The sequence below is a fragment of the Fukomys damarensis genome, unplaced genomic scaffold, assembly GCF_012274545.1.
Source record: "Fukomys damarensis isolate Sample0158 unplaced genomic scaffold, DMR_v1.0_HiC HiC_scaffold_13, whole genome shotgun sequence".
Taxonomy (NCBI): Eukaryota; Metazoa; Chordata; class Mammalia; order Rodentia; family Bathyergidae; genus Fukomys; species Fukomys damarensis.
In genome coordinates this window covers 29,424,470-29,489,428 of record NW_022900925.1, presented here as the reverse complement: position 1 = coordinate 29,489,428, position 64,959 = coordinate 29,424,470, and the positions used below count along the sequence as shown (strand labels likewise).

Genomic DNA, 64,959 nt, shown 5'->3' with positions numbered 1-64,959 from the left:
AAACCCTGTCTAAAAAAAAAAAAAAAAAAAAAAAAAAAAAAAAGAAAAGAAAAGAAAATATTTTCTCCACAAATAATTATTGCTCAGTACCCCAGGCTACTGCTCTTGCAGAATGGTACATATAGAAGACTCCAACTTCCTCATTTCATATGTGGAAAAACAGCCTTTGTCTTACCCAAGAACTAATTTTTTGCTGCCCCATGAATTAACACACACACACACACACACACACACACACACACACACACAAAAGCAGTCCAAGAGCACTCTGGGTTTTTAACAGAAATGCAGTATTTTGAGTCTCATGTAATGCAAGGGAGCCTTCACAATGGGGATTAACAGAAATCGCGAGAATTTCCTTAAAGAAGGTATCGGTCTTTTGCATATAAATGAATGTATAGCAACAGAATGACTTTACATTGAAACCAAATGTAAACTTGAAGGCTGGTAAAATTATTCAAGTATATTATGGCCGGCATTTAGGTATATGGTGCTAACTGCATTATTTTTTGTAATTTTAACAACATAATTATAACATAGGATGTCATAGGTATGATTATACACTCTATGAAACGTATTTTTATGATTATAACTCCATTCCTTCAATTGTGATTGGCAATTTGTTCAGTATCCTTTGAATGGCAGACACTATGGAGAGCCAGCCACTGGGTCTACCTAGTAAGACAAAGATTTATTGAGGCTATCCTTTACGCTGTACAGCTTTTATAGATTTATTATTTCATTTGATGCAATAGTCAGATAATAATACAGAGTCAGATACCAGAAATAGTCCTGCTAGACAATGAAGAGATTAGGAGACTTGTCCTGGGCTGCATATTGGAAGATGGTGAAGTCTTGGACTAGAACCAATGTCTGACCTCAAGCTTATCCTCCCTGGGGGTAACATTGCATTCAGATGATGATGGACTTGCTTGAGCTCATAAAGAGTATTCACTCACCCCAGCATAAACCCTCAGGGTTTGAAATGATCATTTCACCAGAAAAAGAAAAACCATGCAATACTTGCCTTCCCACAGGCCCTCTGCAGTGGTACACTGATGGAACATAGGATCAGCTCGGGAAACCTTTTGAAAGCCTTTGATCCACTTAAAAAGTCTTTGATGTCTATGACTTGGGTGGGTAGTGGGCAACACAACAATTTGCCCAGCTGAACTACGTTCAAAATAGAATTGTTTATCTTATGCACTTATCTTATGGAACAAGACAGAGAACAGATCTTGTCTTGCTTTCTTTAGACAAAAATTTTCAACTCTTATTTCATAAAGGACCCAGCAAAGTGCTGTCTCTTTCTTGTTTACTTAAGTAAATGACACGGGAAAAGGGCATTATTGCCTTTGTGAAAGCAATGTGGAACTTGGTAAAACCAAAAATCCCAAGAGAGTGCATGGCCACATAATGAGAACACCATGTTTCTTCTGCCAGGGGAGAGGGAGGGCGCCCACTTGGACCCGGTCAGTAAATCTGTCACTGATAACTTTGGAGAGTCCAGTTTGATGGAATCGGTAGGCCAAGGGGCACCTCTCTCCCCTGATTTCCTTCTTGCTGTTTATTTTCTAGGTTCAGCTTAGTTTGGAAAACCTTCTTTGCAGCATGGATGGGACTTGATCCTTTTTGCGAGGGTCACCTCATAAGGTTTTGGAGCACTTCCATGGTGAAATTAACATTTCTGACTCTCCACTTTGGTTGTGCAATGAAAACAATCATGAATTGAAAGTCAGGAAACTTGGGTTTGAATTTTCTTTCCTCTTTGTGGCCACGGGTAAGCCATCTAAACCTCTGTGAGTCGCACTGGTTAGATTTTGATGTTTGGTCTGCAGGTCCTTTACTATTCTTTCTTTTTACTCTATTTTTAAAAAATCCTCCTGAGACAAGGCAACTTGGGGAAATAGTTAACACTGCTACCAAATTAACAGGACAGCTGTAGGAAGCCTCTTCTGAAAAAAAAAAAAATTCCCTGGTGCAACATCTGTCAGTAAAGCCATGACCTTGGACTGTGGATGTTCATCTATTTCCTTGTGAAGAGGGTCACAGGCAGCTGGCACAGAGGCTGACCAGTGAGAAAGTCGTCTCCAAATCTGAGCATGAATTCTAGGTTGGCAGAGTTTGCACATTAGTTTCCTTTCTTGCCAACCCAAGGCAGTGCAGTAAGGAGCATGAGGGTGTCCGGATCACAAAATCAACTGCAAGTTCAACATGAAGGAAAAACAGCAGGGGCCAGAACGCATGCTGGGGAAGCCTCACCCTGCTGTGACTGACTGACGTGACGTAAGTCCGAGACCTCAGTTCACAGTGTTTTATGTGACAGGACACAGGAATAGCCAACTCTGGGGAAGAGGGAAAGGAAAGCCTAAGGATGATTCTCTCTGGGAACAGGAAGCAGGTCCTGCTGCACCAACAAGCGTTTTGGACAGACAAGTTGGACAGGCTTTGTAGAAGCAATCGGGCTACCCAGAGGCCACCAAGGAGGAGCGTTCTGACCACAGAAGCATGCCTTCCCTTAGGAGCAGCCCCTGTACCGCTAGCGGACTTCCCTCGGTCCCTTTCAAAGTACCCAGCACAGATTTTCATAAGATAGATTGCAGCAGAGAGAGGGATAACTCTATAGACTTTTCTCTCCAGAATTCCCTCTCATTTTCCTTCGGAGGGGCCTGTAATCTTACAAGCATCATATATATCCTGTACATCAGCAAAGACTTGGGTTTACCTGAGTCAGAATTACACAGGGTGCTTCCAGCAGTTTCTGGACACTACCCCCACCGTACCACATGACTACACCGTCAGGACATTCAGTGTGCACACGGGCACACTTGTGTGTGTATGTGTGTGTGTGACCTGCATTTTAATTCACCTCCCAGATGAAATCTGAACATGACTATAGCAAGCCATGGGTATGTGAACCTAACCATGCCAGTCCCCTGGTGAAAACCCACCGACTGTCCTTCCTCAAAGGCCTGAAACCTCAGAGGGACACCCAGGCCCTCAATGACCCAGTGATGTCAGCTCCAGCTTGTGGGGAACTATGAATCACAAACACAACAAACTAGTGCTTGTTCCTCATGCCCCACGGGTTCTTACCCTTGGATACTTGAGACAGCGTCTTCTCGGGTCTCCACGATCACTTCAACCATCCGCTGCTTCTAGAAATCTTCCTTGTAAGTCTCTCTCCCTCTTCGGACTAGGTAAGCGCGTGTTGCTTTCCCCACGGTACTCTCTGTCAGCCTTTTTCTTTCTCAATCTGGGCACTTCTGACATTCCGCGCTGCACACGCTGTGAAAGGCTCTCTTCTTCTTGTAGGATAACAGCAGCGCTCCTCACCAGGTGCGGCACTCTCCTCCGGCTGTGACCGTTGTGGTGTCTTCAGAAACTGCGAAGTTAAACTGGGCGCAATGACACATGCCAGTAATCCCTGAACTGTGACAGGCTGAGACAGAAGGGTTGCAAGTTTGAGCTCCCCGGAGAACTTAGCAAGTTTGGAAGACTTTGTCTCAGTATAAAAAAATAGAAAAAGGGGACTGGGAATGTAGTGTGAAGGTATTGGGTTCAATACCTCAGTGCAAAAGAAAGAGAAAAGAAGAAAAGTAAAAAGAGGGAGAGAGGGATGAAAACAAGAGGAAGGGAAGGAAGGAGTTGCTGAATCACCCAGAAGGGAGACCTTCTCCTGAGTCGTGAACATTGCTCTATGTTTTCATAGGTCTTACCCTCAGCAAATAAGGTAGAAAGTAGCTGTTTGTACATTTCCTTTAACCTTAGCGCCAAGGCTTCTCAAGAGTAAAAGGCATACAAAATTTATTTTTGCGTCACCTGTGCCAAAGAGATTCTCTAATGCACAATTAGACTAATAACACACAAATCTGGGGGCAAGAAACTCCATGGAAATGGTAGGAATCTGAAACTCTAGCGGGTCTCCGTTGGCTTAAAATAAGGCTGTGGACAGAAACGTGAATGTCTCTGTGGGAATGTGCGTCTCAGTCATTTGGGAAGGAATCGTGACACCGATTTGTGTCGTCACATGGGCGGAATGAGAGCGGGTGTGTGCAAGTCTAGGATGCAAGGAGAAGGGAGCCGAAGGGGAATAGGAGAAAAAGCAGAATCAAGCGATATCCTGTACAGGTACAAATTCTCTACGATAAAGGTGATCATTGTGTGTATCTAAAATGTACCAATGAACTTAACTTTTAAAAAATGAAATGAAAGAAGGAACCTGAGTAAGGCAACGAGTCGTAAGAGATACTGCTGTCCTCTGCATTCTCTGGCCCAAAGTCTGGATAGGGCTAAGAGTTCAGGTTCGCTCCAATGGTAAAATCCCCTCTAGCCACACGGGGAGGGTGTCTTTAATGAAGAACGTCACAAGTACAAGAACTCTACTGAGAACAATCGAGGCCCCCAGTGAGGGTGAGACTGGCATAATTAGCAGATACGAGCAGCGCAGAAGGCCGTACGGTACTCTGTGCATGTCCTAAAAAGCAAACACTATCTTCCCTGTCTCAGCCGGGAGAAAGCCTGCACCAGGACGGGGCAGCGTCTCAGCCCTCGGCCCAGCTGGTGCTGGGTCTCTCAGAAGCTGCACCTCCCATGCCTTGCAGCTTCTTTTCATTCTGTGCTGGGCTGGCTGGCTACTTCCTTGGCTCCTCAGCCCTGATATCAGGGATGGGATGGGCAGGGTTGGCATCTGTAACTGCTTGGAATTCTAATTCTGCGGACGATCCACCTCAGCCCCCTTGCAGAGGAGGTTGTTTCATTCAACACATTCTGTGAACTGGCCTCTCTGGTTATTTATTGCCTGCAAGCAGGGCTTCTCTCAGGTCCTTTCGCTCTCATCTGTTTGGCTGTTTTATGACTTCCTTTTACACCCTGGGCACTCCATCACTGCTGCCTCTGTTATGCCAGGGCCATGGTGGGCTGATTTATAGACCTCTGTCCCTCCTTGTAGCAGAATTTATTTCAGCTTGAATTCAGCAAAGGAGGACCCTGTTGCATGGAGATGTGGACTTCACTCTCCAAAAGCCACTGTCACCCTGTTACCCCCTCCAGCCGCAACTGTTTTCCCCTTAACCCCTTCATGCCCTAAACCTGGGCCCGGCAAAAGTCCTGATGAATGATAGCATTTTGTCCCAACCAGCGAAAAATACTCTTCTGGCTGCAAGGGGTGATTTCAAATCATCTAATGTAGCTTTTTCATTGTAAACCCAGGAATACTGAAGCCTGCAGAGGTTAAGTGATCCGTTAATATTTTCTTCACAGTTTCTGACCATCTCCAAAAGCGAGTCTGAATCATTCCCTTACTCACCCTCTTCTCTCCATCTTCCCCGAGGACTGACTGAACCCAGGGCCTTTTACACTGGGCTACATTCCAGCCCTTTCATTTATTTACTTTTTAAAATTCTTTAAGTCAAGGTCTTGCAAAGTTGCTGAATTGCCCAGGCTGGGCTTGAACTTTGGATCCTTCTGTCTCAGCCTCCCAACATGCTAAGATGACAGGAGTGTGTCAGTGATTTTCTTTTTTAAATTTAAAGTAATATTTCTTTCAGCACAGAGTAAGCGGTGAAAGAGTTGATAAATGTTATTTTTATAAATGATAAGGTCTGTTTCTCTTTTCTACGGTATCACAGCATGGAGAATGATAAGCAGATTTTAATTTTTTGTTCCTTTCACCCCCTAAAGGTAATTGTGTTTTATGGAAACCAAAAGTAGTTCTATTCTGTCTTCAGTTTTTTTTATTACATTAAAAAAATTTTTTTTCGATTCCCTAGATTGTGCAAAGACTGGCTTTGAAAAATTTGTATCTCCGATGAACCACTGCCATGTCTCCACCTGAGAACTTTGGAGAGGGTGCAGCGCGGATGCCTCTGTCTGCTAGTGTTCCTGATTGCTTTTCTGTACTTCACTGGGAGACCCGGCAGCCTCAGAGAGCTCAATGACCCTTGCTGATCTAAACAGTGATTCCTTAAGGACTCGGGGCAGTAAAACAGTGAACAGAAGTGCAGTGGGTGGGGGTATGGTGGTCCTGGGTACTAACATACGACTTCAGGGTTTTAGTTTGCTAAACACAGATGGGAGAAAAGAGCACGACTCTCATTCATATCACAACTGTTTCTTAAAAAGGGAATGGGGGGCCAGGGCTTCAGCTCAGCAGTGCCACCACCTGCCTCACAGCACAAGGTCCTGAGTTCCATCCCCAGTGCCAAAAAACAAATACAAAAACAAAGGGAACGGGAAAAAATAAGAACCAAGATACATCATGTACAGGTACAAATCCCCAATAATGAATGTGATCATACCGTATACCTGAAATATACCAATGAGGACAGGGGATTTAGCTCAGTGGTTCCGCCACCTGCCTTGCAAGGGCAAGGTACCGAGTTTGATCACCACTAACCCCCCCCCAAAAGAGTTCTTACAGGCAAAACAACAAGCAGGATATAATCTCACTCATTGCTCTTTGCATTTGGGATGAACGTCTCCAAATTGGTATTCAGAAACCACAAATCTAATTGATCCAAATACCAGAGATCTGAAATACAGTCTTTTTAAAGTGGAAGGCCGAAGTTTCTTGATTTGCACTAGCATTATATATTGCTGTGGGACTCTGGTGGGGCCGGGGTAGTTTCTATGTCTGAAGATTTCTATATTAGCAGATCAGCGGCTTAGTGAAGTCATTATATCCAGACATGCAACCCTGGAGTGAGAATCTTTCACTTTGCCACACTCCATAAAACAATTTAGCTTGCTGTTTCATTCTCTTTGAAAGGAAGGATATATTTTAACAAGGTGTAGTATGAAATGAAATAATAAACAAGAAAGCACTGAATAAACTATGCAGCTGAGGTTTTGTCAGTATCTCTAAACTTTGTGGACCTTTTGTCGAATCAAAACTTTGCCTAATACCCAGGCACAAGTTTTGAAATGTGGGTTTAGTCCAGAGTTCATTCATACAAACTACTTTCCGTAGACGTCCAGTTGCACTTGTAATGACTGTGAATGTATAGCTGTCAGAAAATTTTACTGGTTATCTGCTAAGACCAATTTCAGAAAATGGCAGCAGCTAATGCTGCTTTTAAGAATTTGAAGCCGGGCATGGTGGCACCACTCCTGTAATCCCAGCACTCAGGAGGCTGAGGCAGGAGGATCGCTGTGAGTTCAAGACCAGCCTGGGCTACATAGTGAGTTCCAGGTCAGTCTCAACTACATAGTGAGACCCTGTCTCAAAACAAAGAGGCTGCAGCAGCGCCTATAGAGGCTGTGTGCAAGACAGGGACATCTGGGCTGCCTGTGGCTCTTGTCAGCTCAATTTAGAGGGTGGTGCCAAAGCAACCACAGAGGTAGCAGGAAGACCCTGGAGCTGAAGTAATTGTCCAAGGCCTCCCTGAGAGAGGCAAGGGGGAGAGAGAGGGGATAGAGGAAAAGATCGGATCACACCCAGTCTGGCTGTCAGAGGGAAAAAGGTCGGGCCTCCTTTTTCTTTTTTTTCAATATCATCATTGTATGCGAAGGGATTTAGCTCTTTATAGTTTAAATAATAGGTGAACATTGTGTCTGAGGCTCTTATACTGCAGTGGGTTAAGATCCTAGCCCTAAACAGCCACCGTCAAATAAAAAGAAGAAGTAATTGACCGTGGGGGAGATTTCTCTTCAGTTAGGAGCGCTTTCTGAGAACGCTGGTCCTATGCTTGAGTTTAGTGCCTGAACCAGGGAGAGGTGGGGTTGCAGAGCCAGTGAGAGATTTTATTCAGCAGAGTAGAAGGCGGCGGTGTAACATACGCGTTCCTTATAGAGTTTGGGACAGTGTATTATTTGAGGCCACCATTTCATGTCTTGCTTTCAAAAATGAGCTCAATTCTTATAAATCCGTGTCTTTTAAGGTAGTGCAGTGTTCAATATGGAGACCAAGGCGTAAATATCTTTAAACTTCCAGATGGGCATGGTTTGTTAATATTTGTGGAAAATGTGATCGACTTAGCAAATTAAATGAAAAATGAGCTGTATAAATTAGGCAATATAAGTCACTGTTCTCTAAATAAATTCATATAAACTTAGAAAATAAAAAAGAAAGGAATTTGGAGCAGATTATCTCAGATCTTCACTTCTTCAGGCATTCGTGTTTGACCTTGAAGTTACTAGAGAAAGACGCTAAATGAACGAAGTATCTTGAGCATTTCTGAGTGCTGAGAGCATCATATCTGGATAGAAACAAAGACTTAGTCATGACCAATTCTATGTATATTTAGTCACAGAAGTCCATTTCTTGTAATTTTTTCCTTTTCTATTTATTTATTCATTTCTTTTGGTACTGGAGATCAAACTCGGGTCCCCAGCCCCAGAAGTACATTTCTTTACTTATTTACTTATTTTAAATTTTTATTCTGCTCAGAACATAATAAGAGGTCCACTTAACAAATGTGTGTGTTACGTTATTGTGGACTACAGCTATTTCAGAATTAAGCCAATCTAATATTTGATTCAGTAAAATGTATTCACTTGGAAAAATATTTTTTCAATATACATATGACTATGTTTTTCAAAGAAGTATAGTAATCTCTGTTTGGATATTTCTTTTGAGCTCGTTAACTTTAATAAATAACTTTGTTATCTTTTTTAAAAATTCCTTACTGAGGCTGTGTTACTCTTTTACAAACTCTAGTTAAACTTATTAAAATAAATTTCACATAAATGTCAGCGCCTAGAATAAAATAGCCACTTGATTATATTTAGTTCTTTTAATCCACTGCAATACACGTTTCGGTTCTCTGGATACTGTAACATAACGCCAAACATTTTGCAATATATGTGATATCCAAACTGCAATTATGCTTCTGTGATCTTTTAGAAATTTTCTCCGAGAGATGAACAAAAAGGAAGTCGAAATACTTTCAAGCGTTATGAAACCTGTCAAATCAGCTACCCGCCAGCGCGCTCTCTTTTCTTTCTCCTCTCTGCCCTCTGCTGGCTACAGTAGGCATTGAATTAGCAAATTTAACTGTTTTGAGCAAAATCACATTTCTGCCCGTTCTGTGACCCAAAACCATAACATATGAATTACCAATTTAAAGAATCATGATGTCTTCTTTTTTTTCTTTTTGTACACTAGGAAAACCTAGTAAAAATATAAAATTGAGATAATAGGACCAGCTTGAGTGGGAAATAAAAATCACTGGCTAACTTTATCTTCAAAAGAGCTATCAACATATGCTGTATTTCTACTTCTCTTCAAATGATACATATATGTTATTATTCTTATGTTTAAAGCTTTCCCTGTATATGCTCTTTCCATGTTATAGTTTATTTATTGTTTTGGTACCGGGGATCGAACATCAGGACCTTGCACTTGCAAGGTAGGCGGCAGAACCACTGAGCTAAATCTCCAGTCCCCACCATCATAGGTTAGATGGGGGTCAACAGCCTCACGCATCTGAAAGGTGATTGGGTTTTGACGATGCTGCACGCATCCATGGCTTCATCCACTAAAGAACCTTGCGTTAAATGCGCTATTAGGAGGTGAGGTAGGGTCTGGATGGTCTGGGGCTGCTAAATGACAGGCACGCGCCCTTTTAAGTACTGAGTATTTTTGATAAGCACTGTCAATAAATGGTCATTTAGCAAAGGAAAAATAAAGCAATGATAACTATGATTCTATTATATATGATTTTCTAGAAATTCTAGCCAGTGGTAGTTAAGTCTGTTTTTAGAAAAATCCTCTGTGGCCCACAAATTATTTTGCAGAGCTTCAGGATTAACAATAAAAATAAATAAGAATAAAGAAAGAAAGATAATTACTTGGTCCAGATCTTGGAAAAGCTATGGTGAAATTCTCTCTTTTTTCCCCCTTTCTTACAATATTGGTTACCTAGAAAACTGAGTGCAATTTCAAAACTAATGCAGTGAGCGAAACAGTTGAGTAAGGCGCCAGTTCATCAGTGCATAAATGAAATAGGTATATCTAGCAGTGCTGGGCTTGGACATGCTAAGCCAGTGTTCTACCATTGAGCTACAGCTCCAGCCCTGATTTCTTGCATCATTTCTCCAAATAAGTATTTATTTCCCAATTCAGTGTCAGCTGCATGCTAGTGACAGAAGTTACAGTGGTAAGCAGGACATGCAGGTCCCTGTTGATTTGAAGCCCATGATTTGAAAGAAGAAAAAGATGCGTAATAAATTGCAGGCCAAGATCAGTGCAGGACAGCCTTCATTTACTTACTTTTGACTGTTTTCCTCCCGCCCCCAGTTGAGATACAGATCTAATCACAAGCGTTGGTGGTGAATTTTATGCAGGGGTGGGGGAGGCAGAGATGGGGTTGGGGGCTAGTGGAGGAGAGCTTTTGGGAGAACCATTTGCTCTGATGCTCTGGGGATGGGGATGCCTGAAGTGTTTGGGGCCAGCAGGTGAGGCAGGAAAGACAGGATGGGTGAAGGTTCGAAGGTCAAGAAACTCTTGACATGACCCAGAATCAGAAGAACAGGTATTACAGCCTCCTGAGGTGGTGAAGGAAGGTGGGGAAGATGAGGGTGGCCATAAAGCCAGGAGCCAGTCTGAGGCCACAAAAGGCAAGAGTCTGAATTGCACTTAACTCAAAGCTAAGCCGTGGAAGGGTCCTCAGGAGAACAGTGGTGGGATCTGCTCAGCATTTTCAAATGGCCCTCTGAGTTTCCCTGTGCAGAACAGATTCCAACAGGAGAGACGGCCAGCTGGCCACCGAGCGGTCAGTAGTCAGGGGAAAGGGACAGTGGCTGCAGCCAGGGTGGGCGGTGCTGCCAGGAGCAGAGTGAACGAAATCAAGCTGTGGGGGAAGCAGAATGGAAAAAAAAGTGTTGACCAATCAAATACGGAGTTTAAAGCAAAGTGAGGAATAGCACTGTAAGGTTTCCAACCTTCCAAACAAATCCTCGTGTCACAGAACACAGAGGGGACCCTAAGGAGCTCTTTTCTCAGTTGGAAATTCATCTCCTGAAGTCACCCGGGGCACAGTGAGTATTTCCAGCCAGGCTTCCAACCCAAACTTTATGCCTCCACTCTAGGTGCATGGGAGAATGGCCTGATATTTCTGCCAATTAATATCAGTGTCACTCTGCTCTGCACTCGGGGATCACAGCCCAGTGAAACTCTAGACTTTGGGCTGAAATGTTCTGGTGCTGAACTCAGATTCCTCGCGGTGATTAGTCAGGGGAGCGGAAGGGCTTGGTAACACAATACATCCAGTTTGCCTCTGGAATCCCCTTACTGGAAGGAAGGTGGATGATGACTTTATTTTCTGATCCCTTCCAGGGCTGAAACAAAGCTAGCTTTCTGAAATGCCAGTTTCATTGACTATTTCATGCAAAGTCTTTGTAGTAACAGGCAAAACTATGTACTCAGATTTTCCAACACCTGGTTTGCATGTTACTTATATATAAGCAGGCTAAAAACAAACTAGGGATGTTCCATCTTTATGAACGTGTGACAACGTGTTTGGGCTGATTGAATAACAAAATGATCAAAGGTCCTCCTGTCTCAATTCCCTCAGCTGTAAAATCAAAGAGGCAGACAAGATCATATACAAGCCACACATAAGGGAATTTCTCTGATTAACTCTGTGTATTCAACATGGAAAACTGTGCATTTTTGTACTCTCCCACATCTGTGACAGCCATAAAGTGGTTTTGCACTGAAGAAGCTTTCAGATACTGCTTTTAATTTGTTCTTGTATATATGAAGGTGCTTACTTGTTTGTACTAGGAAGTCATGAATCATTGAACAAGAGAATAAATAGGAGGTAAAAAGCTGAATCCTTTTCCATTTCGAAAGTATAGCAATAAGCTCTCATGGTTCATAAAACCTTTTTAGAAACAAACCTCTCTTTATGTAACCTTATCAGAAACCGTGGTTACCGCTACCCCTCTACAGCTCTACTGTGTACCGCGGGGGATCTGAACGTGAGAAGTTGGCCTCTTGAGTCCAACAGAACTTGATTCCAAACCCCAGTTCCACCTTTGACCTACACTGTGACCTTAGACAAGTGACTTTGCTTCTCTTACCCTCAGTTTCTTCCTGTAGACTCTGGACACTAGAATACGACTGCTTTCCTACTGGCGTTATGGGGATTAAATAAAAACACTTTGAATTGTTTCCGGTTCATAATGAGTGTTTGGCAGGCTTAAACTATGATCAACTGACTCACATTATTTTATAAGCTTTGAAAGCCGGCAACATTGTTGTAGCTCACTTCTACTTCTCCTTTGTCCTAATATACAAGGAGTGAGGATTTAATAGGAGCAGATGTCACGGAATTCCAAGAGACAGGAGAGACCGGTGGGTTTAGGAGGATGTATTTCAGGTTTCAGGTGTGCACACTGGCCTAGTGGACTCCTGTCCAAAGAAAGGAAGAGCGTTGAACAAAGAGAAAGTTCCGATTTTTATACATTTTGTCAAAGCGGGTGGTCTTTCTAGTGACGTAGCAAATGAGTTTACTGGAACAGGACAAGGGCAGACAGTTTTGTGACTTTGCCTTGAAAGAAGACAGTGTCTTATGAATCATACGAGGACAGAATGTCGTAAACTTTCTTTCCGGGACATAGTTGTCAATTTTATCTGTATCAGAACATGGAGTTACAGCTGGAGGGGTGCCGTGCTGTCCGAGGGTGGGAAGTTCTCGTTCTTCTTGAAGTCTTGCTTTACAGACATGCGATGCGTGTTAGTAAACTTTCTGTCCTATGACAAAATGCCTCCAAAAAGCGTATCAGGAGGAAGAGTTTTATTTTGGGTCCCAGATTTTAGAAGTTTCAGTTCCGTGGTGGCTTGGTGCCTTTGCTTTTGGGCCTGAACATGATAGCAGAGGTACATGGCAGACAGAACTGTCTACCCCAGCGGGGAAGCAGGGAGAGGAAGGGGCAGGAATCCTGCCTATCCTCCCGGGAGTGCACCCTCAACGATCTAACTTCCTTCCCCCAGAAGCCACCTCCTAAAGATCCCACCACTTCCGGTAGCACCACAGGCTCGAGACCAAGCATTCAGCCCATGGACTTTTCCAGGAAGTTTAAAATCTAAACTAGAGCACAGTAGTACAGATCGAACCCAATAGAACTAAATCATTTTGGATGGCAATGGAGCAGATTAAAATGGATGTTTTACAAACTTAGAAAAGTCTATTAGTAGGTGTTGACTTACTTTACTTACTGAGTACCTTCATTTGCATTGTGTGCTTGATTAATTTGGCAAATCACTGGGATAGGGACTACTATTTTTATACCTATATTGAGTAACCATGTTTGAAAAATTAAACATGCCTCATTCTTAAAATGTTTAGAATCTCAACTTTAAACCATGGCTTTATTATGGAAATCCACTTGCCAAATTAGTTTTGTATTTTGCAAAAATATCCCTAAAGACAGTGGCAGTGAGAGGTTCTGATCCTTACCCAGATGTTTTTATCATATATTTTATTCACTTCTTAGCTGTTTGGTGTATAAGTGTTTTTTCTGTGAATAAGAACATAGGTACTGTTACTTCTCCAATTTTTAAATCAACACTGCTCAAAAATCTATACCTTTTTGTGCAAAGTTAGACATTTGCGAACATTCATTCATTCAATGATTTTTGATAAAATTCCAGAATAATGTTTGTCTTTTTCTATTTTAATGGCAGTTTCAGTATATTTTATCATTATTTCAGTTATGTGTTTAAATTATGTTTATGTATACTGATGAGAATAATATTCATGAATGAATTCCCCAGCATATACATTGATATTGTCTTATGTATTTTATGATCATTTAAAGAATTAAAATGTTACAGATATTTTCTACATTCATATGAATCCTGAGAATCCTCTCCATGTGTATGTTAAGTTTTAAAACATATGAATGGACGTTCTGAAGTATGTTATTCTCTAAACTTTCTTCAGCCTGCTTTCTTTATTTGGCATTCTTGTCCAGCTAATTCAAGATATACAAGTAGATTTTTTTTTTTTTATTTCAAAAGCTATGAAATGAAGCTGGGCATGGTGGCGCATGCCTGTAATCCCAGCACTTGAGAGGCTGAGGCAGGAGGATTTCTCGAGACCAGCCTGGGCTACATCTACATAATGAATTCCAGTCAGTCTCAGCTACATAGTGAGACCTTGTCTCAAAAAAAAAAAATAAAAAACAACAACAACAACAAGAAAACAAAGCTATGAAATGAAGATAACCACAATTCATCTGTTTATTCTGTGGTTGTATGTTTACATTATTTCTAGTCTTTTGCCACTAAGACAACACACGTGCTTTTGCAATATTTATTTGCAATATTTAAAATTCTGTGAGGTATATTCTGAAATGGAACTGCTGGGTAAGACAGCAAGTGCGTCCTCAAATTTAATAGGTGTTGTGAAACAGTGTTTCACACTACCATTTACACTTTAACCACACTGGTTTGTTTGTTTGTTTCTTTGTTTTTTTTTTTTGTTTTGTTTTTTGGTACCAGGAACCAAACTTGGAACCTTACACTTGCAAGGTGGGCAGCGGCACCACTGAGCTAAAATTCCCCGGTCCAAACCACACTGTTTTATGTCAAGCTTTTGTTTTCCTATAAATCCATCAATTCTTATAGATTAGCAGGTGTGAAATGACCAAAACCAGGAAAACAACTTTACGACTGGGCTTGCTCTCTGGTGCCCCGCCAGGAACATGGCCCAGTCCAGACTGGTGAACCTAGGAGTAAGGTGAGAGGCACGTGGCTCAGAGCCCTGCCTGGACCAGCCTCTGATGTGCAAATTCAAGAGGTTATTTTGTAGTATTACATCTCCCCAACTAGGCTGCTGCATCTCCCTTCTGTGTCCCCAGGTCATGACTGTAACACTGAGCACCTGCTGGGCCCTGTAGTCCTCTCATCCCAGCACTGATGTCTACGCGCACTGGCCTCTCAGAGGATGACCACACGTGCTGATTCTCCTGCCTCAGCCTCCTGGCTGGCTACATCCCTGCCATCATCTGCCACCTCTCATAGCACCCTCTACTGGGCTTTAGTTTTTGTCAGTGACCTTTTCCAGAAACTATAGAAGGGAAATTTAAATTTTACCTCATACTACCTTAGGCCCTTTGCATGACAAAATAAGAAAAAAGAAAACCATAAATAAGAAATTACAAAATAACTGAGAACTACATCTTTTAGCAACATGAGAGGCCTGCATTTCCTAATTTATCCAGAGCTCAAAATCAAGAGCTACAAAACTAAAAGGAAGGAGAAGAACTAAATAGAAAAATGTTGAACTACCCCAGAGGGAAGAAATATGAGTAAATTAACAATCTCAGCCAGGCATAATAGCACATACCTGTAATCCTAGTACCTGGGAGGCTGATCCAGGAGGATTGCAAATTCTGGCCCACCCTGGGCATTTAGTGATTTAAGGCGATCCTCAATTAAAAAAAAAAAAAAAATAGGTCAGGTCATAAATTTCAGTGAGAATTCCCAGGGTTCAACTGCCAGCACTGAAAGAAAACTGATTACTCAGAGATAATAAGAATAACAAGACGCCAATCACAGTAAAAATATATAATTTTTACCTTCCAAATAGGCATTTATTAGATTAAAAATTTGAATGGTACCTAGTATTCCTGGTAGCGGGGGGTTCAGAAATGTTTACTAGTGCTTTGTTTGAAAGGCATAAAGCAATGAAACTTTCTGAGAGACAACTGAACAACATCTATTAAATTTATAAATGTATGCAGCCATTGGACCAGACCTTATTTGAAATTTATATTTTATAAATATTTATATAATTTCACAAATATTAGTATATAGAAACATTTTATGATAGTAAAGCAGATGAATTAAAGCAGGAGGATGGAAAAATCTTCCGTTAAATCAACATAACTGAACACGATCAAACTACTAGGCATTTCTAAAAATTTAAAAAGCTTCATTGTTGGTCAACAAAGCAAGAATCAAGTATCAGAACGAAGCCCAAGTGTAGCCCTCAAATGGCAAATGCAAAGCTTTTTCAGGAAAGAATCCAAGTCTTAAAAACCTAACTCCTAGAATTATTTCTTTTGCAGGACCATGTGTGTTGTAAACTACTGCGTGTTACTAATAGCCAAAAAAGAATCTACAGAGACTCACTCCATTCCCAGGGGGACCTATGAAATTTTGGAAAGTTGTTCCACCTTCCTAGATTAATTTGATGGCTTAGCATGATCAGAGCGAAATGTTAATGATGAGAAGACAAGTGGAAAATAAGTAAAACCCACATCCATAAGAATGGTGCATTTCTTGTAGCCTACGGTGGTGTAGGCCTGTAATCCCGGGACTCTGGAGCCTGTGCCTTGGGAATTCCAAGCTGGATTTGGGCAACTCACTGACTTAGGAAAATAAATATGAATAAAATGAGTTGGGAATGGAGTTCGACGGGCAGACTGTGGTTTACATCTCCAGTACCATCAAAAACACACGTGGTAACTTTCATTGTATGCACAGTTCACATCCAAAAGAAAAACACTGTAAGCACAAACTGATACCTGCTTAGTTTTATGTGCATCAAATAACTTGAATTTATAAATGGATAAAGAGCTAGACAAAAAAATGTAAATAAATAAAATAAGAGAAAGATATGTGGAAAAGGAAATACATGCATGGTATGCACAAGAAATTAGTTCTAGGATTCTGCAAATGACACAGATATCCTGTGATGTTCAGTCCCTTGGATCGAATGACACAGAAGTGCACATAGCCTGTGCAAATTCTGCGCTCTGCTTTATCTCATCTCTAGATGATTTATAATACAGCTCGAGTGCTATGAGACAGGTGTTGTACTGCAATGCTTAAAAAGGGACCAGAGAAAACAAAACAAAAAATAATAAATTCATCAACCCTTTAAGTCCGATTTTTCAGTTTCTGCCAACGTTGTGAAAAATAAAATGGTATAATTTATTTTGCATTTTTTTTTCTTTCTTCATTTTGAGACAGGGTCTTGCTAAGTTTCGCAGGCTGGTCTTTCACTCATGGTCCTCCTGCCTCAGCCTCCTGAGTAGCTGAGATTTTAAGTACGGGGCCACTGCACCATGCTGTTTAATATTTTCTATCCTTCTCTCGCTTCTCCCTTGTTTTAGAAACATGTCAAGGGAAAGTTTTAGACTTTGTATCTGTTTAATGCTAAATACTTCAGTGGTAAATCCTAAAAATAGGAATATTCTCTTCTATATCCGGAATATAACGCCCAAAACCAGAAAATTTAACATGAATATAGTAGTACCAAAGCATCCAGAATCTGTATTCTAACAGTCTTATCAGTAATGTCACAGAAATCTTTCTTTTTTCCTCCTTTAAAGCAATATCTTAGTTGCCTTTTTCATCGATTGGACACAGTACCTGATGCCCACAGGTAAAGAAAGAGAGGTTTAGCCAGGCGTGGTGGCACATACCTGTAATCCCAGCAGTCCGGAGGCTGAGGCAGGAGGATCGCTGTGAGTTCAAGACCAGCCTGAGCTGCATAGTGAGCTCAGGTCAGTCTTAATTACATAGTGAGATCCTGTCTCAAAAAACCAAAAACAACAACAACAAAAAGAAAAAAAGAAAGAAAGAAAGAAAGAAAGAGGTTTATTTTGGCTCCGTTTTAGAAGGCTCAGCCCTTCTGTGGTCAGAGGTTCCAAGAGAAAAAAAGAATGGGGCAAGGGCCCAGCCAGAGGAGAGCTGCTCACATCATGGCGGCCAGGAGGCAGAGAGTAAGGGAGGAGAGGAGGAGAGAGACGAAACCTTCCAGGCCACCTCCCCAGTGACCCACCTCCTAGCAGCGCATTCAATCCTGAACCCCTCAGTGGATGAATTCATTAATGAGTACAGGGGGCGCCCCTTTGAACCAATCTCTGAACACAGGACTTTTGGGAGAATGTCTAGATCTAACTGTAACAGGCACTGACATAGTTTTCTCACCAGTGTGCGAGACTTCTATGGTCATTTTTTGTCTTTCATGACTTCGATTTTTTTTTTTTTTCAGATACTGGGAACTGAGGCTATTGAACCTGGGCCCTTCACACAGACACACAGAGCTACATCTCCAGACAGGGTCTCACCATGTAGTTGAGACTGACCTGGAGCTCACTATGTAGCCCAGGCTGGTGTCGAACTCACAGAGATCCTCCTGCCTCAGCCTCCTGTGTGCTGGGATTACCAGCATGTACCACCATGCCCGGCTTTCTTCATCTTATTACTTTTTTAATTCGGAGACAGAGTTTTATTAAATTGCTAAATTGCCCAGGTTATCAAAGCCAGCCTGGGCTACATGATGAGTTCAAGGCTAGCCTGAACTACGTAGAAAAGACCCTCTCTCAAAAAAAAAAAAAAACAAACAAAGGATTTTTTTTTTTTTTAAATACGTAGGCTGGGCTTGCACTTGGAATTCGCCTACTTCGGCCTTCTAGAATGCTGAGATTACAGGCATGCACCACCATGCACAGTGTGACCAAAAATTCTGAGGAAGACAGGTTGGAGAACTTTCAGAATGTGACTCATCTGACGTCTATCTGGAATTTTCTGATGAGTAGATTCAGACTGCACATTTTTGACAAGAATACCACAGAATAGTAGTGAGTCATTTTATTAGATCTATTAAGATGCAGGAGATAAATATCTATCTGTTACCGGTAGGTAGGGTCGGTGTCCTGTCACGTTTCTGCACTGTGAAACTGCTACTTCCTTCTTTGTAATTCATAGGTCTTCGGAGGAAGATGTGTAAATATTTTGTTCCCCCGCCCTTTTATTTTGAGACAAGGTCTCTTTGTGTAGCCCAGGTTGGCCTTGAACTCCTGGCCGTCCGCCTGCCCCAGCCTGGCATGACAGGCGGGTCCCCCCAGTCCAGTTCTTGTGTTTTGTGTGCATTAGTTCATATTCTGCTCTGAGGCAAAGCTTTCTCTTCTGTTTACTTAGTCATTCAACTATTGATATCAGTTGTTTTTGCTTTTGTTTCATTGCTGCTGTTTGTTGGTTGGTTGGTTGGCTGGCTTTTTTTATTTTGGTGTTTCTGCTTTGTAAGTCTTTTCTTCCTCCCTTGCTGTCTTTCTGTGTGATTTGATTATTTTCTGTATTTATATGCTTTTATTCTTTTCCGCTTACCATTTGTTTCTCTGTTGTAGTTTTTCTTCTTTGTGGTTACTGTAAAGCCAAATAAAACACTAATAGTAGTAAAAAACAAAACAAAAGAAAAAAATCCATGGGGTTCAGGCTGGCCTTGAACTCGATATGTAGCCCAAGCTGGCCTGGAACTCACAGTAATCCTCCTGCCTCAGCCTCCTGAGTGCTGGGATTGCCGGAGTGTCCCCACACAGCCCACTCCTGACAAAGCCTTGGTAGGGATACAGTGGAGGCTGATCAGCAAGCTTGCTGGAGTCAAGGTTAGAGGGATGAATGCTCAAGTCATACATCTTTTTAACATGATTCCACTAGGATTCAAGCATCTCAAATGTCAGAGGATTGCCTTAAAAGTTCTCTGTCTCACACCTATAATTTTTTTTTTTTTTCTCTTAGAAGCTTTTCGTATGGAATAATTGATAGAAGCCAGGATCTGGTCATGAAGTGTGCTCAGTGGTAATGAGAATTTGCAGGGGAGTCACACCAGTTTATAGCACAGAGCTGGCTACACAGGTGCCCACACACCTAGGCTCACACTCTGGCATCTTGTAAGTTTTATTGCTGCCTACTCTTTAATTGGTGGATATATCAAAACTGGTTGGATATTTGAGCTGCTTCTAGTTTCTACCTAACGTAAATACCACTTCGATGAACCCTTGTGTACAAGTCTGTGTTTGAACAATTCTGTGTTTGTTCTCTTGAGTGACTACGAAGGAGCAGATATGCTGGATTGTGTGACATGTGTGTGTTTCGTGTCTTAAGAAACTGCTAACTAGTTTTTCGAAGTGTTTGTACCATTCACACTCCTTCAGCGATGCAGGGGAGTTCTAGTTCCTCCGTGTCTTTGCCAACACCCGATCGATCAAGCTTTCTTTCTTTCTTTTTTCTTTTAGCCATTCTAGTAGGTACAGAATGGTACCTCATTGTGATTTTAATGTACGTTACTCCTCAGGACTAATGGCGTGAAGCCTCTTCTCATGTTGTCATTTAGCACTAGGTCTTTGGTGAAGTGTGAATTTAAATGCATGCCCATTCTTACTGCATAGTTTGTTTGCTTATTATTGAGTTTTGAAAGTTCGTAGCCTTAAGTTTCACTTGCACAGTTCAACTAAACAACACTAAAATTAATCAATGTCTCTTCACTACAGCTCAAACAAAACTTTGACCTTGTCTTCCCCTATTTGCCAAGAATTTCAGTTCTACTATTTTCTCTTTTCCCTCTTTCTATATCTTATCCCATCTCCTCACCTCTCTGTTCTGCTTTTTCTGAACTTGTCAGAAACTTTTTGCATTTTTCATGTATTCTTCGTGTCTCTTAATTGCTTATTCACATCTTCTATTGCTTTATAACTCTGTGCTGCTTTCTGGAAAATCTCCTCCGAGCTACATTCATATTTATCTCTCTTGAACTGTGGCTAGGCAATCATTTTTCCTATCTTTTTAAATTTTTATTTATTATTTCTCATTGAGTTTACTGGTACTTTTTAGGTATAGAGTACAGTTACATTCATCATTGGGATCTTGTACCTCTACATGACAGGTCTTGGTTCTCATTTTTCCCCCATTCCCCTGCCCTCCCTTCCCTACTTACAAAAACTTGGTTTCCACCATTTTTAAAATTTTCCCTTATTTCCTTTCCCCTACCCTTCCCACTTCCCCTACACCTTTAGCCCTTTTCTTCCTATTTCACATTGTCAATTATACCATTTGGATCTTATTTACACTTTTAGTTTTTCACACCAGAGTAACTATTTTGTATTTACACATGTGTGACTTATTTATTTCATTTAAGAGTATGACCTCAATATGCATCCATTTTCCTATGAATTACTCTAATTTCTCATTCTTTATGGCTGAGTAGTATTCCATTTATTGTTTTTTTTGTTGTTGTTGTTGTCTTTTTGAGACTGAGTCTCATTATGTAGTTTAGACTAGCTCTGATCTCACTATGTAGCCCAGGCTGGCCTTGAAGTCTCAGTGATCCTCCTGCCTCAGCCTCCCGAGTACTGGGATTACAGGCTTGGGCCATCATGCCCAGCTAAATTGCTATATTTGGTGGATACATTTTCCATTTATAGAAAGTCTGGGGCCAGGGATTTAGCTCAGTGGTTCCAGCAGCTGCCTCTCAAGCATAAGGATCTGAGTTTGATTCCTAGCATCAAAAAAAAAAAAAAAAAAAAAAAAAAAAAAAAAAAAAAAAAAAGAGAAAGAAATAAAAGAAATACGTTAGATCATTTATAGAGAGTCTGTATGGTTCTTTCTCACATTCACTTATCTTTTTCTTAGTGTTAAATTTTTTCATTATAGTCTCTGGACCTTCTTGTTATTTCTTCATCACGGATACATTATATGATCACTTTCCTATTGATCTTTTTATCTGTGGTTCATCGTTTGTTCTCTTTGGTTCTTTTTGTGTAGTTTGTATAGCCCTTTCTGTTTAGTTCTCCATTTGTATATCTGCTGTTGATTCTCTCACTTGGAGATCAAACTCAGGGCCTTGTGTATGCTAGGCAAGGGCTCTATCACTGAGCTACACCCTCAGCTCTGTTTCTACAGGTCCTAGTGATTCAGTTTTTGCAAATTCATCTTCTACAGGTGTTGCTTTCTCTGTGGTAAGTACATGTGTCCTGGTTGCGAAAGTGTCCTTGGTTTTAAGGATCCCAGGGGTTCAAAGGTCCTGATTGAACTAGGTTTTATGTCAATTTATCTTCTTTAGCTTCCAATACAGTGTAGACAATATAAAAAATTTTTTTTGGCTTTTTGAGACAGAGTCTCACTATATAGTTGAGACTGACCTGGAACTCACTATGTAGCCCAGGCTGGTGTCAAATGAAAAGTGATCCTCCTCCCTCAGCCTCCCCAGCGCTGGGATATAGGTGTGTATCACCACAACCAGCAAGGCAATATAAATTTGAATCCTATCTCTGGCATAGGTTTAGGGTCTGATTTCTCCTAAGTGCTTTTTTTTCTTGCTTGCTTGCTTTGGTACCAGGAATCACACATGGGACTTTGCCCTTGCAAGGCAAGCATGGTGCCATTGAGCTAAATCCCTGGCCTTTTCCCAAGTGCTCCTTTATTGCTTTTCCCCCATGGAAGAACATGAGTTTCCTTGTGGATTCCGTGGCCCAGGAACTGCTTAGAGAACTCAGTCTCTGTGAAGACGTCCCCGGTCCAGCTTTACCACAAGCCATGGTCCAGAGCTATGTCTTCGGTTCATGTGTGAGTACTAGAATCTCAGCTTGCAGCTCTTGGTGACTCTATCTGTTGGGATTTTAGGAAGCTCCAAATTCACACTTTTCCTTATCTGCATCCTGAGTCAATTTAGAAACAGATGATAAAGTCGCCAGTGGATCAGCATTTCATTTTATTACAAAAAAAGCCATTTAAAGAACTGGGCTCAGGTCAACAACAGAATTACATCAGAAGTACATTACTTAGGAGTTGTGGTGTCAGATCTCATGCCCATGACTGCTGCATAATCTAAGACAGGTGAAGATTTTATATATATAGATAGATAAAACAAGTGGACAGGTGCCAAAAAGGATCTTACGGAGGGTTGATCCAGATAAGCACAGTAGCCCTTTCCACTCATCAACCATTTAAATCACCCCTCTTCTCCTGAGGAGCTGAGTGTATGGCTGAGACCAGTTTACTCAGTAGAAATTCCTCCAAGAAAAATATGGTCTGGTGGTGGTGGAGACGTCCACTCTAAGAGTATTCAGTGCTTGTGTCATTGGTTTCCATTGCTTCATCTTTGTTTTCTGAAATCTGCTGTGCACCTTTTTAATTAAGCAAGCTACATACATAAAACTATGTTGAGTACGTGTTATGGTTTGCAGGTAAAATATCCCCCCAAAGGCTCATATGTCAAAAGCTCGGTTCCTCGTGCACCGGTGTTCAGAGGTTGAGCGTTTGGAAGGTGATTGGACGATGGTAACTTTGACATCATCAGTGGATCAATCCTCGCATGGGTTCATAATTTAATAGCATTAATGGAGGTGATGGAAATTTAGGAGCTCTGGCCTGGTTGAAGGAAGCAGATCATGGAGCGCTGCCCCTGGGGGTCTCTATGTTGTCCCTGCCTCTTCCTCTCTAACTCTTTCTGGTGTCTTTTCTTCATAGATGTCCTGAAGTGAGCAGCTTTGCTCTGCCTTCCACCATGACATTTCTGCCTTGCCACAGGCGGAAAAGCAAAGTCACCTGACCATGGACTGAAACCTCCGAAACTGTGTGCCAAAATAAACCTCCCTACTTTTAGGTGTCTTTTCTCTGTAGCTTGTCACAGGCTGGAAAGCTGACTTACGTTTTATGTCTTAGCCAACATTTCTATATTTAAGGTTAGGCGCTTTGGCTGCCATGTAGAGAGAAGTTTGTTTAGAGAGGGTTTTTCTTTTGTTTTGTCTTTGTTATTTCGATAAAGGAAACAGGCTGGCCTATTAAGGCAAGTATTCAAGGAGAAAACTTTTGTAAATCATTTCTAGATCCTACAGACCGCACAATAACAAAAGCAAACCCCAAAACTACATTATTCTGTTCTGCACTAACTAAAACAAACAGGATTGTAAATCTCAACATATCCAAGTGTACATGCATTTTTCTCCCCAGTTTCATATACACTTTTAAACACAGGTGATAGATGCAATTTGAGTTTTGTGCCTTATATCTTGCATGATGCCACTTTTAATCTCAGGACCATTTTCTTCTATTGCTTCATGAGGATAAAGCCTCAGCTTCCATCAAAGCACAGCTTTATAATGGATCCCTTGAGAATATTTGGAAATACTCCATACTTCATGATTTCAATGTAGACTGCTTTCTTAAGAAATACATCTTAGTGCAGGTAATTACTTACAAATAAGAAAAATTTGCCAGCATTATAAAAAGAGTAGGGAAGAATCTCTCTAATCTTTTGTGCATTTAGACTTGGAAAATCCCACTTCCCTTTCTTTCACTCCATATAACAGAATAGAACCAATGTGGAATTTAATAGAGCAGCAGCTTGTGTTGAAACAAACTGCCAAATGTGATCTCATGCCCTGTCTTGTAAAGTGGTATTACAGGGCCAGGGATGCAGGTCAGCGGTGCTGAGCCTGCCTGTCAAGTGCTAGGCCCAAGTTTGATCCCCAGTACTGACAAAAACAAAAGAAAGAAAAATAAAAGTGGTATTATAGACAGCTACGCTAGTTACAATGTATTATAAAACAGGCCTTAGAAAATATAAGGCAGCAGAGCATGGGGTTGCAGGGCCTGTAATCCCAGCACTCTCTCGGGAGCCTGAGGCAGGAGAATCACTGCAAATTCCAGGCCAGCCTGGGTTACATAGTGAGTTCAAGGCCAGCCTGAACTACATAGTGAGACCTTGTCTCAAACAAACAAGCAAATCTCAGAAAATATAAAACAGTAAGGCAGGGCTGGGCTGTGCAGGGAGTCAATACAGAAGACAACTGAGGCCCATTTACTGAAAGCCATTAAAAAAAGAGAAACTACCACCCCATACTTCCTCTAAGGATGAACAGCAGGGATTGATATTCTAAAGAGGCATCAATCACCTTGGGTGGGGACCAAAACCTTCCCAGCCCATTTCCTCCCAGAAATCCTTGTTCTGTGCTTGCAGCATGCTAGCTTCCTCATTTGATGTCCATTTGATCAATATTACCTAAGTAACTACACTTGCTGCAGTCCTATTGGCTGTCCATAGTTTTGTCCCACCTTGTGGTTTTCCACTGGATTCGTATTACCTAAGGAACTATACTTTTTTTTTTTTTTTTTTGGTACCGGGGATCGAACTCGGGACCTTGTGCTTTTGAGGCAGGCAGAGGCACCACTGAGCTACATCCCCAGCCCTATACTTCTAATCTTATTAGTTGACTAGTTTTGTCCCACCTTGTACCTATCTCACCTCATGACTTTGCTCAATAAAACACATTTGAAAAACAGGGGTGGTCTCCCTTAGACGGAAGCTATCCTTCTCTCAATAAATTCTTCCTACTCTTAACCTCCACTGTTCCTAGAATCCATTCTCTGATTTTAGAGAACACGAACTCAGCAGTTTGGTTACCTAGCAGGTTGGGAGTGATAATATTTCCCTTACATTATTTGGATTGCTTAGTGCCTTAGACGGAATATATCCTTAGTGTTTTTTCAAGCACAAAAAGAATGACATTGCCATAGGGCACCCTAAGCAGGCAAAAATTTTCACTGACCATTTACTTTGATGGGTGCTGTGAGACACATTCTGCATCACCACTTCACCTGTAGCATAGCTGTTGGCTCATTTCACAGACTAGGAAATAAGGGTTTCCAGAGTTCACTGGCACTCATGTGGTAGCTGTAGCACTTTGATGTTCATAAACTGCCTACTTTTAAAAACTCCAGGTGTCATTGTCTCATGGGAAACATCATAGTGATTCTCAAGAGACTTTGAAAGGTTGAGCTGCGCCAAGATTTAAACTGTGCAAGCTGCAGAAGTCCTGTATAACACCTTTCACATCATTGTTTTACCCTTCAGTATAGCAAATTATCTTACAGATCCATTATTACTATTATTACTATTTATTATTATTATTATTTGTACAGGGGATCGATTTGGTACCAGGGATCGACTTCGGGTCCTTGCACTTGCAAGGCAGGCGGAGGAACCACTAAGCTAAATCTCCGGCCCGATTATGGATTAGATTTTTGAATTATTTTTGCACTTTGGCCTCTGATGAATCCCACGGACCCTTTTTTGGGAGTGATGTTTTTAAACGCATAACAGGAAGAGAAATTATAATAAACTATAGTTCTAGTCGTGAGATCTGCAAGCATCTGTGCTCCGACCTTCCCCTCTCTCAAATCTGCCAAAGATATTTTACATTGTAAAGGTTTGGAGGGTATAGGGGGCAAATATAGAACGGGCTCCTGAGGAAGTCTTTTCTAATTGATATTGTCTTTTTTTTCTCCTCTAAAAAGTGTCCTTTTCTCTAGCCACTTCTTCCTTCAGATCAATTTTTTTCTCCTTTTACCTTTTCCAGCTTCCACTACATGGTGCAGCCACGCCCACCTTAAGTCCCGCCCTCGGGATCCGCCCCCTAGGCCCCGCCTCCCCCACGAAGTCCCGCCTTCTCTTCTGTCCCCTGCCAATCACACTGAGGCCATCTGTCGCCCCGCCCCCAGGCTCTCACCCCCTGGAGTCGCGGCCTGCTCTCAGCTGGAGTGTCCCTGCGTGTAGCAGGATGGCGAGCTGCTTCTCGGAGGAGAAGTTTCAGGAGGTCTGCGCCGAGCTCCAGCAGCCCGCTCTGGCCGGGGCCGACTGGCAGCTGCTGGTGGAGACCTCGGGCGTCAGTATCTACCGGCTGCTGGATCAGGTAACTGCGGGCAGCTGGAGGGCCACGGGGTTGACGGCCCAGCGGGGATCGCAGCGCAGGCGCGGTGTCTCAGAGTGACTCGCCGCTTCAGATCCTGGGGATTTGGGAGGTCCACGGAACTCAGTCTCAGGCCAGGCCTGATCGGGAAGTTGTTTGCTAGAAGTTAGAGACACAGTTAAAACGTGGCGGTGGTGGTGGTGGTGGTGGTGGTGGTGGGGATTCCTGAGCTCCCACGAGCGTTGTCAGGGAAGCGGATCCCTAGTCTCTAAAGGTAGGGGTTGGAGGAGGGGCGGTTCCCAGAGTCTAGAGCAGGTAGGAGAGGGGACGTCCTGAGGTGTGTGGGGCCTTCTGTGAGCTCTGGTTATTTTAGTGACTTGCTTCTCTTGCCCTTTCTCCTTAGTTGCACTTAATAACTTGCTTCTGAAGTTTCAAACAAAGTGTAAAAGGAATGGAGTTGGTCATTAAGCAATTCTCTGGTTTCTACTGGAGGCTTTAAGAATAGGGGAGCCATCCAGGTGGGAGTCATTGCACCCCACCCCTGGAGGCCTGTCATACATGGGGGTCATCAGCTGCTTTGTGAGATGGTAGCTGTGTGGTTACCACGGAGGTTAAAAATCTCCAGGTAACGCAAGGGAAAGGAAGTTTCCTGACAGAGGACCAGCTTATTTGTTTTGTTTCTTGAGGCAGGATTTCACTGTGTAGAGTAGGCTGGCCTTGAACTCACTATGCAGCCCAGGCTAGCCTTGAGCTCAGTGATCCTCCTGCCTCAGCCTCCCTAGTGCTGGGATTACAGATGTGCACCACCACGCCCAGCTAAGGACCAATTTATTAAGAAGGTTAGAGCCGGGAGGATCCCTAATCCTCACCTGGTTCAACCTCAGGTTCACAGCTGGGTGAAGCAGGACTGGGAGGAAGCAGCTGTAGAGGTGAAACAATTTCCCAGGGGACCCAGGTAAGTTCAGGCAGAGACAGGATTGGAAGGTCCATGCCCTTGTGCGTGTTAAACAGTGGCTGACTTTCACAGCAGTCACATTTCAATGCACATTAAAGGATTCATATATTTTAAGACAGAAAGGAAACATTTGCAGTAGTTATTATGAGTTTGTGCCTCTGTGGAACAGGGTTGAAAACAAGGCTGTGCCCTTCAAGGGGTTTGTTATAAGATAAAAATTAAAGATGTGTAAGAATCTTGGAGAAATATCCACAACTCTGCAGTGCACAGGACAACCCCTTACAACAGAGAATCATCCAGCTCAGAAATACAGTACTGTCAAGGCTGAGAAGCTCTAAATAGAGGACATTAGTATTCATGAAGGAACTTCTTCTAAAAACATGTACATGCTCTGAGGACAGTCCCCCCCTGTCCAGTGGTGAGGCCATCAGAATATGCCAGCTCGAATCCCTACAGATGAATAGGACAACTCCTTTTATAATCCTGAGCCGAGGAGATACTGGGAGGTGGGTGAGCATTTATATTTTTTCTATAATAAATTAGATTTTGGTTAGCATCCTTAACCTGACTCTCAGTGAGAAATTCTAGATTCTTGCCATTTGCAGAACAGTGATCTGCTCATGATAAGCATCAGCCTGCTGATGGCCTTGTTTATATCTTCATTTTAAACTTTAGAGGAGGTAAAGAACTGCTAGCAGTCACTTGCATTTTTACCAGTTCTTCTCTAATGCATCTAGAGAAAGACATGGCCCTTCACTGGATTTGTGACTCATAAGGATGGCGGTTATTCAACAGACTCTGAATACTCAGTACTGTATTCCAGGACCATTGGTTGTAACAAGATGAAACCAGGCAAAACTGATTTCCCAGGGAAGCTTTAATGCACACCTTAGTATGAAAGTGCACACGCGTTCGGTCAAATCCTGTCTCCTCTCTGATGATTCCATTCCCTACCAGCAAACTTCAAGGTGTCTGCCAAAAATTGATTTGCACTGCTCAGAAATATCTGGCGTCTGGCTCATGTCCTTCTCTTTTGTTTACCTTTGGCATTGCGGGTTCTCAGTACCTCTTACCTAAAAGTGCAATGACTTCTTAACGAGTTTGTTGGCCTTCCCCCTCTTGGCTTCCCTTAGCCTACACAGGAAGCTCTGAGGGAAAGATTGTGATCTTATCACTGCTTTGCTGCTCGTTGATGGGTATGGTTGGTTGCAGTCATTGCAACACTGATGCTTGTCCTATGATCCTTATAATCCAGGCACCAATGCTTTACAGATACGGACTTACCCAGTCCTCACAACCTGATGATAAAGTGTTGTGACTGTCACCCTTTTACCTAAATGGAAATGCGTGCAAGGACGTTAACAGTCAAGATTTGAACTGGGATCAGAACCCAGTGTGGCTCCAGAATTCTGCCTCGAAGACTTGAGCCTCTCTGAACAGAAGGCAGATGGTGCCTGGTGGGGAGTGCTGAGCTAGTGGGCTCTCAACTTGCCTTCCAGCCATGACTCTACGCTCCTGTGGGCTGGCACCTTACACACGAGGAAACAGGGTTCAGGGAAGATGAGTGGCACATCGAAGGCATGTTGTTAAGAGATGATGAGACAGGCGGGCGTGGTGGCGCCTGCCTGTAATCCCAGCACTTGGGAGGCTGAGGCAGGAGGATCGCTGTGAGTTTGAGACCAGCCTACATAGTGAGTTCCAGGTCAGTTTCAACTACATAGTGAGACCCTGTCTCAAAAAAAAAAAAAAAAAAGGTAATGAGACAGATTCAGACCCAGGTCCTGTGCTCAGAAATATCTGGCAAAAAAAGTCCCTGTTCTTCCCCCTGTTTCACAGTCTAATAAAGCTTCCTGTATGGGAAGAGGCCGTCTTCAGAAAAGTAGGTTCTTCATTAATGGAGGAGTTCACAGGAGTCTCAAGACCATTTGCTTATATAATTTATTCAGCCTTCATTGAGGGTCTGCAGTGGGTTTTGCTATGAACTTGAGGTACTGTTGCCTCCTGGAAGATTCTGGCCTTTGTTTACAAAGCAGCGGTGAGCAGAGGTTGGGTTGATGGGCTTTGGGGCGGCACCAAGGTGGCTATTGGTGGCTCCTTGCTGCTTGGCCTTTTGCACTCAGCCTCAGATGTGGGTAACCCAGGCTGTCCCTCTTTTTAGGGCTCCTTCTTAACAGGTCTTGAAACAGGATGGAGAAAAGGAAAAGCAAAGCAAAAGAAACCAGCAATGATCATGCCTAAGTGAGAACATAACGAAGTTATATTATTGGTTTTGAAAACTGTGAACTAGCACAAAGGCACCTGAAAGAGTTCACAGTAACAAGTAAATTATACTTTAAAAAGACACAACTGCCCTCTTTTGGGTAAACACAAACCAATTTGAATTCTTTCCCTGGGCGGATGGACCCTTCTGATGTACAAAGTTTTAGTATATTTTTGTTTCGTCTTTCTCTATGACATCATAAAATTGTAGATTTAAGTTTCTCAGCCATTCTGCCCAGCACCATCATCATTTCTTTTACCTCTTTTTCTTTCTTCACTGAACTCCGTTTTCCTTCTCTCTCTTTTTTTATCCTGTCCCTATTGCATTAGCAGTAACTTACCTGTACACGGTACTGTGACTCACAGAATGCTGTCACATGTCGTGTAAGTTTTCATGTATCCCCAAGTCTGGAAAAGCTGCAGGTGTCAGAGGGTGACTGATCCTTCAACTGCCTAGAAGGGGGGCAGTGGGGGCTAAAGAGAAAAAGACAGTAGAGGCTTGCATGGGCTGGGCAGTCAGTGCCTCAGTGAGCAAAGACAAAGACTGTTTATCGGGTGCACACATTAACTGGAGGAAGAATCAAGCTGACTTAGGGGGCGGAGGTAATCCTGTGTTGCTGATGATCTAATTGTGAAAAGGGAGATAAGGAGATAGCAGGCTAATAAAGAACTTGACCTTCCCCAGGTGGAACCTTTTTTTTTTTTTTTTCCACTACTCCGTTCTTGGGGAACCAGGATGTCTTCAGCTGATGCACTCTTGCCCTTGAGCATCACCGTATCAAGGGACCATTGAGGCCTCGCGCCACTGGACTAGAGGCAAATGACGCTGTGTTTGCTCATGCCGTAGCCGGCTCGAGGGCAAGGTGACACTGGGACAGTCATAGTCCTACTTTAAGTATGAAATGATTTGCCCCCAGAATTTTATGTAGAGTGGCTCTGGACAGGCAGGGATGAGCTTAGTCTCTTGTTAAGTGAGCCACATAGCCCTCGGAGCTAGTAATGAGCATACGCCCATCTGCTCCCATCCGCTCAGTACCAAATATACAGCTTGTCTTGAGGCAAGAGGAACTACATTTTCTCTCCAAGGTTAAGTAAGGCCAGTTCCAGCTTGCTGCCTTGTACTGTTATTGTAGGAAGAAAAGGCATTTTACAGTCGGGTAGTCCTGGGATTTAAAATCTCAGCTCTGCCATACTCTCGTTCATTGATTCAGCCAAGAGATAACGGTCCACTGTCTCGCATGTGTGTCTGTCTTCACAGGTTCTGGGGTCAGTGGGGAGATAGAGGGACCCCATGCTGATTCAGGAGCACTCTTTTTTTTTTTTGGTGGTAGGGGGCAAAGTATTCTGGGTACTATGTTTCAAACTCAAGCAGATTAGAATCCCTTGGGGGTGTTTGTAAAGGACACCAAGCCCTACCCTCAGGGTTCAGGTTTAATTGGCCTTGCTAATTTTCAGTGATGGTCCTTTTGGGAAGCCCTCCCTGCGGTAGGGATTGGTTATTCTGTTTTTGCTACTTTGTGTATGTTCAGAATTCTTCATGATGAGATGTTATTAACAATAAGGACATTAAAGCTTCCAAGGGGATTTCTGTGAATGCGTCGGACAAGCCAGGCGTGGCTGGTGTGCTGCATGCGTGGAGTCCCAGCACCATGCAAGGCTGAGGCAGGAGGACTGCAACTTTCAGCCTAGTCTGGTGAATTACAGAGACCTTGTTTCACAACACAAAGCAAAAGGTTATGTAGCTCATTGTAAAGGCCTAGGTTCAAGCCACAGTTCAACAACAGCAGAATGTTCGGTGCCAGTGCTTATCTTATGCCAGGATGATTGTTTTCCAAAAAAAGCCAGCAGGCTGAGAGCACTGGAGTGTCAGTGAGGTCAGAGTGCCAGGGGCCGGTGAGGCTTTCCAGTTACTTTTTCATTCAGCTCCTCATTTGCAAAAAAAATAGTACTTTCCCTTCAGGGTCATTGAAGGCAGCAGGCTAGTTCTCAAACTTGAGCACCCAGTAGAATCATCTGCAGAGTTTATAATTTAGAGCAGAGGCCCTGCTGCCCCTGGCGTTTCTGATTCATGGGGCCTGGTGTGGGTCTGAGTTGGCAGTGTGTGCACACGGATGTGCATGTGTTTCTCCTGTTACATTGTCCTGAGTGATGTTGCAGTTGCTGGTTGGACTTTGAGACCCTTAGAATCTCGGGGAGCTGCTGCTTGCTGTCCTCGCACTCACTTGAGGGTTTTGACCCTGGGAGGCAGAGTCAGAGGCAAGAGTTTGCCCTAGAGACAAGGCGCAGTGGGAAGAGGAAGAGGAGAGTGGGGAAAAGAAACATCTTAGGAGAAGCCAGGGTCCATGGTAAGACTCACTCTCCCTGATAGTCGGGTGAGCGACTGCTGGGGGCAAGCACGGTCCCCTGAACAGTGCTGAGAGTTCTCCAGGGAGAAGAGCCGCAGGTCATCTAGGCGAGCTCTCCCGATGATCTGCAGTCAGCCTTGAAGCAGCTTGGGCAGGGTTAACCATGGCAGCAGCCAGAGCTGTACCCATAGACTGTGAAATCGGAGGACAGAGGTTGGAAGTTTTTAAATACCGGTGCCAGGTGTTGAGACGCGCTGGTCTCCACTGTGTTTTGGCCCTGGACTAGGTTTTCTCATCAGATGTGGGTGAGGAGCACAGTTCTTTCCTGGGTGCTGTGGACCTACTCAAAGCCCAGCACGACTGGCAAACCCTGCTGTGATCCGGGAGGGCTGAGAGAGTGTGGCCTCGGGAAGGAAGCATACCTCAGCTCACCTGAGAATGGATTTACCTGTGCAGACCCGAAGCGTCCCCTAGCATCGCCCAGGTGGGCACCGGTCCAGTGTGCATCATGAACTTGTTTTATTTCAGTTTGATAGGCCTGTTCTGCCCCTTGTGCTGCCCTCCCGATTACCTTCCTGACTGACAGCGTTGTACACGGCTAAGCGAGTTGGAGAATATTATAAGGCTGTTAGGCAGGGCTGGGCCCTCAGCACAGACAACTGTGGCCTAAGGCTCATTCACTGCAAGCAGGGCTTCAAGAAGAAGAACTACTGCTCTCCACATACCTCCCCTAGGGAAGAACAGCACCAGTCACCTTGCTTGGGGACCAAAACCTCCCTAGCCCATTCCTCCCTAGATATCTTTATTCATTTATTGTATGCTTGCTGTGTAACTAGCTTCCCCTTTTGATCCCCATCTAATCAGTATTACCTAAGCGACATACTTCTTATAATCTTGTCGGTTGACTCTAGTTTGGTTGCTCTTCATACCCACCTTGTAATTTCCCACTGAATCAATATTATCTCAGCGATTATAGTTCTACTCTTACTAATTGACTGTAGTTTTATCCCACCTCGAACTTGCCCCACCTCATGGCTTTGCTCAGAACACCTCTGGGAAGTGGAATGGGCAGGCAGCCCACCTTCTGGTCTCTCTTCTGTTGCTCTTAGACAGAAGTTACTTTGTCTGAACAGATTCTTACTCTTAACCTCCATTGTTCCTAAAATTCATGCTTTGATTCTAGAGAATGTGAACTCCGGGTGTCGGACACCTAGCAGGTTGGAAGTTATAATATTTCCGTTATATTATTTGGAGGTGCAATATTATACACCCTATATCAATAGGACAGTTACTGAACTCAAGACACTTATTGGGCTGGGGATTTAGCTCAGTGGTGCCGTGCCTGCCTTGCAAGTGCAAGGTCCTGAGCTCCATCCCCGGTACCACGGGAAAAAAAAAAAAGACACTGAGCCATAGTTTACTCTAGTGGACAGGGCCACCAGTCTGAAAGCCAGGCACCATGTGTGGCCCTCTGCCTGCTGCAGGGGACCAGGGAGACCAATTCTGCCTTCTCGCCCATCTCTGCTGAGCCCACCAGTGCAGAGATAGGTCAGAGCGTGGCTCTCCCTCAGCTCCCTTCTCTCATGGCGAGCCTGTGGGCGCTAGGCGATCTGAAAATGCTGGTGCTGAGAGCTTAGATTTGGTGGAAGGGGCAGGGGGCCGGGCAGGAGGCCCCACATCTGTATCCTGGTTTCGCCAAATCCCTGCCTGGAAAGTATAGGAGGTGACTATTCATAAAGCGAAACTCAGTTTTTATCCGGCCCTGGGAATCGTTGGAGAGAGCAGGTGGCTTGTGTGAAGGGACCTGGACTTTCTGGATTCTTGGGCCCTATACCAATCATCTCCCCCACTTGAGGCAAACCGGGCAGTGAATCAGGACAAATCGAACAGAGGTTCTGATTTCTGTAAAGTTGCCTTTTCTAGATATTTCTCAGAAGATCTTCAAGCCTCAGTTTCTTTGAAAAATGGGCTTACTGATGGGCCATCCCTCGTATCAAGACGAGTAGGATCACCATGTAAATCCAGTATGAAGTACAGTAGGCATAAGCCAGCAGCATTATTTTTACCCTGCTATCTGTAATCCTTAGGGATGGAACTTCTCACATGTCCCTGGAGAGATCTCAAATACTTAGTCAGATTTAGCCCACTGCCTTCTTCGTACAGACCTGGATCATCGCAGTATCAACTTCAGCTTTAATTTCTGCCATTAGTGCTGTTTTACACTGGACAGTGTGTGTCAACATTTCTCTACTCTTGTTACTATTCTGTTCTTGGAGAACAAGGATGTCTTCAGCTAATGTACTCATGCACTCTTGCCCTTGAGTGTCATAGTATCAGGACCACTGAGACCTCTACTTGTGACCAGAGGCAAAATGGAACTGTTTCCGCACGCCATAGCTGGCTCATGGGCAAGGTGACATTGGGCCTTAGACAGCTATAGTCATACTTGAATTATAAAATGATTTTTCTCCAAAAATTTTATGTAGCATGGTTCTTGACAGTGATGGGCTTTCTTTGCCTTAGTCATTAGCTTTGGGTCGGAAACAATGGTTTGGAGAAAACATGGCAGAAAGAATAGAGCTAAATAAGGAGTCATGGATGGGAGTAGAAGAGGCCAGGTCAGCAGACTGTCCGCCTGTCTGTCCCAGCTCCACCTGTCAGGCCCAGGCCAGTGATTCGGCCTCTCTGAGCTTCATTTCCTTACGTAAGGATGGCAGGAACATCAGCTTCCCTGTCTACATCTCAGGCGATGCTAATGGTTTCATTGGATAATCAGTGCAACATCGTCTGGAAACTGGACTGTGGTTAGAAGAATAATCACCAGTGTTATGGGAAGAGTCTACGCTGCATCCGTGGGATTGAAAGCCTCCTTCCTATCCAAAGCACATGACTGCTGCACGACTGCTGAAGGGTCACCAAGGGACACACACTCAGACTTGAAGCCAAGTCGAAGCCTATACTTTATTTCTTCACATGGTCACGAATGCATTGGATTCTATCAAGTTTATCTTTTTTTTTTTTTTTTAATATGAGTTACTTAGTTGAAGAAGACAGAACTTTCCCTGTTCAGAAATGTGGAGTTCTGTGCACCTCCCTGCAAAATTAAACATTACCCCTGAGTTTAATGTCCACAATATCCATCGTCTCTTCCCCTTGTTGACAGTGCCTTTTAACAATGCTCATGCATTTCTGTATTGCTTTAATGAATTAATACATAGTCGTATTTGTTTGTAAATATTGTCTCATCGCCACTGTGTTGTTTTTCTGCTGCTTTAATGTCAACAAATCATAAATTAGCAAAAGATCGAGCAGTTGGGCAAATGCTTTGCAGATAGGTCTGCAAGCCCCTGGAAGAGTAGGCAAGAGAATTGTTCTTTGTAGAGGGCAGTAAAGAAGGTTAGGTTTCTCAGTGGAGCCCTGTGTCCACTCAAATGTAGAGGTCCAAGCTCAGGGCCCTGGAAGCAAACGAAAAGTCCGGCCAATTAGGCCAACAAGCACTTGGCTCCAGTTGACCCAGTCGATTGATCCAATTGGTATTTTGGAGGTTCTGTTCTGCACTTGTCACTTAGGAATCTTGAGTCACTTAGAAAAGAGGGTTCTTTGACATAAGCTGTGTTTTGGATCAAAAAGAATGGGCAATTTTTTAACCTTCTCTGTTATCTAAGATCCTGAAATTCAAATAAAATTCAGCATTGCCTAATCAGGGACATTTGTATCAATTAATATTGCTTTCAGTTGCAAGTAATGTCACAAGGTAGTTTCTGAAAAGGTCCCCTGAAAGAGAAGATGGGGACTCCTAACTCAGCCCTGAGCAGGTTCTTGATATATTGCTGCAGAGAAGCATTTCCATCTGTGAGCAGCAGAGTCTGATTTGTCAAGTAGAGTTAGAATGTAAGAGAAAATAGGGAGGACTCCCGTTTAATGAGCTGAAGGAAGTAGGGGGAGAGGGTCACACTGGCACATCGAGCAAAGGAAGGACCAACTCTTTTTCTTTTTTTTTTGGCACTGGAGATCAAACTCGGGTCCTTGCTGTTGCGAGGCAGGCAGCAGAACCACTGAGCTAAATCCTCTGCCCAAGGACCAGCTTTTATGGAGTTGTAGAGGTGGCCCAGGGCCCGGTTGATGATTACTTTTGTTTTGGTTTTGTCCGGTGACTCGGGGTGGGGGTGGCATCCTTATTATTTAATCCAGGCTCCGTGAAATGATTGTTTCTGTTTGGGGTGATCTCAGTTTTTCAGGGGCTCTGATGGAATCCCAGACGACTGTGGCAACTCCAGAAACTTCTGGGTGCCCTGGTAGTCGCGAATGTGCTGTGGCTCTGCTCTCCTGGTGCCTTCCATCTCGTGGTCACGTGATGTATGAGTGACCAGTCCGGTGCTCAGTGCTGCCTCAGTGGTTCACACACCAAGAGCAGAGCTGAGCAGGAACCTGACCCCCTCCCCCAAATTTTTTCCCCCAGTACTGGGAATTGAACTCAGGGCCTTGAATTATTTTTCCCTTTGTACCTCTGGTGGTCTCCAACTATCTCAGTAATAGAAACCTGGACCAACAATAACTTAAAGAGGGGTCTACCCCTCTCTCTCTCTCTCTATCTCTCTCTCTCTCTCTGTCTCTGAGACAGAGTCTCACTATGTAGTTGCGACTGCCCCAGAACCCACTGTGTAGCCCAGGCTGGTCTCGAACTCACAGTGATCCTCCTGCCTCAGCCTCCTGAGTGCTGGGATTACAGACGTGCACCACATACCTGCCTAGTTTTCTCTCTTAATAGTTCAGAGGTCTACCTATGCTTGTGTTGCTTTAGTTGGTCAGCGATGGCCCCAACTCTTCGAGTCTTTCTATTCTGCCATTTTATGTTTGTTGCTCCTTGGGTCAAAGAACAGTCACTCCAGATGCAAACATCATGTCCACATTCAAACTAGGAAGGTGTCACATGGCTACCACTGCCTGCATGGGAGATCAGGAAAGTTATTAGCTGTGCACTTTGACAGAGGGGTTCCCTTTGTAGGGAAGAAAGAGGGTACCAAATTTTCTCTTTCTTCTGGCAATGGTATTCTACATATAATACTCGTTAATTTATCTTTACCACCAACAAAATCCTTTTACTATTTGAAAAGTAGGAAAGTAGATGTCTTATAAATGGAGTATTAGAAAGTATCCAACATATTTTACTTCTAGATAAGGAAACCGCATCATTCTTAGAGGTAGTTTCTTGTGGTGGGGTAGGAAAAGCCAAGAATATTTTGAATAAACTTACTTTGAGTCATTTACTGAAATGTTAATAAGCTTGGGAAAGTATCTAAAACAAATATTGTGAAGGATTTATATCTCCAGTTTTAAAGAGCTCTTACATATGGGTCATACAAACCTTGCCCCAGTAAAGCTAAGGATAATGCTTTTGCATTCCAAATTGTTCATATAAACAAACCTACCTTACATTCTTGTCACTGGGACAAAATATCCAACTCCTACAATTTAGAGGAGGGGAAGTTTATTTGGCTTACGTTCCAGAGACCATGGTCAGCTGGCTCCAGGCCAGACATGGCGTAGTGGAAGGTCTGGTGGAAAAAAGCTGCCAGGAAGCAGACAGAAGGGAGGAGTCGGGCGCGAGACAGACCCTTCCAGGCGTCACCCGCAGTGAACCCACCTCTGCTCACCAACACCTTCAGCTGTGGATTCCTCGGTGGATTAACCCGCAGATGTGCATGGCGTGATCCAGTCACCTCCCAAAAGCCCGGTCTCTGAACGCATGAATCTTCTGGGGCACATCCTGGAAACCTTGACACTGTGTGGTCACCAGCACCTGGTGACAGGGTTCTTGGCTACTGGGGAGAGTATACATTGGGTATATATAAGTATAAACAGCCTTAAAACAGTAACGTACTTGTCCTAAAACTCAGCTCCAGAGAAACTTTCCTAATGAAATAATTTCGAATTGTGGGTCACCTGTTCTATATGAGCATGGTTTTGCTAGAAATAGTCATTTGCACAAAAATATTTGGAAAAATATATATCTTTAGAGAATAGTTATGTTCTGTAGGAACTCTCCTTAGTCTCAGTATACAATTAAATTAAGGATGCAAGCTGTTCGTATCGTATTAATTCCATTTGGTCACACAGAGAAGTATTTATTCACGTTCAAGAAATAGTGTATGTCAGATGGCACCAGTAGATATTTGTGGATGACAGAGTTGCATGTCATTATTTTATAAATTCTTTTTAATATTTTCCAATTTTCCTACAGTGAATGTAGATTATTTTTGTAAGTGTAAACATTTGGCTCTATTTCTCAAAAGATGAAATGAAAACGAGCATGTTTACCGAGAGCCTATTTAGAAGTCAAGAGTGTGGAGCTGCTTTGACCCAGGCCTTTGCACGGGGGCCGTTCAGCAGTAGAGAAGAATGTCCCACTGACAGGAGGGACGGTGCTCCCCGGCGTTCTCCTCTCTGGAGCTCTGGTTTTTCTCAGTCCTGCCACGAAGGGACTGTTTAAAGGGAGTTGTCACAGTGGTCCATTCTTCTTCACGCAAATCGTGATGGCTCTGTCTTTCTCTTAGAAGGTTTCTCTGTCCCTCTTTTCTGTGACGCGGACAGGGCTGAGGTCATGAAGGCTGTAGCTCCGTGCAGGAAGGGAAGGGGCCTCACCAAAGGAAGCAGTTTGCCTTTATGTATGCAGTCACCTGGAACTAAGTTGTGCAAGCCTGACGAGGCCACGGTCTCAGCGTTTAAGTAGCCCTTCCGTTCAGTGCAAGTAGAAAGCAAGGCCTCCGTATTTTTCAAGTTCCCCATGTTTCGCACAAAATAAGCCCTACCCAGAAAACCGCCAGCCTTGAAAACGAGAGATCAGAAGGCCAGTGCCGGTCAACCAATGATTCTTGCCTTACCTGCTGTCCCTTTCCTGCTTGGTGTCTACTTTACAAGGCAAGTAAAGCACGAGTAGGCGGACTGGAGCTGGCATCGTTCATCTCGTTTTCAAGGCTGATTATTTCCCAGTTAGGTCTTATTTCAGGGGAAACAGGGTAACTGTCTCTGCTCCAGAAACGCACTTGCATGACTCTGAACATGTGAGTACGTGTTACTTTCACCATCTGCCCTTAATGGGTTTCTGTGATCACAGTGGGAGGACAGGAGGAATATTTCCCCTGAGGTCTTCTGTCACACCCCAAAGTCAGCCTTTCTCTCAGGTAGCCATGGTGTGACAGACACTTGAGGGTTCCAGAAATACTAGATCATCATATGCTCCTTGGAAACCCTGGTACAAGCCACATGCTTTTAGAGCTGCAAGACCCGTAAGGGTTCACTTTCAGTTTTGCTTTGCATTTCTTGCCAAGGACTTTCCCAGGCCTGTGAGACTCCTAGACTGGGACAAGGTTAGCCCTAGGTTAGGCCAGCTGAGTTGGGAGCCCTCATAGCTTGAACGTCCCTAAAAGATTCAGCTTGTCTGCCCCTGGATTTCCTGAGAGCTCCTGTCCATGGATTTTAAGGAGAAAGCTTTGTTTGTGAATGGCTAGCCAGTAGCAGGGCGCTGGCTCATGGAAGCAAGGAGCTCCTCTAAGAGTTTCATGTCTCTGCATTGTTTTCCTTCACTTTCTTTGCGTTTCAGTTAATCTAGCCTTTCGGCAGGATGAGGGTCAGGAATGGGAAGTTGCCATTTATAGAGGGTGAAGTATGCAGAGGGCTTAATTGCAATCCTGGGCCCTTGCAGACAAGGATATGACTTCACATGAAAACAGCGGTTTCCCTCTCGTACTTGGAAGCCGGCGGCGACTTTCTTCTAAACAATGGAAACTCGTCTTATTCGAAGCAGATGTTTCTTTCACTTTTTGGCCCTTTATACACAATCAAAAACCGTCATTGAAACATTCTCTGTCTTGGGATTGATTTAAAAAAAAAAAAGATACTGGGTCTCATGATGCCCCATGGATATTTAAAATCTGGCCCCTCACCAGAACTCTAGCCACCTACCCAGGTTGTCTCAAACTCTTTGCCCAGAATAAAATCCTTGATTGCCCCCCACAGCCTATAAATTAACTCTTCTCCACGTTTCCTCAGTTTGAGAAGGGTTTTCCCGTCAACCTGGATGTCCGAGCAAAACTTCACCTCGTAAGTTATCCCCAGTTCTTTGCTTTCCTTTATCCCACAGCTGCGAGCAGTTCTCCTGGCCTTGCCTCCATATTATATCCCCAAGCCTTTGATGCTTCCCATTGGGTTGTTATCTCCTTCCTTGAAGCTGTCTTTTAAACTTCCTCCTTGTTTGCTTGTGATCGCTCTTCTACCAAGCAGGAAGGATCATCTTCCTAAAGTAGTAATCAGATAACGCTTACACCTAAACTGTGTGGCCCCGCTCACGTGTGGTGCCTGACGCTGTTCATTACTTTTCCATAGCAATGAGAAGAGAATCTTTACCCCTACCCTGGTTTAAAAAGTCCTCTGGGGGGGCTGCTCCCCAAACCTGTATAACCTCACCACCTGTTGCTGTCTTTCCCACCCACAGTTCCCAGCCCCAAGCTCCTTACCTGTGCCAAACCATCGACCTTAGAGAGCCTTCCTCCTTCCAGGAGTGAGCTTTCCTGTCTTCCCATGGCTCGCTCTTAACATTTTAGTTTGTTTTTTTGAGACAGGGTCTCACTACGTAGTTGAGACTGACCTGGAACTCACTGTGTAGCCCAGGCTGGTCTTGAACTCACAGCAATCCTCCTGCCTCAGCCTCCCAAGTGCTGGGATTATAGGTGTGCGCCACCAGCCCTGGCTGGCTCCTAACATTTAGAACAAGAATCCTGGTAAATGTTACCCCTCTTAGAGGTCTTTTCAGCCTGTCTGGTGACATAAGCATCCACCAAGGCACCACCCTTCTAGAACTTACAACTTTTCTTCCTACTGGTGCCTACAGCAGAATCTGAGATCCATGACAGCAGAGGTCTCACCTGCTTTGACACCACTGTGTGGCCAACACCCCAGAAGAGGTGTTGTTTGATGTGGTCTGGGCCCTATCCTCAGCTGTTTTTCTTTTAATGTGGAATCCAGCTTTCTCTCTACCTCGGTAGCAATAGACTGTCTTTCTGCCTGTTTTGTGTTTATAGCAGAGTGGACTTTATGAGTATAAAGTCTTCGGTACGTTAAAGGACTGCTCCCCAGTGCTACTCGCAGATGTCTACATGGATTTAGAATATAGAAAACAGTGGGACCGGTATGTTAAAGGTAAGTGATGCCGGCTTTATTAATAAAAAATTAGAAATTAGAGCCTGTTCTTGTTGACCCTAGCCAGTAGAAAGGAACAGAATTTGTTTCTGCTATGTTGTGCTTCTTTTTAAATTTTGACACAAAAGTCTTCCGAGTGTGGGCCTGAAGCGCAGCTCAGCTGCTCTGGCTCTTGCTCCTGAAGTCTCCTTAGATCCCCTCTGCCACTTGCTTTTGGAGCCGGTCTGCTCTACTTGTGAAGAAGCTGTGTTTGCATCCCAGGTGCCAGGGTGGCCGTGGAAGGCTCCACAGAGGAGGTGGCGTCCAAGCTGTGCGAGTTGAATCAGAGCTCTCTAAACAGGCAGGAATGCGTATACGTGAGGAGGTGGAGGTGAATGGTCTGAGGGTGTCCCTGGTGCAGGGAAGGACACAGGAGCGAGGTCAGGGAAGCAGGAAGTGGTATGTTCACCGAGCACCAGCAGTTTGGTGTGGCTGCGTGGGCCGAACCAGCAGAACCTGCCCCAGCTCTTGTCCTACTTCCAAGGGTGGCGCTACTCCTAGGGACCTAGGGCGGCAGGAGGACAGACCAGGTTCCTGGGGGCCTAGCATTGCCTCCTGGTTACAGATCTTGGATTTTACCCTGTAAGAGACGAGGCCTTGCAAAGGCCATTAAACAGGGGCTCCCCCTGCCTTTAGAGCTGGGAGAGGCCTCTGCCATCTGAGTAATAGTGGAGTTGACCTGCAGAGCTGGCCACACCTGGAGTCTTTAGTGAGCACTCCTGGCTGCTTCCAAACAAAAGCCAATCAAAGACAATGTAAAGAAAAGAAAAAGAGTTTACTGCTTTATGGCATTAAAAAGCCCAGAGCTTTCCAGCCCTAGGACAGTTGTTTTTGAATAATTCCAAACGTCAGAATGTTTCCTTCTCCAGCTCTAGACTCTGTGTTCACCTAGTTCTAAGATTCTTTTGTCCAGGCAGTAATGGCTTCTGGAAGATCCAGGCTTATAATGCAACTCCTCAGTGACCCCAGAGGAAAGCGAATTCTAGCGGTGGCAGCCAGAGTGCCAGGCTTGGCTCCCAGCAGAACCTGCTAGACCGGGCGATCCCTTCAGTCCTCAGCTTAGCAAGATGCATGGAAAGGAAAGGCCTTAAAAGAAAAACTTTCTGTACTCTAGTGACATCTGGTGGTTCCCTTGATTCAAAACCCTCTGCTTATTTTTGGATACTTGATTTTGTTTGGTGGCTTTTGGCCCCAGAATGCTGATAGAGCTGTACCGTAGAGGAGTTGCCAGGATCTTTTGTTTTTCTATCTTCCTGAGCAACGTGCTTCTAGTGGGAATGAACCCGCTCAATTTTGTTTGCGAATTCTTAGGCGTTGGGGGTCGAACATACATTGTGAGGTCATCCCGCCTCGGCGTCCCACTGCTCGGAGCCAGAGATGTTTGTAGATGTGCTAACTTCTTCTGTCCTCCTTTAGATATCTATGAAAAGGAATGCAATGGAGAGACCGTGACGTACTGGGAAGTGAAGTATCCCTTCCCCATGGCCAACAGAGACGTATCCTTCCTGCAGAGCACACCGTCCCTCTGGGCTCTCAGTGTGTCCCTCACAGTGCAGGGGATGGGGCTGATGCTGCAGCAGGTGGGGCGACGTTGTCTCTTCCTCTTGCAGAAGCATCTGCTGCCTGGGTGGTTTTCATAAACCTCAGTGTGCTTTCCTGCCTGGGCCCGAGCCCAAGGAGCATCTGCCACCGTGGGCCCTGAAGGGCAGCCGTGCTTCCAGACGCGTTGTCCAGGCATGGAAACTGTTGAGCCTTAGCGTTGGGGTGCAGAAGGAGCTTTTCATAGAGACTGGTGCCTCGGCCCCTCAGTCTAGAGGACGAAGTGGGTCAGGAGGGGTGATGGGCAGAGCCGAAGCCAGAACTCCAGGCCTTGCCCATCCTCCGCTCGCCCCGCAAGCCCTCCTGACTCCGCGGACTGCACAGGGGCCCCTTGATCGTTGGCTGTGGTCACGGGGCCTCTAGGGAATGAAGTAGTGGAATGAGATGAGGGGAACCTGCCTGGTTCCCTGGAGCTCTGAGACGCCCCCCTCAGAACCAGCCTAAGGGGAAGCGGGGAGGTTTTCCCGGTGGATCAGATGGGGCTGAATGATGGACAGGTGACGCTTCAGCTCCTTCGCTTCTCTTTGTGAATTCATTTTCCAAGGAAAACAGTGTCCTAATGAAAGGTCTTAGCAGAATAGTAAGAAAAAAACGTTTAGAAGCTATTCAATGAGGTGATCCCTGGAACCTTTTCCAGCTTTGCTATTATGTAAGTCTGTTTGTTCCTAAACAATTCTCCGGAAAGAGGGAAAAAGTGGCAGTGCTTGTGTGTGCGCCTGTGTGTCTGTCCTGGCCCCCAGCTTGCCAAAAAAGCACCACAGGAGTCCATTTCTTCACACACTGTCCACAGACTGGTAGTTTACAGTCACGTGGCTTGTAGTTCAATGAATTGTTAATCGCTTAATCCTTTAGATTTTAATAAAATTTTCTTTTCAATGTAATTCTGCCCTGCCATGGACAGTGTAATTCCCATATCATCCCCCCTATTTCACACGTGAGGAAACTGATGAGGCAAAGAGAAATTGAAAGCTCTCCCGGGTTTGCACCACTGCTGTGAGGCAGGGACGGGTTTGGGGTGCAGGTTCAGCTGTCTCCAAGGGCGGACTGAGGCACGATCTCACCTCTGATGGCACAGTGCTCACAGTGACACTGCCTCACAGGTGTTCTCAGAAATGGATCTATAAGAATGCTCGAAATCCCGTTTCACTGGCTTTCCAATGCTACACAATCCTCGAATGAGTTTCTTAAGTCTTTGTTTATGCCTACACATCTCCCTAATTTAGGTTGTAAAATTTCTAGGGACACAGAAGAGATCCATGGAAGAGAATACCTGCTTGGCTGTTGTTGTTTTTGAGGCAGGGTCTCCCTCTGTATACAGTCTAGGCTGGCCTTGAACTCCAGTGATCCTCCTGCCTCAGCCTCCTGAGTGCTGGGATGACAGGTGTGCGCCACCACACCTGGCTCAAGAACATTTGTTTTAGAACAGAAGATCCGAGGGAGGACCTTGGGAAGGTCCTTGTTTCGGCAAATCAGTGGTCACAGGTTGTATGGCACCTGGTACTGGGAGCACCGTGACAGATCATAATCAGTGCGTCCAGATGGCGTTTCCTCTGCGAGTGTTGAGTGATGCGGTCCTGTGGGCTGAGCACGTGGTGAAGGGAGTGAGTTGGTTTTTGCTGTGAGGGAAAAGTGAGAGGCTTGGGAGGAGGAGAGCAGAGAAAGACAGCATTGTCCATGCTGCTGGGCGACGTGGTGGGCCCCTAAGAGTTCGGGGACCATCCAGTGAAAGGGATGGGGTTGGTGGGGGCTGGGAAGAGCCTGAGATTTTCAGTAATGGATTGTATAGTTCTTAGAGTGACTCTTTTGGTGTACTGGGAACTAAACCCAGGGCCTTTGCACTGAGCTACAACCCTAGCTCTTTTAAAATATTTTACTTTTAAGACAAGTCTCACAAAGTCACTACGTTGCCCCAGCTCAGGCAATTTGGAATCCTCCTGCCTCAGCCTCACAGAGTGCTAGGGATTACAGGCATGCGTCGCCATACTCAGCTAGAGGGACTTTTTGATTGCCTTAGGCTTTGAATTACTTTTGCAGCGCTGTTATTTGAAAGTATAATTAAAAAACTTGAGCCCCGTCCAGCTATGACATTCTAAATCGGGACTAGAACCAGGTCCGGGTTCAAATTTAGGTTCTATCCCTTCTACTGGGTCATAGGATCTTAAGCAAGTTTCTTACCTCAAGTTTTGTCAACCACAGCATGGAGGAGATTACTGATAATGATATTCCCAGGTCTTTGCAAGGTCAAAATTGATGCTGTATGGAATCAAAAATATGGTAAATGTTTACATGAAAAATTAAAAAATGACTACAGCACAAGACACATTGCCATTCCTGTTGGGCTGTCCCGGTGTCCTGAATTAATTCAAAGCGTTTACGGAGATGTCTTTCAAATGGACATATTACAATGTGCGCTCATCCGCCTGACTCATGGGCTCTGGCACTGTGCGACTTCTAGCTCTTCCTCAAAATCAGAATGACCGTGAAAGGTCAATGACTTGAATCAATTTTCAGGACACCCGAGCCACTTCCAAAAGTGGCAAGAGCAGTACGATGGAGAGTGTGTTCCGAGCAGGGGGAGCATTTTGAGGGAGATTAATGGCAACGTGCCTCTTACTGTATTGAGATTTGCGTTTTTTGCTTGAAGTATTCACCAGCCGCACCCTGTAGACGTGGGGAGCGGGCAGCGTTTATTACCGGTAAGGGCTCAGGAGCGACTCTGGTTTCTTCGCGTGCGCTTACCTTCCCTGTGACAGACACAGCCCTGGTGGTTGCTGTGTGGAAGTTTATGGGGAGGAAGAGGCTCCGTCATCCTCAGTGCACCACTGCTGACCCGGGGAGGGCACCTGCCTACTGAGTATTCTGGTCCCTGCCTGATTGCTGCCCCCAGTTGCAGCGCTGCCGACGTCTGTGCATGCAGATCTGTCCCCAGGGCGTGGGTGAGGACTGGATAAGGCAGAGCGACACCGTCGTCTCCGGAGGGCTTCTGCCCTTGTCTCACTCTGAAGGCCCAGCAGGCCTGCGGCGCTATCACGCCCCTCTCCTGCATCCAGAGGCTGCAGGTGACTTGCCCAGGCTCACACGGCGGGTCAGTGGCAATCCTTTGCCCTCGCCGAGTGCCTTCTGGAGAAAGGAGGGATGGTGTCCTTGCAAGATGAAAAGCATCCGTGAGTCCTCGCCGGGCACCACACCCCAGGACAGACTGGGAGACCAGGCAGATGACGACATGGGGCCAGCAGCCGCAGCAAATGCCCAGTGGGAAGTGCGATCTCGCCTCCTTTGCCTCCAGCTTGCGAGGCTCCCCTGTCCTGTGCAGTGCTGGTGGCCTTGTGGAGCCTTGACGGGCAGCTCAGTATGTTTACATCCGGCAGCGGCGAGACCTAGAGGTGGAGGGGAGGAAGATCCATGTGGTCCTGGCCCAGAGCACCTCTCTGCCTCAGTTTCCCGAGAAGCCTGGTGTGATCCGGGTAAATCAGTACAAGCAGAGCCTGGCGATTGAGAGCGATGGCCAGGCGGGGAGCAGAGGTAACGCTGGGGCCACGCTGGTGGGGAGCGAGTCGGGGCACGGAGTGGCGGTCAGTGGGGGCAGGCACAGGTGCACAGCAGACGGGGTCAGCACCTGAGAAGAGCCTTAATTCACCCTCCCCTCTTAGCTAGAGCAAGAGGAAGACGGCTGGATCTGACCCAGCCGCCCACTGTGCTCTGACTCTTGCCCTGGTCCTGGTAAAATCACATCAGAAGGAACTCGGAGGGCTTAGGACCCCTCAGGCCGGTCCTGTGCCACGCACACTGAGCTGGGAAAGGGCAGGCGTGTCGGGCACCTCTGTCTTGGAGGATGTGGCCCCGGCTCAGCGCAAACCCGGAGACCGGGGAGGACCTCTCTACCTTCTAAAGATCCAGCCCCTGAGAGGCAAGTGTGGGCGGGGCGGGGCGGGGAGGCGGCCACCTGCTGGACTGGATCGAGTGTGGCCCGTGTCTCGGGCAAAACCCGAACCATAGTTCTGACACTCGTAGAGCTGTTGTATCACCTAACCTCTTGGGGTCTCTGTTTACCAATCAAATGGGCTTAATTTGTCAGTTCCCGAGCATTGTTAGGATAAACAAGAGTCTATCTCCAAATGCCCAGCACAATGCTTAAAAAAAAAAAAAATAGCAAAATGGGCATGTGGCCATGGTTTTAAAAATGCTTGTGTATGAACATGCCACAGCAGGTCGGTGGAGAGAAGTCCTCTGGAACAGTCTGATTTCTGGGCCTGAATATGGAGGTGCACTGTTGGCAGGGGTTTGTTGCTGTTTTTCCAATATTTTGTCGTCTTTCTGTATTGTCTTTTCTTTACCCCTCTAGTGTTCATGTATCACTTTGATAACCCGTGTGGCCAAATCCCGTCCTGGCTCATTAACTGGGCCGCCAAGGTGAGATCCCAGGGGCGGGAGTGGAGGAAGGGTGTTTGGAAATGTTGGCTTAGCCGGCGAGGCTGTCAGGCTGAAGAGACACGGTGCCCCAGCGTCACGGGGCTCTTTTGTGAAGAGCTCGGTTGAGTGACTCCGGTTAGGAGCTGCCAACAACCCGGATGGAGGCAAAGACAAAAGACAAAGTAATTGTTAATTTGGAGTGCCAGCTCCTCCCTGCTGGTGGCCCCAGACCCGGCCAGGATCACTCTCTGGCACCTCTGGACAATCGGCTGCTCCCTGCAGGAAAAATTGTGCTTTTGGACCCAGTATGTGCTTATGAAAGAGGAAGACAGACCTGACTCGGGGGGTGGCCAGGCTTAACGACAACCAGACAAGCCCAGGCCTGATAAAGTCCTCTGGTTTTGTTGTTCCTTTTTTTCTTTTCTTTTTCTTTTTTGCTTCTGTAAGGGAAAGAAACTGCAAGGGTAGCCTAGGTCACTAGAGACTATCTAGGACCCTGGCATTATGGGGAGCATTCACCCTGTTTTATACAGGTTCAAGGGAGAGAGAAAATGCGCATCAATTTTCAGGTTGAAAAGAAGTGATTTTGAATCCTGGCTGTGCTGTTGACTGTGTTTTATTTACTTAGGGAAGCTGTGAATTTCTCCTTTTACAAAAATAGAGATAAAAGTTTTCTGTTCCATGGAGGAGCGTTTATAAAAGTCTCGTGCTTGGGTTAACACTATTAAGTAATAATACATCCTACCATCTGACCTCAAATCCTTACTCTTTCCTAATCCTAGAAAGCAAGTCCTTCTTGTTGCTGCTTTGGAAGATCCAACAACCCCGCAAGATCACACTTTCAGTCCTTTCTTTTCTCTTGAAGAAACAAAATCTCACAGAGTTCTCTGTATTTTATTAGCAATGGGCGAAATGGAAGGCAGTTCCTTGCAGCAACAAGGATGTCTAGACTTCCCTGTGCTCAAATCTTGCCTTTCATCATTACGTGTGAGAACATCCTGTTGAAATCTGCTTTGGGACCCTACTGTCTTTTATTGTGCCCAGAACCATCTTTCTCTACCTTGTGATCACCAGGAGGATATAAAAATGACAGTTTCTTTTCCTTTGCAGAATGGCGTGCCGAACTTCCTGAAAGATATAGTGAAAGCCTGTCAGAACTACCTCAACAAAACCTAAGAAAGAGAGCTGGGTGTAGCGGGATGCGCCTGTAATTCCAGCATCCTGGGAGGGTGAGGCAGGAGAATTATAATTTGAGCCCAACTTGGGCAACTTAGCAACTTGGTGAGACCCTGTCTCAAAATATACAAAGAGTGCTGGGGATATAGCTCAGCACCAAGACAGTGGGTTCAATTCCCAGCACCACACAAAAAACAAAAACGAAATCTAAGAAAGAAAACCGGGGTCCGTGCATCCACAGCACGACATTTCCGGAAGTGCCACAGTCCACTGATGCTCAGCCTTCCTGTCACAGTTCCGTCTCCAGAGACCTGCACACCCTCCAGCCCACATCCGGAAGCCTGCTTGCCTGGAGCCTGGCTCACCCACTTCCTTTCCTCCTCGCCCTGCCCCACTGTCAGCTGTCTCCTTCCCTTATTGAATAAGAAGCAAATTAAGGAAATCTTTGCTTGTTTATTTGTAAAAGGGAAGTCCTCAATAGGAAACCCAGGCATTCCATTGTGCCGTTTCAGGGGGACGGGTGGGTGGAGGGATGACAGCAACTTGTGAGAGGGGCCGTTCTTGGTAAGCTGGCTCCTCCCCAGAATGTGCTTTAGAAAGCAAGCCAGAGAGCTGTACAGAACTGACCCGCAGGACCCCAAACTGGAGACGTGTGCTGGTTTGTCTTCTGCTGTGTGGACTTCCTTAGGCTGGGATTTGAGGTATTAATCCAGTATGTTTTCCCCTGTTATGATATTGGGACCATTTTGTGAAGGATTGAAGTCCCAACTGAGCACGTAATGTGATAAACATTGTTTCCTCGTTGTCTATATCTGGAATTTATTCCAGTAGGGAAAGGCCACCTATGCCTCTAGCTCTGCATTTTACTGGAAAGTGAGGCACAGACAGTCAGCAAAAGGGAAAATTCTTCCTGAACATCACTGTGATAAAAGTATCTTTCTATGCCACGGGATGAATTTCCCTTCCTGAATGTTTGGAGATGTTGAAAGGGTAATGATAATTCGGGGTCAGGTAACATTTAATTAGTGGCTTGATTCTACACCTTTCTTGCCTCGGGAATTCTACCCACACTGTCTGCTGCTTCTTCCACCAAAAGGACTTTCAGTGTCCTGTGCTTTTTGCTGAATTTTGGTAGGGTCAGATGGTTTGTGGCCCAGTGCATAGCTTAATGATCTCAGGGAAATTTTTGAGTCACTATTCGTGTTTCATGGACACAAAGTCAAAAGAAAGCGTTTGTTAAAATGTGGTGCATCGAACTGTTGTTTTCTCTCAGGGAAGAAAAGCATGTTCCATGATGAATAAACACAGAGCGACTTACATCTGTCTTGTGTGTAACTTCTTTTCTTTTTAGTTTTGTGAGAGTGAATTCGTTCCACCACCACCACCACTACCACTGGGGATGGAGCTCAGGACCTCATGCTTGCCAGGCAGATGCGGTGCCACTGAGCTAAACCTCCATCCAGTTACATCTCTTGTTTGCACTTGACAAATGGCTTAACTCATGGCCTTGAACACACAAAGGATTTGGGGCTCACTTACCTGCAAGTGTACATGTTTAGGTAGAGATTGATACAGGCCCTCAAATTGAGGTTAAAGTCAGTACAGTTCTTCATTTTATCTTTGATACTCGTCTGCATTTGGGGGTGGGATTGCTGCTAAAAGCAATAGAAAGACCTTCATCTTCCTCATGCCAAGGAAAAAAATTGCATTTCCTTTCAAAGTGTCCTGTGCCATTCTATGATTTAGGCTCTCCTCAAATACACACCTACCTGTGCCCCAGTCACTAGGGACATGGATAGGATTATGTAAATACACTAATTCAATTTATCATCAAAGTATCATCATCAGCAACTGTAACTTAACTTTAGGCAAACTAAATAAAGCCTCATGTTGTACAGAATAAGCTGAAATCTTAGGTATAGATTCTTTGAAATGTAAGCACTAAGATTGCAGTTGTTTGTAGTTGTGGGGACTGGACTCAGGGCCTTGTTCATGTAAGACACTACCCAGCCTTTTAAATTTTATTTTGAGACAAGGTCTTAAGTTTCCCCTGGGCTGGCATTCAGTTTGTGATCCTCCTGCCTCAGCCTCCTAAGTAACTGAGATAATAAGCACTCACCCCCATGCCAAGATTATAGTCTTTGAACAGAGCTGACATGAAATAGTGTTATGCAAACTATTTCTTTAAACAGAAGTCATTGGTAAGAACTCAGAATATTAAGAGCACCAAATTTTTAGGTGAGGCACTTAGGAAAAGGTGGCAAAATGCTACTATAATTAGTGGGATTTTGACTCTTTGGCATTTACGCTTGCTAATTTGGAGTTAAGAACAATCCAACACAACGTTAAAATATGAAGTGTGGAAATGCAGAATCCTCTAGCTACAGTAGGTGCCAGGGGTGCCGAAGAAGTGCAGTGGCTGTTGATTTCACGGCAGTTGGATGGATCCCAGTCGTTTTCCCAACAAGAACTGGAAAGCTGTAAATCCGCTGTCATTTCTTTAGCTTACTGCTATGGCTTACCCCTCCCATGTCCGTGTAGCCAGTGACTATTCCATGGATGGAGACACGGTTGTTTTGATTACTGGCCCTTGAGTATAGTACGTAGTAGGTATTCACATGGGAACTGAGTGAATACGTGATTCAGAGAAGACAGTGATAGCAAACCCTGAAGCCTACACCCATCCAGGTACACAAGCTCATCCTCCTCTGATTCAAGTTAGCATTTGGGGTGGGGGTGGGGCTCTAGATTTCCTAGGTTTCTGTACTGTCGCGTTGTAGATGTGGCGTGGAATGGACCGTGTTCAGCTGAGCATTTTAGTTGAAATTTCATGACTCTAGCAGTGCTCTGAAAACTCCATGTTGTTTTCCCCCACAAGCAAATCATCCACACTCCTAACTATTCAAAGTTAATGGCTACCTTGGAGCCCAGGAGTAACAGCAGGAGGTCACTTCCCTTGAAAATGTTCCTATTGCACAGCAAGAGTCCTGGCCTGACTCCCTGGCTGAGATTCCTCCCCCAGGATCCCCATCCCTGATGCCTGCCCTTCAACCCTCCTGCTGCCCAGTTGGATTCGGAGGAGACAAAGCAGGAAGAGACCATTGGGTTTCATGTTTATGGTAGCACCACCCAGCTGGCTCAGGAGGGAGGTTTAAAAGCATGGAGCCATTCAGTCACTCACAGGCATTGGTTTATAGCCTGAGAGCATCCTTCTTGAGGCTGGGCAGAGTGCTTTGTGGGTCAGCCCTGGTGTCGGCCTGCAGGGAGCTTACGGTCTAATGTGAAAGCCAAGACGATCAGCTGCTGGAGATGGAGGACAGTGAGCAGGAAGGACCAACAGAGGGTGCTGTAGGGCACGAGCTGAAGGTGAGGGGAGAGGAAGAACCTACTGGAGCTGGCTGGGAGAAGATGGAGGAAGAGAACCATGCTAGACCAAAGATCTGACTGCGCAAAAGCCCTCAGCAAAAGAGTCAGCGACATCTGAGAAGACCAAAAGGCCAGTATGGCTAGAGCAATGGCATGGGGGAAAGGGTCTTTTTACCCCAGGGCACATTAATTGCACAGAACTCACTGTGATATTTTCAAACATCGATAGAGCACACTTTGAGCTGATCCTGCCCCTTCCCTTACTCTTCCCCCTCTCCTCCCAGAGGAAAGGAATCCTGCTCTTCACATGGCTAAAGAAACAGGCGTATAGGACACGGTGGTCTTGAGATCCCCGCAAGACTTCTGGGCTGGATACCAGGAGCACCAGAAAGCTTTGAAGGATTTTAGGTTGAGGAATGATTTAGCAAGGTTTACAATTCCTCACAGCTGTTCATTTTCTCCACGATCCCCCAACATCTCCAGTGGTCCCTCCGTGATGGTCCTGGGGGACCCTGTCATACTGTGTGAAGTCCTGTGACTCCGAATCTTCCTGTCAGGATGTGCATAGGATAGTTGATACTTAAATTGAATTTCCAAAGTGGACCACGGGCTTCTGAAGTTTACCTGGAAAGAATGAAAGTGGTGGAGGCGGGCACCTGTCGTAGTCACTTTCTCGCCACTAGGGCACAATACCCAACACCTGCGATGTAAGAGACACTCTGGTTCAGAATTTTAGTCCAGCACTGGCTGGCACCAAGGTGGGATAATACGGCAGAGGGGTGTAGTGGAAGGAAAACTGTGTGCTTCACAGCACCCAGAAAGCAGAGAGGTAAGGAGCAAGTGGCATATAGCAGTGATCCCCTCCAGGTCACAGCCAGTGATCCACCTCTTTCACCTAAATCCTTCCTTTAAACAGAAAGTTCACTGCATCACCCCCATCATCCAATCACCTTCCAGAAGCCCTTCTATGAGCACAGGAGGTTTTGGGGGGATGTCGTGATATAAACCATAACACCAGCCCCACCACCCATCTGTTCCGGCCCATGCTGGTGTCCAACATGCCTTCTGCTGGGACTGTCATTTAACCCCTCACAGCAGAGCCATGCCAGGGGCCAGAAGTGGAAAATAAAAGACAAAGCCTTAAAAAAAAAAAGCAAGTCTACTTTCTCCAAATTTTAGTTTTCTAGATGCATCTCCAACTATAAGGAAAAATTTTTTTTTCTCTGAGAAGACTGGAGTACGTTATTTGTTTGGGTCAGAGTTCAGAACAAACCAAATGCAAATGGAAGGCTGTAGAGACTTTGTTTGTTTGTTTGTTTGTTTTGTTATATTTTTTGAGACAGGGTCTCACTATGTAGTTGAGACTGACCTGGAACTCACTATGTAGCCCAGGCTGGTCTCGAACTCACAGCAATCCTCCTGCCTCAGCCTCCCGAGTGCACCACCATGCCTGGCTGTGGAGACATTATTGATTTTGCTAATATATTTACATGAATATGTGTCTGTGTCTACCTGGATACGTATGAACGTGCTCCACTTCTTCAGATAGAACAGTGGGGCAGTGACAAAGTACCATGCTATGAGGGTGACTTACCACCATGCCTGGCTGTAGAGACATTATTGATTTTGCTAATATATTTACATGAATATGTGTCTGTGTCTACCTGGATACGTATGAACGTGCTCCACTTCTTCAGATAGAACAGTGGGGCAGTGACAAAGTACCATGCTATGAGGGTGACTTTTCAAGTTCTCTGCGTGATGTCCTGGGTCTAGTGCCGGGCACTGGAGTAAAGCAAGGTGGAATGAATTTTTCCACTAGGGCATTAACAGGATGCCGAGGACACGTGGGACACGTGTCCAAATGTTTACAATACTGAGAAAGCATGGATTCACCACCATATGGGAGGAAAACTGAATTTAGAAGCTAGTAGCAAAGTGCTCATCATCCCACAGGCTGCTGACTCCAAAGTGACCAAGTTTTCACAGAGTGCATAGCCTTCCAGCCCCGCCTCCCCCAGGGTGGTGACATACAGTCATGAGACTAGATGCTGGCCCACGCTGAGTAAGTACTGTGTGTCACTTCCAGCTCAGGATGCTGAAAGAAGAAAGTGTGACCTCATGTGGTCCTTGTCCCTTCCACCACGTCCGGGAAATGATAAGAACTGGAGTAAACACCTTGGATTCGAAGATGAAAGCTGAGATGAAGGATTGGAAATACTTCTTCCTTGCTTGGTCTGTTCTAAGCCACCCCGTTTGGTGACTGCTGGAGAAAGAAAGTCCTCCTCCTTCTTGCAGCCATGGCATCTTCTTGTTTTTGTGGTATGGGTGGTTGAACCCAGGGTCACCACACTGAGCTACATCCACAGCCCTTTTTTATTTCATTTTTATTTTTATTTATTTATTTATTTATTTTTTCGAGGCAGGGTCTTGCTAAGTCACTCAATTGCCCAGGCTGTGCTTGGACTTGTGATCCTCTTGCCCCAGTCTCTCAGGTTGCTGGGGTGACTAGTGTGTGCCAGCACTCCCAGCGGCATTAATAAACTAATAAATGGCTCAAAGGACTGTTAAGTAGGAGATCAATAACCAGCCCACATGCTCCCTCACCCGTAGACCTCTGGTCTCCTGGCCTATGCCTGCCACTTCATAAGCAGTCAATCACCTCTAATGTGTCCCATTTAATAAGTGGTTAATTAATATTATCAACTATTCGCTATTAACATTCCCCACTTGTACAGAATTCTTGGCCTCCCATTGTCCTACTTCTGTGCTCAGCTATCCCTTTGGCTTATGAAGGAAATCTTTCCCAACTTTTACCACATTTCCGTCCAGATTCAAGGCTCACTCTAAATCTATTCTCTCCAAGAATGATTTTTTTAAAAAAAATCCTAATGTATGATAGTGCTGAACAAATGAAACCCAGAACCTTTAGATTGGAAGAGTTCCCACTTCTAGAGGTGGCCTTTGATGAACTGGCTCCATGTTCTCCAGAGAAACAGCATCAACGAGGAGGCTAAGAAATCGCAGTCTCTTGAGTCTGTAAGCTGGAAGAGTCCACAATGCAGTTCTAGTCCCCAAATTGCCAGGAGGAGGTGACATTTTATCATCTCAGAGTTTAGACGCCAGAGAAAAGCAGTCCTTCAGCTCAAAGCAGCCAGACGGGGGAAGTTCCCTCCTGTTCTCTGGAGCTCAACCTTTTTTTTCTTTTTTCTTTTCTTTTCTGTTTTCTTCTCTTCTCTTCTCCTTTTCTTTCTTTCTTTCTTTCCATTTTTTTCTTTTTTGTGTGTGTGCTATCAGGAATCGAACTCAGGACCTTACACTTGCCAGGCACGTGTGGCGCCACTGAGCTAAATTCCCAGCCTTTCAGCCTTTTTGTTTTATCCAGGACTTCAATTGACTGGATGAGGGTCTCTCACAGGGAGGGCAATCTACTTCACTCTCCCAGTTCAAATGTTCATCTCATCCCCAAGCCCACTCACAGACACACTCAAAATACTCGACCAGATATCTGGGCACCCCATGGTTAATTACCACTCTGAAGTGTGTGCTGTACCTTAGGCACTAGACTGGGTGCTTTATTTGTAGTTTGGTCTTTGGTGAGATAAGAAATAGTATCTCCAATTTACTGATGAGAAATAAAATATATGGCTCAGAGAGGCCAAATAACACACCTGAAGTAACTCAGCCTGCTGAGGCACAGCCTGGAGCCCAAGCAGTCCGAGGTCTTCCTTTTTTCTATTGCTCCTCTGTGGGTCTTGATGCCGGTTTTTGATACTGACTTTTCAACATGATATGACGTCCCTCCTGCACGCCTCTGTGTGGAAGGCCCCTTCTCTGCCCTCCCCGAGGTTTATTTTGAAGTCGTATCCAATTTTCAGTAACTTTCCCAAGACAAACTGGCCTCCAAAACATATTCGGAATCCAACCACTTCTTTCTCTGCCGCTCCCATTGTAGGTCCAGTCTCTTCGTTGCCCTCTGGATGACTGGAAGAGGCTTTGAATGGGTGTCCATTGCTGCCCCTCCCTGCAATTATTCCTCCATGTGCTAGTAAGACTGAAGTATCCAAAAACAAAATCAGGCAATATCTCTACCTCTCTTAACCCCCTCCCCCCGTAACTTCCAATAGTTATGTAGAATAAACTACTCATTTTCTACCTTGAGTCATAAAACCCTCCGTGCTGTGGCCATTCTCACATTCCAACCCCACGGCTCTCCCTTCCGTTCTGGCGGAGGGCTAATCTTGTAACAGTCATTGTGCCAGATGTCCTGCCCGCCTGGAGTGCCCTGCGCCCTACTTTACTTGAGCTTGACGTGGTCAAATCAAGCACAGCATTGCTGAAATGTTACCTCCTCTGAGGGGGCCTCGCAGCAGAAATAATCAGGGACTGGGTCAAGAGTCATTCTCTGTTTCATGGCCCCATGTGCATACTGTGTACTTCTTACATTAAATGCTGTTGGTTGTTTGTTCATTTACACACACGCTCCAAGAGGGTGCAAAACTGGGTCTTCTTTTCAGTTACATTCACACAACATAGAACACAAATTTTTGTTGGTTTGTTTTTTGAGACAGGGTCTCACTAAGTAGTTGAGACTGACCTGGAACTCACTGTGTAGCCCAGGCTGGTCTGGAACTCACAGCGATCCTCCTGCCTCAGCCTTCTGAGTGCTGAGATAACAGGCGTGCACCACCATGCCCGGCCCACAAAATATCTTTGAAGCTATGTGCCATGCACCAAAGGTGATGCAGCAATCCCAGGGCCTCATGATCTCAGTATGACCAGTATTCCAAAAGACGGGTTAAAAACAAATAAACAAAGTACTCTTAGTCTTGTGATCTGCTCAGTTCTTTCCAAAGAGTGGACATTGGGACCAAGTGAGTTTTTAGAATTATTAAAACTGTGGTTTTCAGGTTTTAACAAACTTACTATTCTGATTCAGAATCTTTAGAAGACTTAAATTGAATATCTTTTTAAAAAATTCTGCACAGCAGAATGGAATTGTTGATCTAACTGGAGGAGGGTAGAGAGAGGCAGGAGGCAAAACAGGTCCAGAAGAGATCTTGTCTTTTGCAGGCCAGCACCCTACAAGTGAAGAAAACCCGCTTTTCCAGTGGGTACATCTAGGGGTGGGGTGGGGATGGAAGTTGGGGGAGGACCACACAGGGACAGAATGGGGCTCCCGAGCTGGGGAAGGACAGCACACCCCATCCCTTTTTCTCTGAGTTGTTTTGCCCAATTTGTTTCTAGTGGTTCATGAACTGAGAAAACCATCGATGGAAACCCAGCAGGATAAAAATGGTACCCGGAGCGCCACACAAGCCCTACAGCAACTTCAGTGCTATGTCAGCTTGTGAGGGGCTGGATCTGGTCTTAAGTGGTCACGGATTCTACTTACCCATGAATGCGGAGTTTCATTTTCCAAGGGAGAGTGAATATTCTCCTCCTTTAGGAGCCGGTATTTCAGGTCTGGTATTGAAGAATGAGGGGACTGCTGAAAGCTTCCAAAGAGGAGCTCGCCCGCCTCTCTGCAGCTTGGCTCGGGTTCCCGTTCCAGCTACTTTAAGCGCCTGTACACAGCGTTCGTTTCCCATTACAAACTAGGAAATGTGGCTGCGCTTCGGAGGCACCGGTCCCCGGAGGACAGCGCCTGCTAGGGAGGCCGATTCCTCACTTCTCATTCTGGTCCGTAACTCGACGGTGAGGGTGAGGTTGAGTAATCGCCGAAGCGCCATTGTCTTCCCATCCTATTCTGCCCCGCTAACTTATAAAACAGCCTGTGACCCGCCCGAGGACTAGTGGATCAACCAGATGTTTCCTGAGCAAAGACAGCGTCCATTTCCCCTGGATCTCATCTTGCGCAAGGGCAGGGCTGGCAGGGCTCTTCCCCGGCTGACATCACTGGGGTAGGATTTCAAAGCGGCGAAGCCTGGCCGGGGAAGAGCTCAGCTGTCAGCCGTGCGCCGGGATTAACTGACCCAGATAACCAGGGAGAAGAAAACAGCAATTTGAGCGTGTTTCTTCTGCAGCAGGAAGCAGCCTGCCTCTCTCCCGCCTCCTGAACACCCACGGACGAAGGGAGCCTTTCTCTCGCTGTGCACACACAGGCTCGGGTCCTGCTGACCAGTTGCTGCCCATCCCGACTCCTCGCATCTCCTAACTTGTGCCTGAAGTGAGATAGGTTTAATTCGCTGCAATGAATAACGGTGTTAACGCATCCTCCTTCCCTAAGCAAAACAAATTCTAAAGAATCTGATTTTCAGTCATCTATTTATAGATCACTAGCTTGTTAGTTGGTGAGCGAAGACCTGGTTACATAAAATATTTTTTTAATGTAGAAAACAACTGATAGGGAATTGCTAGCTTCCCTACAGAAATGCTACTAAACATAAGGCATAAATAATCAAAAAGGATGTGTGAGCCATCATTATGATTTCATAAAAGGTGAAGTTACAAGCGATTTTTTAATGCTCTTCATCTAAACTACTGAGACCTAAAAAGTTCTGTATGACCAAGGATCTGGCCCCAGCCTACTCTTCAAGCCACACCCGCTCCTTGACTTCGTACATCCAGCTTCCTCCTCTCTGTTCCTATAATCCATCAGGTCTTTGATTTTGCTGTTTCCGTCTTCCCCAGATCTGTGTGTGGCACAGTATGTAGGGTACGCAGTCTTCTGGCTGGGGTGGGGACCGCCCCATTGGTTATGGCCAAAGCAGGCTGTGAGCAGTGCAGGCTGCAAAGAGTGAACCCCACAACTGGCTTGTTTATGGAAGTGAGTCGGACGGAAGCCTACGTGCCAAAGTCAGAGTGACTCTTACCCAAATTCCATTACTAGGATTAAAATGTTCTTTACTAAAACGACAAGGTTATTTGCTAATCGCAACCTATATTCTGTCTGTTCTCTTCCTATTTCAAGAATGCTTTGTCTCTTCCTTTACAAGCCTTGCCTGCGTCAACAATGTATCCCTAGCAACAACATGCTTCCCCTTTACTCTAACTTAACTGTGATGTCACACTAAATATCAACAGCTTTGGCTGGCCGGGGCCTTGGCTTGCTCAAGCCTCTGCCTGCATAAGGTGCTGAACATCCGGGTTCCTCATATCTGTCTCTTTAACTCTCCCTGTCTCTCTTCCCTCCTTAGCCATAGCACTGAGCAGGATACCAGAACCCACTGCGAGGGGCTCCGGTAACCTGGTAGGAATTTCCTGGTGTGAGTTGTCCTCTGCGGGCAGGTTCCAGTGAGGTGCTTCTCAAGAATAGAAGAGGGCAGGGCCAGGCATTTAGCTCAGTGGTTCTGGCACCTGCCTCGCAAGTGCAAGGGCTAAGTTTGATCCCTAACCCCCCCCCCAAAAAAAAAAGAATAGAAGAGGAGGGCCAGGCATTTAGCTCAGTGGTTCTGGCCCCTGCCTCGCAAGTGCAAGGGCTAAGTTTGATCCCTAACCCCCCCCCCAAAAAAAAAGAATAGAAGAGTGCAAACTGATGTGCACATCTGAGGTCGAGCTGTGAGACAGTGACTCCCAGGTTTGCTCATTACTCTCTGTCTTTTCTTACTTGTTCTCATGAAGCAAGGTGCCTTTTGTGGGCCACCCTGTGGAGAGGACAGCATGACAAGGAACTGGCCTAGGAGGAAGTGAATCCTGCCACCCATCTTCTGAGTGAGGTTGGTAACAGAGCCTCCTTGGCAGAGCATGCAGCGACCACAGCCTTTGTGGAAACCCCAGTGACTGCCTCATGAGAGCTCCTGAGCCAGAGGACCCAGCTAAGCCATGGGCAGGCTCCAGATACACTGAAGCTGCGAGATAATAAATGCTGTTAATAGCTGGGCGTGCTGATGCACATCTGTAATCACAGCACTCTAGGAGGCTGAAGGCAGAAGGACTGCAAGTTCAAGCCCAGTCTGGGCAAGTTAGGAATTTAGGGAGATTCTGTCTCAAAAAAAAAAAAAAAAAAAAAAAAAAAGATTAGGGATGTAGCTCATTGTAAAGGCCTAAGTTTCAATCCCCAGGACTGCAATAACCAGACAAATAAATGTCACTATTTTAAGCGAATAAATCCTAGGGTAATTTGTGAGGTAGCAATTGATCACTAACACAATGCCTCATGTAAATCTCCGCTCAGCTATCTCCTTCCCTAAAGGAGTTTCTTACCTCCAGACAAAACAAAACAAAACGAGAAAGACGGACCGCACATTACTCTCTCCCCTTTTCCCAACTTTATTTTTCTTCATAGAAATTATTGCTACTTACATGTATATCACATATTTCCCTCTCCACCCAGAGTGGAAACTCATTGAACAAATGCCTGTCCTTTTGCTGGAGAACAAGATGGACATGTATTTAGCTCAAGGATTAATCAACAAATTTATAGGGCGGCTATATGCCAGGCCCCGTGTTTATAGGTTGTTTGGCTTCAGATCTCTGGTATCTGGGCCAATTAATTTCAGTTCATCAGCTCAGCTGATTTTGTTTTGTGCACGCGTGCACGCATGTGTGTGTGTGTGTGTGTGTGTGTGTGTATTTAATTTTTTGTTCCACTGCTCTGATTGGATGATGTACCTTTCTACACCTTTAACTGAGTATTTGATTAAAATACTGTATAGGTTAGAGACAAGGGCAGAGCGTGTATACATTTGATTGATGTCCACTGTTGAATAAATATAATTATTTAGAAAGTTCTTGCTTTGCACTCTGCTAGAGTCTGTCTTCCTACTATTAGTCTTGCTTTATTCTCAGAATTAAAATATAGAAAAATTCGTCCATTTCTTCCTTTAAGACCTTTCATCATTGCTCTAGTAACTATCTCTTAACATTTAAGTACAGTGTGTTGAATTGATTGTCTCTTTTCTGCGTTATAAACTTTCCCCAGGTCTTCAGTGTTTCTTTCTTTTGTGCCCCTTGTTGAAGTTAAGCCTGCAGGTTTAACTTCCTCTTCCAGAGCAGGTGTCTGGGTTTCACTCGCCACCTGGGTTCCAGGGCAGGCGGGCCTCCTGGGTGGCCTCCCGCCTCACCGGCACCTGGACAGGGCCCTAGCTCTGTGCCTCAGGCTCACATCCTCGAATCTCAAGGCAGAGACTCATCTCCCAGGCGCATGAGCAGCACATGTACAGTAGCCGGTGCACGCATGTGCAGCGGAAGTGGAGGAAGACCATGGCCTGGCTCTGCTCTGCTCTTTGCGGTACCAGCGGCAGACCACCCCTCAGCGCTGATAAACCCTGTTGCTCCCGTCTTTTACAGCTGGGCTGGTCCACGAGCATCCCAACCTACAGCGTTCTCCACAATTTTATCTTTTTTTTTTTTTTCCTCCAGTACTGGAGATTGAAACCTGGGCCTTTCACGCTGAGCTACATCCCCAGCCCTGTACTATGTTTCATTTTGAGACAGGGTCTCACTAAGGTGTAAATTGCCCTCAAACTTGTGGTCCCCTGGTTCAGCTGGGGTTACAGATTTGCACCACATGTCCCGCTCTGTTTTCTGTTTGTTTCTGGACTCAAAGTGCAGCAACTCGTATGTTCTAGTCCTTACGTTTTTATTCTTGGGGGCGTGTGTGTGCAAGTATTAATCGTCATGCTTCCTATTTTAAATATATATACATATGAATATATATTTCACACAGATGTCTAGGTATACAGCTGGGTCAGCTTATCCACTACCTGGAAACCATTCCATCTCCTCTTCTGTTAGCCCTTCACATATTACCACACCCTTCCTCCTTAGAGCGAACGAACATCTCCAGTTCCGCTAATGATTCTGCTAGTGTAATTTTGTGGCCTCTTCAAACTCTCCCCTTATTCCTCTAGACACAAAGTCTGTTAGCTGGTCTGGCGCATAACGTGGCTAGGAATACTCACAGTACAACAGGATTAGCACTTCTTCTATCTTCTTTTTTTTTTTTTTCTGTTAATCTTGGGTCTTGCTTATCTTTCTAAGAATAACCAATTCCTTTCCCATTATTTTCTAAATTTTAAATGTATCAACTCTGCCAAGAATAGCTCTTGCCTCTTCTACTTGTGTAATCGATCACTAACAAAAATGAAGGACTTTCTGGCCGGGGATTTAGCTCAGTGACACCGTACCTGCCTCGCAAGTGCAAGATCCTTCTGGTAACAGAAAAAACAAACAAACGTTGAAGGCCTTTACCCCAAACCTTAGTGAGCTTGACATGTTAACCACCCCACCCGATTTTAGAGCTTGTGTCTAGATGTGCAAAAGACTAGCCTCAACTTATTCTGGTCTTTGCCAACCTGACAATCTTCTGTTCCCTGTGAGTTACAATTCCCTCCACCTGTAGAACACTTTCTCCTTGAATGCTCATTTACCAGAGAGTATATTACTTTATATTCTCCAGCCAAACCTGTTCTACATACTGGGATTATATTATCCATTTATTCAACAATATTTTTCAAGGGCCAACTATGTGTCAGTAACCAAGCCTGGCATTGGTGTCAAAGAGATGAATAAGCATCACTGTTCACCATATCGGATTTGTAATCTAGTATTTATATTTTTATACTAATTTATAGGCTTATAATCAGCAGTGATTGTACAATCATCATTATATATTTTTTGAAAAAGAACCAATCTCGATAATGTAAACATAGCAATATGTTCATTGTAGCATCCAGGGCACGGGGCATATGGGTGTGTGTTGTACAAGTCCTTTAACTTTCTGTACTATATATTCATTGTACTATAAAACATTGAGGAAAACTTTGCCTGTTCTTCTTAAGCTGTTTTTATTTTAGTTTTCATCCATGGAATTGTACCTAGACCCATGTCTCTCTTTTGAACATTTTGGATTGATTTACTTGCTTTTTCTTTACAAATGTATTTTTTCAGGATGCCACAACCTCTTTCTTCCAGGGATCCTGGGAAAACTGTCACATAGAGAAAAACCACTGAATCCAGGACCCAAACTCTCAGGCTAGCAGCCACTGGCTTTGTGACCCAGGCAAGTCACTTAATGTATTTGATCCTTGCTATTTCTCATTCCTGAATCAGGGTAACCGTATTCACACCCAGGTAGTTGTAAATAGTAAAATCATGTATGGAATCACTTAGCATATTAAAAATACCTTCTTCCTCATCTCCACCACTTTATCCACCTGTCTGTCTTGCACACATGTATTATTTTCTTTCCTTAAAAAATCTGAATTACGCAGTTAATATTTATTCATGCTATTCTCTTCCTCTGCTCTTTGAAAAATGAGATTGTTAGCGTGACATCCATAATGGTACTGGATGATTTTGTTTTGTAAATACGTACCGGAAGATAAGAATCTGTCCATCCCTTTGAAGATTCCTTTTGTTCAGGTATGGAATTGAGGGCAGGGGAGCACTACCTCATCTCCATGGGGTAGATATGTAATTGCTGCTAAATTGTAAATGTCCCGCCTTATTGTGTATGTTTATGGTATTATTGCCTGTGTTCCCCGGGGGCACTTTCTGCAATGTTATTTACCCTTTCGGGTGTCTGCAAAATCCCCGGATATCCTCTGTAAACAACTTCAAGGCTGTATCTTCCTGATAAGGCTTCCTAAATTCTTCTTTCAGCTTTTGCTCGTGATGTTCCCAGAGTAGCATGTCATAGCTCACAATACCTTATACTTCTTACCCCTGTGCAGCCAGAGGAACGACCTCTTCCACCTTGTATCCCTCGTGTGTAGGATTGGGGCCAACTGGTTGGCTGTCATCAGAGGTAATTCATGGGTGAATGAATAGAGTTCATCGTCCTGGGTTCAGTTTCCTCCTTCATCTAATGCAAGATGGTCAAGGGACTTCAAAACTTCATTCAACGCCGAAATTTTGTGACTTTTCACCTTTGTTTGATGTTACTCACACATATCTTTTTGTTGTTTTTTGAGACAGGGTCTCACTGCATAGTTCAGACTGGCCTTGCACTCACTAGGTAGCCTAAACTGGCCTTGAACTCGTGGTGATCCTTCTGCCTCAGCCTCCCAAGTACTAGGATTGCAGGCATGCGCCACCACACCCTGCTCTGTACCTTTTAAATTTTAAGTATTTTTCTTAATTCTAGAGCTTCCTGTATGTGCCAAGGATTATTCCTTTATAAGCAACTGGGATGTGGCTGTGCGTACATTGTTCTCTGCCTGTTTGCTCTTCATTGGTCAGCGGCTTCACATCGAGGACATGGGTCTGCTGTGTTCGCAGTCCCTCAGCATATTGCCAGTCCTCACGAACCCTGCTCCCTTCATCCCTCAGATTACCCAGTTTAGCACATCCCTTCTGTCTTGTGTTCTAACTTTCTGGAGGAGGTCAAGTGGAATCACTTATCCTGGAGTCTGCTAAGTCTCTCAAGTATTAAGATAATATTGGCTCAAACTGGGCATGGTGTTGCTCGCCTGTAATCCCAGCATGTGGGAGGCTGAGCCAGGAGGATCCTTGTGAGATCGAGACTGGCCTGAGCTACGTAGTGAGGGAAGTCTGAACTACACAGTGAGAAACTGTCTAAAAAAAAAAAAAAGATAATATTGGCTCTCTGATCCTTTCTTTTTTTTGTTTGTTGTTGTTGGTTATTGTTATTACCGGGGACAAACTCAGGACCTTGTGCTTGAGAGGCAGGCGCGGTGCCACTGAGCTAAACCCCCTGACCTCTCAGACGCTTTTATCCTGCAGTATCTGCTGAGTTTGAGTTTCTTTGGAGACATTTAAATTCTAACCCTTTAGCCCACTGTATAAATTAATGCAGGCGGTGGTTCCCACCATCACGAGATTAAAAGGTGATAGGTTGCGTAAGCTAATGACACAAATAAACACTATATTGCTGCTTCTCGTTTTACTACTTCTGGGGTCCTCATAAGAGACAGCAGGGTTTCTCCCATTTTGGAGGAAGTGAAGTGCAGCCTGAGGAATCCTATCATTTCCCAGCGTTATCCTGCAGCTGGGAAGGACCCACCTTCTAAGTACAAATTAAGCGTCCTTCCGTAATATCGCGATACTACATGGCAAGTGCGCAGCGTCGGTACAAGTCCACGGCTCGCAAAAATGAGAGTTCACCTTTCCATAGTAGAGCTTGACTCTCAAGTGCAAGTAAGCTTTACATCTTTGTTCGATTATCAAAGCCAAATCTTTCCTGTATTGATTAAACCAATACAGCCATATTTAATGTAAGAAGTGACATCTCACCCCTTATCTTCTCTCTTTTTTTTTTTTTTTTTTTTTTTTTTTTTG

The 64,959-nt window shown here is 44.8% G+C and overlaps 1 protein-coding gene and 2 long non-coding RNA genes across 6 annotated transcripts; 2 read left to right on the top strand and 1 right to left on the bottom strand.

Moving 5' to 3' along the window:
• Positions 1–26,217: 26,217 nt before the first annotated feature.
• Pctp (phosphatidylcholine transfer protein) lies at positions 26,218–48,503 on the top strand. Of its 4 annotated transcripts, XM_010620216.2 has the most exons (6): positions 26,231–26,433; positions 41,067–41,184; positions 42,640–42,719; positions 46,173–46,344; positions 47,165–47,232; positions 48,343–48,503. In XM_010620216.2, the coding sequence occupies exons 1-6, from the start codon at positions 26,302–26,304 to the stop codon at positions 48,406–48,408; spliced, it is 636 nt and encodes a 211-aa protein (XP_010618518.1). In that variant the 5' UTR covers positions 26,231–26,301; the 3' UTR covers positions 48,409–48,503. The 4 variants fall into 4 exon arrangements, with proteins under 4 accessions (XP_019062492.1, XP_010618518.1, XP_019062493.1 ...); XM_019206947.2 differs by having other exon boundaries at positions 26,218–26,433; positions 47,165–48,503; XM_019206948.1 differs by lacking the exon at positions 47,165–47,232.
• LOC117285879 lies at positions 44,307–57,657 on the bottom strand. Its single transcript, XR_004516992.1, has 3 exons — positions 57,170–57,657; positions 44,998–45,075; positions 44,307–44,403 (listed from the first exon to the last, which is right to left on the bottom strand). It is a non-coding gene; the product is annotated as an uncharacterized LOC117285879 (long non-coding RNA).
• On the top strand, positions 57,649–62,912 carry LOC104859543. Its single transcript, XR_779424.2, has 3 exons — positions 57,649–58,848; positions 59,338–59,432; positions 62,632–62,912. It is a non-coding gene; the product is annotated as an uncharacterized LOC104859543 (long non-coding RNA).
• Positions 62,913–64,959: the final 2,047 nt, after the last annotated feature.

What these genes read in the sequence shown, in the direction of transcription:
- Pctp (XM_019206947.2), top strand. Translation starts at nt 26,302, where the DNA reads ATGGCGAGCTGCTTCTCGGAGGAGAAGTTTCAGGAGGTCTGCGCCGAG. An exon ending in GTGGGACCGGTATGTTAAAG is followed by an intron (nt 41,185 to 42,639) that starts GTAAGTGATGCC and finishes GTCCTCCTTTAG; the next exon opens with ATATCTATGAAAAGGAATGC. An exon ending in TGGCCAGGCGGGGAGCAGAG is followed by an intron (nt 46,345 to 47,164) that starts GTAACGCTGGGG and finishes TTACCCCTCTAG; the next exon opens with TGTTCATGTATCACTTTGAT.